Below are 56,671 nucleotides of genomic sequence, written 5' to 3' on the forward strand. Positions count from 1 at the left end.
CATATATCTCCTCTTTTTTTGGATTTCCTTCCCATTTAGGTCACCACAGAGCACTGAGTAGAGTTCCCTGTGCTACACAGCAGGTTCTCATTAGTTATCTATTTTACACATAGTAGTGTATATATGTCAATCCCAATCTCCCAATTCATCCCACCACCACCACCCGCTTTTCCCCTTGGTATCCACACGTTTGTTCTGTACGTCTGAGTCTCTATTTCTGTTTTGCAAATGAGATCATCAATACCATTTTTCTAGATTCCACAAATATGCATTTAATATACAAAATTTTTTTTCTCTTTCTGACTTCACTCTGTATGAGAGTTCTAAGTCCATCGACATCTCTGCAAATGACACAATTTCATTCTTTTTTATGGCTGAGTAATATTCCATTGTATATATGTATCACAAAAGACAGTTTTTTAAAGCAAGTTTGCCTTGTTCTCTCTTGGATTACTCTGGGGGAAGCCGACAGCTATGTTGTGAGGACACTCAGGCCATCCTGTGGCAAGGAACTGAGGCTACCTGCCAATAGCCATGCGAGTGCACCATCTTGGAAGCAGATCCTCCGTCCCCAGTCAAGTCTTCAGATGACTGCAGCCCTGCTGACAGCTTGATGACAACCTCATGAGACACTCTGAGCAAGAACCACCCAGCTAAGCTGCTTCTGGATTCCTGCCCCATAAGACTGTGAGATAATAAATGTTTGTTGTTTTGAGCAGTTAAGTGTTGGACTAATTTGTTACATAGCAACAGATAACTAATCCACTGTAAGACTCCCATGCCTTTGGTTTACTTTTTAGAGAGATATTCAAAATACTTTACAACCAGTTCAGAAACGACGTTGGCTGCAAACAGCTGGCTCCGAATTCAATCATTCAGTTATAGGCAGGTTGATTCACAGCCACTTAGTCTGGCTCCCATAACTAATACTCTGTCGGGCTATGGGAGAAAGAACCGCAGACCTCAATATTGTTCAAGGGAGGAAGTGATCCGTCCCTCATGATACATAGAGTTTTGAGGGATCCTAGTTGAGGAAGTTGTGTGTGAGATGAGCCTTGACGGGGCCTCAGCGGATGGAGGTGAAGGGAAGCGTGGGAGAAATGAGGGTGATGGACAGGATGGAAGAGAGGTATCGGCCCTAGGTTGGGTTTGCTGTGGAGGGGGCTGAGGTGCAGGAGGAAGGACGATGTGAGGGCTGAGGCTGGAGTCTGAGTCAGCCCCTGCTTCCTCCAGCTCACATGCTTTCTCAGCACCTCTTCTTCCTCCCACTGCATCCCCCTGCCCCTCCGCCTTGGTAGTTCCAGATGGGAACGTTGAGTCCACGCCAAGAGCACTGCTGGAGGAAGCTTGCCTTCTGATGGGCTCAGGCTGCTGTCCATCACAGAATCTCACCTCAGGGTGGTCTTCGTGTGGGTGGGGAGGGTCTACGGAGAGACACTGGCACCCACGGATGGAACCAATCCCAGGCCTGCTCACTCCTTGCATCCCCAGTGGCATTTCTTTTTTAAAAAATTTTTATTGGAGTATAGTTGATTTACAATGTAGTGTTAGTTTCAGGCGTACAGCAAAGTGAATCAGTTATACATATACATATATCCACTCTTCCCATTGGCATTTCTTAAAGGGACCCTAAGCCAGTTTGTGAATACAATTGTGAGGGGGGACAAGAAGGCAACCTAAGTTTATTTTAAAAAGTCTTCTATTTATTTGAATGGCTTTTGAGAAGCAGAAGGCCAGGTCGTAACATTAGGTATGGGACGAGCACAGGGATCCACACTGACCAGCACGTAGCACCCTGTATTGTGTGAGTTGGCAAATGCCGCAGAGCCAGACTGAGCTGGGGCCTTTGGAGGTTGAGGGCAGATCACGGAGGGACCCCGCTGGGAAAAGTGTGAGCAGTCTCACCCCCAGGCAAGGGAAGTCCCACAGATGAAGAAACACAGGCCCCAACTGTTTAAGGAGGCACTTATAGGTTTACTATGGAAAGCAACCCAGAGAAGTTAGGTTATAAGGAAGACCAGGGCAGCCCATGTTTGCAAAAGACAGAAGTAGACCTATCATAAACCAAATGGTATAAAATAGGGCTTCTGGGGCTTCCCTGGTGGCGCAGCGGTTGAGAGTCCGCCTGCCGATGCAGGGGACGCGGGTTCGTGCCCCGGTCCGGGAAGATCCCACGTGCCGCGGAGCGCCTGGGCCCGTGAGCCATAGCCGCTGAGCCTGCGCGTCCGGAGCCTGTGCTCCGCAACGGGAGAGGGCACAGCAGTGAGAGGCCCGAGTACCGCAAAATAAATAAATAAATAAATAAATAAAATAGGGCTTCTGACAGGTAGATACAAGCCTACTATGTGTCGAGACTTCATTTTAAATCTTGTGTTAAATTGGGGGAACAGAGATGCTTTTAGGTAGAAACTAGAACTTAAGGATATGTGTGCTGTTAATAAAAAGTTTGTATGTACACAGTTTAAAACACACAAGGAATGAACTAGGTTATCCTTAAGTTTTCTTAAAGATCCAAAGCTCTGTGAGTCTGAGTGTAATATTCTCAGACTCCATTACTCAGTTCTGAAAAACCCCATTCGCTGGCCCTGGGTCAGAGGGTGCACACTGGAAATTCAAAGGCCGGATCTGGCCTGTAAGATGTGGTTTCTCTGGCATGCACAGTGTTTTCTAAATTCAGAATTCAGTTGCCAACATTTAAAAGTCCAGATTTCTAGCTCCTCTTGGAAAATGGGGAGGAATATCTGGCACCAGCAGGCCACATTCCCACACGGCAGCAACCGTGTCAGACTACAGCATATGTGTTCCGCATTTTGCTACAGTCCTTGCCTAATCCTCCTTGCTCATTGATGTTTCCCGCCCAGCCCTTGGAGGCATCAGAGTTTGTGACCTGGCACAGGTGTCCAGTCTATGGCAACCTCACGATTTCCTAGCTGGTGCAGCTATAAACCTAGACTTGAGGCTTCTACCCTAATTCCGTAGCAGAGCCATCTTAGCAGTTGGCCCGTGAAGGCGTACTCACCTGCAGGCCAGGAGTGTGGGAATCGGCGACCCCATCTGCAGAGTTTTGGTTTGTCTTACAGTAACTGAAAAGTTGCCAGCCGTATTTCATTTTCATAAATTGAACCCAAAGGCCTCTTGGGGATGGCCCATCAGGGAGATACTTCCTGATCAAGGCCAAGGGTAAGTCACTTCTGGGCCAGACTAGAACACCCAAGCAGAGGAAGGAATCCCAGCCTAGGCTGGGCTGGGCCAGGAGGGCAGGGAAGACGGCAGCTTTCCTAGCCATGGCCATGAGATGACCAAGGCAGCTGGGTACAGTTGGCAGCTTTTATAGATGCCTAGGAGGTACCACTCATGGTGTGAATGGCTCCATCTGCCTTTGTTCAGTGCACAGTCTGCCCAACTGTACATGTTGGACTCAGGACTGTCAAGGGGAGGGAAGAAATAAATGTAGATGGTGAGGCAGGTGCAGCCAAAAGTGATTCTACCACTTTGTCCCCAAGGCTGCAGGGATAAGGGGCGGGGGAGGCAGAGGGTTAGGAGCCAAGACCTTGTCGGCCAGAGGCTAGAAGCTGGAGAGATAGATAAGGGCCTCAGAGAGCCCCACACTGCGTATGTGCAAATGCCCATGAGATGATAGGGAGAGCTAGAACTAGTCCCAGGAAGCAGGGCTGGCCATCAGTATGTGGGGCCCAGGACCCTTAGTTAACAGAGATAACCAACCTGTACACACACACACACTCAGTCTTCAGCAGAGATATCTGCCCCATTACATACACCCACAAAAGCATGCATACATGCAGTTTTAATGCTGTTGCACACACTCATATGAGTGTGTCCATACATGCAATCACAGTGGTTGTTGGTAAGAGCTGTCAGCTCATCACACAGTTATGCTTAGCAGCACCTAAAGTCCTTTTTGGCTAAGCTACTTGCGGGAGTCCAGCACGGCACCAAGTAGCATGGAAGGAGAGAAAAGTAACCAGGGAAGAAAACCATTAACTATGGCCAGCAGTGGAGTGTTGGCCTGCAGTGCCACCTACTGGTAGGAGGGGTATTTGTGCTTTGCTTGAAGACCATGAAACCTGGGACACTGCTTCTCAGGCAACCTCCTCTAAGGAAGCCACCAACACAGGATGCCGTTCTTCCTCCTTTTTGTGTTCTGCCTGAGTGGGGTGAGACTCTGGCATCCTCAGAGTTGCAGCACAACATTGGGGAATGAACATTCAGGGCCTTGCACGCCCCCAGGAAAGCAATATCCAACACCAATAGGGATGGCAAATAGGTTTTTCATCTTTCATGCCAACTCCAACCCACTGGTAGTAGCTGCCTGGAATGCTGGATTGAGAAGGATTCTGAGGTCAAGTCTGGGCTTAGCGTAGAAGATGGGACAGTGCCAGCAACCATGGCGGTAGGTAGGACCACTTCTACACTTGCCATTCCCTACATCGGCAGATTTCTCCGGATTCACAATTCCATCATAAGGGTACGCGTGTTTGTTGCTCACTCCCTAATACCACAAGAAAACTGTCATTCCAACTTTCACTGGAGTTTTCTCTCTCACTTGATCAGTAACTTCTGAGCCAGCTAAAGTCCTCACTGGGACCATCTTCTTGAAGAGCTTGTTCTTGCTTCCACAGAGAGCATATAGATGACTTGTTAGATCTGGGTCCTTAAGTCAACATGGGGCACTTCACTTTACCCAAAATTAATATTTACCTAAGGCCCATCCATCTACCAGCACTTATTACTTCTCAAGAGGCCCCTCAAAGGCAATGATGAGCTGAGAACTACATAGCCGTGCTGAGCAGAGGCCAGCCAGCTGGGCTCAGCCCTAGGCAGGGGTCCTGCTCCCTGCCCCTCACCCAGCAGCTTGGGAGAGCACACTAAAATCAGATGTGAGCATCAACATTCCAAATTACAACAGGCCACGGGTCACTTGAAAATAGTCAAACTTTGAAATCGTCAATCCTCAGATGCCAAGGGTCTGCTGGGTTTAGCATCAAGGCTCTCAGTTAGTGCCTGCCATCCCTGACGATGCCTGCAGATGGGCACAGAGATGTCTTGTGCTGCCCCCTCTGCAAACAAGCCAGCCTCTACCTCCGAATGCTTAGGTGGATGTAAGCTGGACTCTCCCACTGAGGAGCGTGCCAGGGATGTTTGCCTTAACCCAGGGGTCAGCAAACTCTTTCTGCAAACAGCCAGAGAAATATTGGGTCGGCCATAAAGTTCGTTCGGTTTTTTCGTAGGATGGAAATGAAAAACCCAAACGAACTTTCTGGCTGACCCAATATTTCCAGCTCCTTGGTCTCTGTTGAAACAATTCGACTCCATTGCTATAGTTTGAAAGCTGAAGACAGATGTACACAAATGGGCATGACTGTATTCCAATAAAAGTTTCTTTGCAAAAACGTGGTGGGCTATATTTGGCCAAGGAGCTTTGCTTGCCAAACCCAGCATTAACCCAATAAGAACTGGGTTCTACAGAACTTGGGGTTGTCTGGAGGTGCTTTAGAATATCTGCAAATGTTTGGCCCTAGTTTAAATTCCTCCGAGCTATTTAGAAAGCTACAACAAAGATGTACCCTCTCGAGTCTATTATAGTATCTTAACATGCAGGGGGTCAACATGTTAACAGACTATCAAGGGAACGCCATTGCTATGAAGCTTCTCTTGCTACGTCTATGCACCTATGGGCCGTATGGCAAAAGAGTTAAGGGCCTGAGTCCCAGCATCAGACAGACATGAGCTTGAGTCCTCCCACTGCCACTTACCAGCTGTGTGACTTCGGGCAACTTACTTAATCTCTCTAAGCCAGCATGGCCAGGGGACCCCCAAACAGAGTGGACACTGGCCATCATGCTGGCACAGACTCCCAGAGCCCCTTTTTGCTGGATCGTGGGAAGACGAAGGGGCCAGGGCAGCTGAGGCCATGGGGAGGGGGAAGTCAGGGGCTCAGGCCAGCCCTATTTACAACCGTTATGGAGGCATTTCAATATTTTAATCGCCAGTTTAGCTGGACTGGTGCACACCAGTTGAGTATCATTATAATGCTGGATCCAGCTTGGATTTACACTTCTTGCTGGTTTCAACTTCTTCTGCTACATCCCCATCATTCTGATTGGGCTCTCAGAAAGCAGAGAGGGCTATTTTGCAGTGACCTTGGCAATCTCAGTGCATAGTAACAGGGCTTCTGTTTTGCTAAGCGGCAGTTTCCACTGGGTCTGGGACTTGGCTGGCAAGAATTTCCTGGGACGTGCTCTGCAGGCGCTGTCGGGGTGCCGTGCTTTGGGCCCCAGGGGTTCTGCATGTCAGGAGCTGTGGCTCCTCGGGCCCAGTGCTGCAGTCCATGGCTGGGCCTGGGGCTTTGGTGCTCGCGCGGCTTTTTAATTTGCTTGCTGATACAATAAGCGATGTTCTCCCCAGGACATCTCCTCATCCCTTGAAACAATCAGCAGGTGTGTCTGGCAGCTGTCTAAGCCTGCCCCCAAGACTTCTGGCCTTTTGTTCCAGACACTGAAAGCTTTTTTCCAGGCCTGAAATGCTCTTTTATGGTTTCAATAATAGAATTTGGACCCTAGTGTCTCTCATCGCTGAGGGCTGTCCAAGTCTATTAACAGTGCTCCAGTGAAATACACAGCTTTTACGGTGCCTTATCTTGCTGCTTCCCACATCACGCTTTCCTGCTTCCTGAGAGACCTGGAAGAATCAGGGGTGTTTATGGTGAGGCCCTGGGGGCAGGACCTCTTGGTCTCAGCATCCCTCGGTGCATCTTGATTAGGTGACATCCGGTGCTGCCCTCGCAGCGCGTGTGTCCACCCTGGTCACACAGCCTAGTGCCATGAAGTGAGCCTCGGCTGTGCCCAGCCTTGCAGGCTTCTCATGGCTACCAGCTGGCTCTGTGAGCCCTGGAGGCTCCCCCAAGGGGTGATTCTGACCCCAGAGGAAGGAGAAGCAGGCCTTTGTGTGGTTCGGCCAAGGTCAAGACTGACTGGGATTGAGTTCCTTCTCTCACTTCCTTTCGGTTTGCTGGAGGCTGTCCTTAGGTCTCACAGTATCTCTGGCTGGGCTGGGAGCTTCGGCAGAGGAAAGAGCTCCAAACCAGACCCTCTACCCTGAGGCCTCCTCTGTTGGCCAGAAGGATCCTGGCTGTGGATGGCATGACCCTGTGCAAGGACATCCTCGTCACCTGCCCGTCCCCTGGCAATGCCCAGACACCCAGCACAGCCTTGCCCTTCCTCCCCACGGCCAGCCTCTCAGCCGCTCCAGCACTGACAGGACAAGCCCAGCCCAGGACTCTCTTCTCACCCAAACTGTTGCTCATTTCCAGAACCACCTCAGTCTTCTGACTTTGTTCTCCCTCCTGCGTTATCTTTCTGACGTTACGATCCTGCCCTCCACTGCCCAGAACCTGTGCCCATTCAGACCCTGGGCTGAGTCCTCAAAAGGATAAAGGTCAGGCCTCATGTGGCCTGTCACCCCTTTTCCTGCCCCCAGAAGTGTTCCAGCTCCCCTGCACACACCTCCAATGACACCTTTGGCTTTCTTCATAAAGTGCTTGCTCACAGCTGGGATTCGCCCGGGAAGCTGGGCAATCAGTCCCCACCACTGACGTCTCCTCACCCCTTCTGGGTCTTCCTGAGGGACCAGCCTTTGGAGGTCCCACCCTCTCTCCGGAGAAAGCCAAGCTGGTCAGCAAAGGAGGAGGCTGACTCATCAAGCAGTGAGAGTTCTTCCCTGGAAGTGGTGACAAAGAGGCTGCAGGGGCTCCTGCAAGAATGGAGAGTTCACCAGTGCACCGCAGGGGGAGGTCACCTCATCCTGGAGTCCCTTTGACAGCATCCTAGTGACGAAGAGCTTGCTACCTCCAATCACAATCCCACAGCTGGAGAATCTTGCTAATGCACACTGCAGCTCCTTCCTCTCTAACCAGTCACTGCATCAGACCTGACCTCCCCACATTTCCTATATCACTCCAGGCAGGCCTTCCCTTGGGCTCAGCCTGGACCACCTCCCACTTCAGCCCCTAAGGTTTCTCCCCTTGCATTTGAGCTCACAAACACTAAACACCAATTCTCCACCTCTTCCCCCCAGCAGGGCTGCTGGGCAAGCAGAGTAGGACACAGTCATTGAGGGAGTGAGGGTTGAGGTGAGGGGGTTGATAGGCAGCAACAAATTAACTTTGGCTAAAAAGCAAAAGCGAAGGAAGCACTGAGCAGGCCTAGTAAAGCGCCTTCCCAGGGAGGGCCTGCAGTGCCCCCTGCTGGCCGGATGAGAGTCTGCATGCAGGTTAAATTCACTCCCTCCCTCCTTCCACAAACCCTGCACCTGGCAGCTGACCCTTGATGACTCAGATTAAGGCATCACAGGAAGTAGACAGGTCATCTCATCCAGTGGTTTCCAAACGTGTAAAATTATAGGGAAGGTTGCTGTGGACGATTGTGTGCCTTGCCCATTTGACAAAGGCCTCTGGGCTGAGGAGCTGGTAGGGGCCAAAATCCAGCCTATATCCTGCTAACCAAGCTGTGTGCCCCAGCGTGGTCTGGGTCAGCCCAGAGGAAGGGCCGTCTTTTCACAATTCATTCTAGAGACAGTGTCCTTCTATAATTTGTACAAAGGTACCATATATATCAGGAGTAGCCCTGGCTCAGAATCCTTCCTTCAAAGAGGGCAATCTTATAAAACCAAGCTTCTTTAGCTAAAGGAGAGTTTGAAAACCCCCTAAAAGGTGGGGAAGCTGACTCATCACGCGGTGAGAGTTCTCCCCTGGCAGTGGTGACAAAGGGGCTGCAGGGGCTCCTGCAAGGATGGAGAGTTCACCAGTGCACCACAGGGGGAAGTCACCTCATCCTTAAAGTCACCTCAAACTTAAAGTCGTGCACACTGCCAGGACAAAGTTTAGAAGCCAGATCCCATCTCTCTCAAAGCAATGTTCTTTGTACTACACTGAGCTAGTTTTATAAGCTCCTCTTGAGGCATCCTGCTGCTCTGACCCTCTCACCCTTAGTCCCATCAACTTCCCCCTGAAACCCAGCTTTTCTGCACAGTCTTACTTTCTGAGCCAGGATCATGGCACAGTGTTTGCCCAAAAGGGTAGCTGGTGAGAATGCCGGACCAGTCTGCCTAATTTCCTACAAGTACCTCACTCACAGGGATGAGGGCAGACATGCAGAAGGGCAGAGAGGTGAGGAACTAGAAGTGTCCATTGGGCGACGTGTACGACATGGAGCCATGCCTGGAGCAACGTGGGTCAGCAAAGCTGGTGGTTCAGCTACGGTGCAGATGTGGTTTGCTTCGTGGGTGTGGTCCGCCGGGGTGTCTGCGCCACACCGTAAGGCACGTGAGCGGCCACTGTGCCCATCTCCTGAGCCCCAGCCACGTGGAACATCTGGTCATCAAAGAAGATATGTGGGCGGATCTTCTCCAGGAGGGGGCCCTTGGGCGCTCCCGCAAGGAACAGGGCCTCATCTGTCTCCAGGCCCCAGCTGCGCAGGGTCTTGAGAGCCCGGGCTCCAGAACTGGCTGCACTGCGTGCCGTCACCAAGTAGGTGCGGATTGGACACTCCAGCCGCAGGCCCTTGGAGTAGAACTTCTTCTGCAGCCTACCCAGAGCCTCCAGAAAACCCTTTAAGGGGCCCTACGAGAAGGCAAAGGAACACTGTGAGCTCACCCATCTCCCAAACATTTGCCCCCTCCGCTGCTGGGCTCCTACCTATAACACTAGGATCTTGCTGTTTGGGGTGGGAAAGCTTCTCAGGATCTCTAAATCTCTCAGTTCCGCTATGCCTGCTCGGGCCACTGCATGCATCAATTGGGCTGTAGGTCCCTATGGCAGTCTAGGTGTCCATACTGCTGTGACTGGGGATGTCTGCGTCAGAAAAACCATATCAGGGTTGTTACTATAGCAGCCCACCAGGTACATGGGTGTCTGTCCAGCAACTCTGTTAAGTGTGGCCTTCGTGCTCATCAGCAGGGAGGATATTAAGAGTATTTAGTAACTATGGCATGGGCACCCTTCAATCAGAATGGACTTTAGCTGCGACAGACAGACCCATGTGTCACTGCCCGATATCAACCCTGCCCCTGGGGCAGGTGAGTGGCTCAGGGTGTCGTGCTCCAGCTCTGTAGGGTCAGGGAAAGGATTTACTCTTTACAGTGCCTGGAGCAATGAAGCTTCATGAGGAGGTGTGAATAAAGAACCAGAGGATGATGAAGAAGAAAACTGTAACGCCGCTGGAAATCGGGAAAGGTGGGTTTCTAATCTTGGAGACCCCTCACTTGCTGGGTGACCTGGGGCAAGCAGTGGTCTCCTGGGGCTCTGCCTACCACTTAGTGGAAAAACTGTCCCGCTCTGGATTGCCAAGGATTTCAGAGGGAACCAACAAGAGAGAAAATGAAACGATTACTCTGGAGTCAGAGCTGAAGCCTGCTGAGCTCTTGGAGAGAGAGGATTTGGGGTTATTGAGCACCCAGATTTTTGTTCAAAGCACAGATAGGAGCTCCCTGGAGGGCTGGAGAATGCCAGTAGCTCCAACCCCAAGGAATTTCCACCAGCTCTAGGGCATATTCTGCTCTCAGTGACACTCTGAGCAGTTTAAGGGTGAGTAAGGGTCTCTGAGCCCCTGGCCAAGGGATGGCTGTCAGGAGGTGTGAAGGGCTGGTGTGGCCCAAAGCAGATGGGCTGCCCAGACCCCACACTAGCTGGATCTCCTTGCCCCAATGAAGGGCACCAGCCCAACTCTTCCTTTCCTTCAGCGAGGGAAGCAGGGACTTCTTGGGAGGATGGGATCCCTCTCAGAGGAGTGGGGGAATCTCTCAGAGGGGACAGGCGTTCCAGAGAGAGGATGGCAGCTTCAGAGAGAGAGCATGAGGCCTTCAGAGCGGGATGGGGACTTTAGAGATGGGATGGAGACCTCAGAAAGAGGATGGAGTCTTCAGAGAGGAGCTGGGAGCTTAGAGGGAGGATGGGGGTTTCAGGAAGGGGATAGAGACCTACACTTGAGTTTAGCCAAAAGGCCGAGAAGCGATGGGGATGGAGACCTCATAACGGAGCTGCAAAGAAGACGTAGGGGCTTCAGAGAGGGGCTTAGAGAGAGAATGTGGGCTTCAAAGCGGGGATGGGAATGCAGTGAGAGAGATGGGAGCTCAAAGAAGAGGCAGAAGCTCGCTGAGGGGACCCAGGGGTCAGGTGAGAGGGAGGAAGGCCGGAGGCCTAGGGAGGGGACCTGGCTGGATTCTGGGCTGAGCTTGGGGTTTGGTTCTGGGCTGGAGGTTCCAGCCAAGGACAGGTTCTGGGGAGCTTCCTTGCTCCACCCAAGGGTTCTGGGGAGTGTGTGGAGCACCTGGGCCAAAGGTTTGTTCTCGTGGACCTTCTCATGCTCGAAGAACCTGTCCAGCCCGTGGGCCTTCACGATGCGTTCCGACTCATCTGAGAAGAGCACAGCATCCCCATCGAAGGCCACCCGCAGCTGACTCTGGGAGACAGCCACATCCCTGCTGGGGCTGAAGATGGTGGCGGCTGCGATCCCTGGGCAGAGAAAGGGAAGCATTGTCTGCCTTCGTCTAGGTAATAGGGCCCTGACACCTGCCTCAGCTGCCTGGGGGCCAGGAGAGGGCTATCTCAGGCTATCCTTGCCCTGCTTGCCTCACCTAGGACTCAGGGGCCGGCTAACGAGGGCTAATATTCGGAATATTTCCAAAGGGGCCAGTAAGAATGGATAGTGGCTTTTGCTCTGAGCAGGACTCTGAAGGCCCCAGCCCATGCCAGGGTTTCCCTTTTAGTTGCTGCTTTGAGGGAAGGTCCGGGAGGTGTCCCAGGGAACAGGGGGCACTCAGAGGACTCAGGGCAGGAGCTATTTATCAATCGGCATGGGGGAATTTCAATACTTTAATATCTAGTAAGTTCATGCTGGTATGGACCAGACAAACATCAGTCCTGGATGGAAGGGCGAGTCCCCCAGGCCACCACTGTCCTTCCTGGAGCTCCTCACAGGCCCCTGATGTAGATCTACAGGGGGGCTGGGAAGGAGCCCCGACCCTGGCTGGGCCTCAGTTACTCTCTTGCTGTTGATTCTGGCAAGTCCCTCACCCTCTCTGGACCAAGATAAAATTAAGGGTGCTCAGCTCTGTCTGGGGCTGAGATTCTAGGCTGCAGTCTGTGGTGAGGTGGGTGTGGGCACCCCCTCAGTCTGCCGCCACAGTGACACAGACTCGGCTTCTCCAGACGGCCCAGTATGCCTGTTGGGAACCCTGGCTCCAACTAGAACTCACTGGACAGCAAAGAGCGGTACCAGGAGGCTGGAGACCCAGGCAGTGGGCTCAGCCCATCCCCGATTCTTCACCTCTCCAAAGGCCATGTCAGCCCTGCTCTTTGGGAATCTAGGGCCGCAGGCCTGGACAGAGGCAGAGCTTTGGGAGGAAAGAGCAATGCCAGCCTCACCACAACTTCACTAGCCTGAGGATGTGTAAGTAGGCCCAGGCCCTGGACATCAGGCCAGGAACCTTCTCAGCTTTGCCAGTGCTGGAACCAAGATGAACCAGAACCACCGGACCTGGGGAAGGCCTGCCTCCGGACCATCCCCTGCTCCCTAGCCTGGGCTTAAATTATACACATATAGAGGCACACATACGGACCAATGCCAAGACCCCAACCAGAGGGAGTGACATCTGTCTAGGGAAATGGCTTCCGCTTCCTGGTTAAAGAAAGTCTCTTGGAACCCCAAGCATCTCAGGGGAGTGAGGCATCAGCGGGAGAGAGGCCAGGCTTCCAGGCAGGAGACAGCATGAAAGAGGAAGAGGAAAGTAAACATATCGTTGGTTGATAAACAAACTTATGGTTACCAAAGGGGAAACACTGGGGGGAAGGATAAATCAGGAGCTTGGGATAACATACACACGCTACTATATATAAGATAGATAACCAACAAGGATCTACTGTATAGCACAGGGAAATCTACTCAAGATTCTGTGATAACCTATATGAGAAAAGAATCTGAAAAAGAATGAATATATATATGTATAACTAAATCACTTTCCTGTACACTTGAAACTAACACAACATTGTAAATCCACTATACTCCAATAAAATGTCAAAATAAATAAGTAACAGTAGCTTTCAGCCTGAGGAGCCCTCTCGGGCAGTGGGGCAGTTCTTCCTCCCCTGTGAGCCTGTCTTCTTCCGCGAACAATAGGGAAACACACCTTGTCAGGAGACTATGGATACCATCCCCAAAACTGCCCCTTGAAAGACACACGCGCTTGCAGCTGTGTCTCTAACCTCACCTCAGCACTGGCCGGCCCGGCTGCTGGAATGCTGGTCATTTCCCAGACTCTACTGCTCAGGCTGGACTAGGTACTGATTTCCCTCCTCACTGGCCCAGAGAAGGACAGAGGCTGCCCATGGTCACACAGGAATTAGAACTCCTACTGACCTGGAAGATTCTTGGAAGGGAGTAGCTTTCTGGGTTGTAAGGAGGGTTCCCATGGAAACGGAAGGCTGGGTGATGCTGATGAGTAAAGGCATCCTTAACATGGTAGGGCAGGAGGTGGGACAGTGGAATAGATGGGCAATAAGTGAAATAGGTGAGGCCTTGTTCTCAGAGTTTACAGGACAGGTCATAGGAAGTAAGGATGGTCCTCCCCTTCCAGTTACCATGGCAACCCTTAGAGCCAGCTCAGAGCTTTAGGACAAGGCTTCCCATCTCTGAGCCCCCTTAGGCAGACTCCCCACACTCTCCTTCCCCAGTTTCACTCACCTTCATCGATGGCTTCCTGCACTTTTTCTGCATCAGCCGACAAATAGAGATTGGTGTGATAGGCCTTGAGGTAGCAGATGGGGCTGTTCCCGCCTGTCATGCAGAACCTCTCAATGGTCAGGTCTGGAGAGGAGGTAGAGAGTACCCAGGTGATGCCTGGGTCAACCCTCAGGGCCTCAGAGTGGTCCCTCTGTGTTCAGTGGACGCCATCTTGGCTCTGAGTGGTGGTGGGGCAGCAGAGTGATTCTCTGAGTGATTTTAGGCCAGCGTTCCCCCTCTCTGAGATCCTCCATTCTTCGACCATGAAATGGGGATGATCACATCTCTGGAGGAGTTGCCTGGCTCACAGTAATGTCCCCTTTCAGGGGATCACAGTACTACAAAAGTAGGTCCCAGCCTCGTGGCTCGTGGTCCCACCTGGTCATAGCTGACTGGATAGGGATAGGCACCTGACTCAAGCTGGGCCAATTAGATTCCCTCCCAGCCTGGGCTGAGAGTCACCTAGTACCTATGTCTGTGCAGGTTGTAAAACTTTGCTTGCTGATACATGGCTGCTGCTCTGAGCCCACTGAGTTACCCCATCACCACCCCAGCCCCTCACACAGGAGGGTCCACAGTGGAAGGGCACAGCAGGGGTCCTTCAGGACTCTGCCCCAGTACCATAGGTAGTGTCTGTCCTGATTCCTCGGTACTTATGTCACAAGGTGGTTAAATATTTTGAACATCACCCCTGCTCCTAACAATTTGAAATTAGGATTTAAAAATGCCAACTGGCCTCTCCTGGTTGCTGAAAACAAGGAACAAGGACTTGTAAACTTGTCAGTTTGGGCCATATTCATGAAAGGCAGAGAAACCTAGTTTGCAGAAAGAGAAAAAGAGACAGGAAAAAAAGAAAAAAAAAAAAAAGGAACAGATTTGCTGAGAGAAGCAGAAATAAGGGCTCATGTGGTCCAGAGAGAAAAAAAAGCCCTGGAGAGATTGCCAGTACTGGGATTCTCAGGCCTTTGTGGGCCCAATTTCACTTCCTTCCCTGTGGTTCCAAGAGGCACACCTGTAACCTAATAAGAAATCATTTTCGGGAATTCCCTGGCAGTCTAGTGGTTAAGACTCCACGCTTCCACATAGGGGGCACAGGTTCAATCCCTGGTCAGGGAACTAAGATCCCGCATGCCATGCGGCACAGCCAAAAAAAACAAAAAAAAACCCCCGCCATTTTCTTCAGCTGAAAGGTCTGGCTCTGGAGGGTCTATTACTTTCAAACAAGAGTTTGGACTAAGACACAAAGTCCCTTCACTCTGACGACTGCACCTGCCTCCACCAGCAGGCTTTAAGGCCTGTCAGCCCCCTTGCAGAGAGAGAAACTGAGGCACAGGGGCAGCAAGTGCCCTGCCCAATCACATAGGGAGTGGGGCCTGTGCGGCGATGTGCTGGAGCCGGCCTGTACCAGCTTGCAAGAGCCGAACGTTAAGCATCCAGGGACTTTTGGAGCCAGTTAGATTGTTCAACTGTTGGTAGCTTGACATCAGCCACGGTGGGAATATTTACACCCTGAACATGGCAATGCTACACAAGCAGGCTACACAGAAGGGCCTGTTTACCAACACCCCTCTGAGCTCGAGGTTCCAGTGGGTTTACCTGCACCCTGCAGAGGTGTGACCCCAACCCCGGGTGTCCGGTAGGGGTCACGTCATGGCCAAAGCCCTCATGCTCACCATAGTGGTTGATGCTGTTGATGAGACGGACGCCCACTTGAGCGTGGTTGTTGGTCACGAGGACGATGTCGAAGACGTCCTCGCTCTCAGGGTACAGCTCCCGCAGCCGCCTGTTCACAGCCTCCAGAGCCTGGATGGGAGAGTGGACCCTCGGGCTCAGACCCCCAGGGACTGATGCCTGGAGTTGGTAGCTAGGGTTGGAGAGGAGGGGTGAGTTGGGATCCAACACGGGGAGGAGAGGGGAGGTCCGGGGCCAGGCTCGGGGTGAGGCCAGTGGACGCGGGCTATCTCCTCCCAGTCTCTGCCACTGTGCGTGTTGATTATTGCCCAGGGGTGCCTCACTAAAAGGGTGAGTGGGGGTGGAAATCCAGCTTAGGTTCCATGCACTAAGCTGGTTACCCGGAGTGGGGTTGCATTAGTCCAGAGGATGGGGTGGCCTCTTCTTCCCACAATGGCTGTCCACTTGCCAAGCTATGCTCCTGTGTGGTGGCATCTGCCCAGAAGGGACCCCTTTTCCTTACTCATACACCCATGGGAGTGCTTTTCTCTAACGCCCACGAAGGCACCGTATGGCCAGTGGTGGAACTGCCCCTCACCTTCACGAAGGGGAAGGCCGGCCCAGGGCTGAAGGGCTCGTTCTCGTGTTCCAGCTGGTAACGCACGTACTCCTCCACACCCTGCTCCGTGTAGATCCGTTGCTCCTCGTCCATGCGGAACAGGGCTCGGGAAGACACAGCAATGGTGACTGCATTCTGAGGCTTGGGCTGCAGGGGCGCAGGAGAAGGGGCTGACTCTCAGATTCTCTTGAGGCAGGTCTCAGGGACAGGGAGAAGACACAGGTCCAGCCTCTGCCCTAAGGAGCTCAGACTTGGGCAGGGGCAGACCTAGATCAGGACCCCCTCTGTGCAGGACCCAACTGGGGGCTGAGGGAGTTGATGGCTCCCCACAGAGGAGGACAATCAGATGGGAGGTACATGCCCTCAGGGAGTTTGCAATCTAGCCAGCCATCTGGACTCGACAGAAAAATGAATACAGTGTATGTAGTCAAAGTATGACAGATGCTCAAGACGGTCTCCAGATGGTTTCCATTATAAAATGGGAGCTACATGCCCTTAGGAAGAAGCGGTGCCCAGAAACATGACAATTATATAAGAACTTCTATCTCCAGCCCAAATCTTTCTCCTGAGCTCCAGACTCATATATCTAACTGCCCCAGTTGACTAATAGACACTCAAACTCATCATGCCCAAGGCTGAATTCCCAGCATTCTCTCCACCCCCAAACCTGGTCCCCTCCCCGCTTTCCTCATCTCAACGCTTGGCACCACCAACTACTCATCACCTAGACCAGAAGCCCAGAAGTCAACCGCAAGTCTTCAATCTTCCTTCACCCCCTTCCCTCCATCAATCAGTCACCAAAACCTGCCAACTCTACTAGAATCCATCCACTTCTTTCTGTCTTCCCTACCATGGTCCAGCCCATCACCATCTCTCATTCCCTCCAATACGTGGTCCATAGTGTTGTCAGGGGACTGTTCCCAAATTCAGATCTGATCATGCCCCGCCTCCCCCTTCAGTGGTACCCACTCTTCTCACACGTGGATCGGCAGCCTTGAGTATGGAGTAGGAAGTCCTTCATGACAGACCCTACCTCTGTCTCCACTGTCACCTTCCCATTACCCCGTTTTGCTCAATCTGACTTTCTCATGTCTAAGCACACCTCCCCCCTATCTTCTCCGAGCCTTCGCACATGATGTTTCCTCTGCCTCATGTGCTCTTCCCCTGACTGCCCTTCCAGCTAACTTCCATCCAGCCTTCAGGTCTCAAACTACAAGTCACCTCTAGGAAGCCTTCCCTTACCCCTAGTCATGGGCTTGCTACCTCTCCTAAGGATTTCCTTTGTGGTAAAATTAAACACTAAATTATAATTACTTATTTAACTATTTCTATTTCTAGACAGAGCTCTAGAAGCAGGAACCATGCTTGAGTTCTCAGGGAACAGGAACCAGGACTATCCTGTTCATATATTGTATCTGTAGTGCTCAGAACTGTGCTTAGCACAGAGTAGGTGCTCAGTAAATATTTAACGTCTCTGAACTTTTAAGCAATATAGTTTAATGGGAGACAGTATTTGCCATGACAAATTTAACATGAACTAGAAACTCCAGTGCAGTGCCCTTCTCTGTTCAAATTGCTTGAAATATAGTAAATGCTCAGAGAATATTGTTTCGGTTGATGCAAATTTGACAAACATTTACTAGTTCTTTGTGCCAAGCACCTGGGCTCTGCCTGAGAATGATACTGGTAGGGATTTGGCTCCTGCCCTCAGAGTCACAGGCTGGTAGGGGAGAAAGACAGGTAAACAGAGAAGCAAAGGGGACTGAAATGAGTGCTCGAACCAGGTGAAAGCAAAGTCTCGATGACAAGCGTTCAGAGCAAGTTGTCATAGGACAGGAGGCGTTTCAGCAAAGCCTTGAAGGAGGAGTGGGGCGAAGGAAGGCATGAGGAGGTGTGCACACACGCCATGCCTTCACAAAGGTGAACAGAGCTCTGTGCATGGGAGCAGAGTGTAGTTGAGCCCAGAAGAGTAGGCAGGTGCTAGACTGCAGAAGGCCTTCTTTCAGGGGCCCGGGAGGGCCTCAGAACTCCTTTGGCACCTCCAGCAGAATGGGGAGAGAGGAATACCACCACAGGCAGCAGCTGGACCCTTCATAATCCCTGGGGTCCCCAAAGGACTCACAGACACCCAGAGAGCCCCACCACATCTCTGTGACTTGAGCGATCCTGGGACTATGATTCCCACTTTACAGATGAGGAAACAGGGACTCAAGTTGGGAGCAAGACTCATAAATGGACCTTGCATGCTGGCCTGCTCCTTACAGCCCGCAGGTCACGCACTCAACCCCATTTCTCCTCTCTGGAGTCAAGCCTGGGTCCCAATCAGTTGACAACACTGAGTGATGACCATGTGACAGGCACTGTGCTGGGGACATGGCAGGGATCACACAGTTGTGATCCCTGCCCACATGGAGCTTATGATCTATCCCCAAGGCAGAGATCTGTGCATGCTTTAGAAGAGCACTGTCCAATCGACCTTTCTGTGATAATGGAAACGTCCAGTGCTCTCCGTGTGGCTGCATGTGGCTAGGGAGCCACTTGAAATATGGTCAGTGAGACAGAGGAACTGAATCTTTAATTGTACTGAATTTTAAGTTTAATCAATTTAAGTGGCCATGAATGGCTAGTGGCTAATGAAGCTTTAGAACCTCAAGGTAGGAAGAGAAGACCAGAGTCCCCAAACTCAGGAGGTGGACCTCAGTTTGCATTTGACTTTTATCCCAACCAAGACAGTGTGTGGGCCCAGCAGGGTGAGTATAAGGCATTGGCAGGACAGGTGCCTGTCCTCTGGGGCTCAGCCCAGTAACTCTCCCAGCTGCCAGCCGCCCCCAAGTGTCTGTGTGTTCTTGGGCTGGGTACCTCCCAAACCCCTCAGCCACCGTGAGCCTTCAGGGAAGGAAGGTAAAGATGAAAGAAAAGGGGTGATAGATGGATGGCCAGGGATGGGAAGGGTATGGTTGGGGGCGTGGGGAGGCCCGCTCTCATAAACCCAGGAAGCCTGTTGGCCTTCAGGGCAAGGGCTGAGACTGCCTCGCCCCCTGGGCTTACTGCCCCAGGGCCAGGCCCAACACCCCTTCAAGGACAGGGAGCCAGCTACCCTCCAGCTTGTTCGGGCAGGTTCCCAAGCCGGAGGCTCCAGCTCAGGCAGCCAGCCAAGGTCTCGCTCGTCACTTTCTGTCCCACAGTCCCTGCCAAACTGCTATGTTCTGGGTCTCCTCCGGCTGACCGGCCCAGACCCCATCCCATCCCACCTCTGGCCACTGCAAAAAAAATATCCCAGCTGCCTTGGTCCCAGGAGTCTCCACTTCCTTCTTTTACAGATGGGGAAATAGGCCCAGAGAGGGGCAGAGTATTACTCTTGGTCACCCAGCAAAGTCAAGGAAGAGCCAGGATAAGATCCCAAGTCTCTGGCCTCCAGCCTGGCCTCTGTCCACACAGCAGCACCCTACCCCCGTATGCCCCTCCTCAATCACTCGCAGAAGACCCCAACCCCTGCTACTTCAGGCACTTCCCTGGGACTCTCCTCACACCCCAGCCCTCCCTTTTCAGATCTGGGAGAATTGGTGAGGGGCACCATGCCCTCAGAGCGAGGTTTCTCAGGGCAGGGCTCTCTTTACTCCCAGAATGGAGGGCCCCAGGGCAAGGACCCTGCTTCCCTGCTCCGCCTGCTCTGACTCTGTACAAGTGAGGAGAAGTCTAAGGGCCTAGTGGGCAAGAGCCGCTGTGGGAAATATGGAATGCCAGCTGGGAGAGAGAAGCAGCCTCTCTGGGCTCCAGGCGGAGCTGAAGGAACAAGTGAAAGGGGCTGGTCGGAGCTGGGGAGAAGCCAAGCACTAAGACACCCCCTTGGACCTCGCTGCAGAGGGAGGTCACCCCGTCCCGTGATGTCAGGCGCATCTAGAGACAGTTCCTCCAGAAATCAGAAAGAAGTCCAGATGCCAGACTGAAGCTTAGGTCAGAGAGACCCCCTACCCCAGACCAGGAACTCAGCCTGGGAACACCGGGCTCCAGGGAGCCAAGGCGCTGCCAGCTCTCCCTGTCTTTCACTGGAGTGGGGGGGGGAATGGGGGGTCCAGCTGATTACTCCTGCTTGGGGGACAGGAATGGAGGGATAAAGGAGGGCAGTCCAGCCCTACCCAGCCTGCCTGAGGAGCTCTCACTGAGGCCAAAGTGATTTTGCCTGTTGGGCCCAAGATAGGAACATAGCCAAAAGCTGTTATTTCTAGAAGGACTTAGAGTGAGAAAGGCTGCCGGAGGAGAGAGGAACAAAACAGGTTTGGACTGAGGAAGTCGTCTGACCTCATGAGGTGAGGGCCTCCTATAGGCTTTTGGAGGTTAAATATTTCACTCAGGCTCCTGGGGATGAGAATAAGCCTAGGCCAGGCCCTGATGGGGCCCAGGAGGCCCAAAGCCCCCAGAATAGCTTGTAGGGGGGAGGGGTTTCTGCAGGAAGGAGTAGGGACCAAGAAGCCACCAGTCTCCTTGCCTCCCAGAGAACAGTGAGGGCCAGGGGCTGACCGAGAGGTCATAACTGACGACTGGGCCTGAGCTCCCGGGTTCCTTGGTGATTGGGGAGGAAACAGATTGGTGTGCTCCACGCACCACCCTAGTTCCCAATGTCCATCCCCTCCTTTCCATCCCACAGCTTCCTCCCCAGGCAGGGACCAGCCTCCTCACTGATCTGCCTGCTACCAGACACACCCTCTCCAATCCATCCACCAACCCAGCCTCAGAGTGACCTTTCTAAAATGAAAATGGACGGAGTTAATCCCTTGCTGAAAAGTCCTGCCATAGCTCCATAATGGTTTTCATACTTTTTTTAAAAGTAGGTTGACATTTTATGCAAACGAACTCTTGCAAGGAGTCCCAATATGTAAAGCATATAGTACCATATCTTATTGGTATAAATTTATACCATAAATTCAAATGTATTACATATTCACGCTATATTTATTATCATGTCAATCAATGAATACAGGAGACCAGTGTGGATTTAAGCTTCATCATCTAGTCAGTTTGTTTCTGTTTCAGTTTGTCGGTTTTTGCACAGCATTGAGAAAGCCCTAATTCACACCAATAAGTGGTTGCAAATGGTTAAAGCCTTTTTTTTTTAAGGTTTGTTTTTTTTTTTTAATTTATCTTATTTATTTATTTTTGGCTGCATTGGGTCTTCATTGCTGCACGCGGGCTTTCTCTAGTGGCGGCGAGCAGGGGTTACTCTTAGTTGCAGTGCACGGGCTTCTCATTGCAGTGGCTTCTCTTGTTGTGGAGCATGGGCTCTAGGTGCACAGGCTTCAGTAGTTGCAGCATGTGGGCTCAGTAGCTGTGGCATGCGGGCTCTAGAGCACAGGCTCAGTAGTTGCTGCGCACGGGCTTAGTTGCTCCGTGGCACGTGGGACCTTCCTGGGCCAGGGCTCGAACCCATGTGCGCTGCATTGGCAGGCGGATTCTTAACCACTGCGCCACCAGGGAAGCCCCAGGTAAAAGGCTTTTTTTGTTTTGTTCTGTTTTAAACTACAACCCTCAGGAGACTCAGCAACGATTGTCAGCAATCTCAAGATACTCTTCTATTAAAACCGATCACAGGAAATGCTTTATTCTGAGGTTTGCTAAAACGGTAATCAACCTGTATGTAGCATAAGTTAATATGTTGGCAGTCTCCAAGGTGCTAAAATGTCCAACAACACATTTGAGTAAGTTGGGTTTTATCACCTATTTTTACTTGTGTAAAACATAGTTTGAGGAAGAAAGAAAATGAATTGGCTTCACATGTGGGTAGACCTCCTGAAACATGGGGCTTCATGGAACCTAGTTTTAAGACCCCTAACCCCACTGAATAAGGTTCAGACTCCTTAATGTGGCATTCAAGGCCCTCTGTGGGTCTCTGGCATCACTTCAACTCTTCTCCTTCAGATCCTGCATCCTCTCAGTTTCAAAGACATCAGTCATGCTTTTTGCCCAGCCTGTTTCCCTCTCTGCCTGGGAAAGTCCACCTACTCAGGCTTTAAAATCAGCTCAAATGCCACCTCTAAAAGACTTCCTGAGTTGGCAGTCACTCCCGCCTCTATGCTCCCACTGCTAGGGTCTTTCACCTGAGCACTCACCATGTCCAGAGTCTCTGTGAGCTCCTGAGGCGGGGACTCAGTCTAATTCATTCTCAATCCACACTGCTGGGCAGGCCTGGAGGTGCTCTGGGGGAATGACTGTTGACAGGGTGGGCCTTATGGGAAGGGTCTCAGGCTGGAGCTCTTTGGAGGATGCTCCGAGCCAGCTTCGATCCTCTATCCCCTTCCCAAGCTCTGAGATCTGGGAGGCTGGAGTGAGCAAGGCCCAGGGACCAACGAGGGCATCATGAATCTGTCCAATGAGGAGACGAGCTCCCTCCTCTGTGTGAATCCCCAAGGGATGAGACGACCACTGAGGTCGCAGAGATGTCGATGCCAGCGAGGGCTCCCCTGTGAGGCGAGCAGAGCCCGGAGCTGGGGAGCAGAGTCCAGCGTCGGGATCCCAGAACCAGGGACGCAGAGCCCCTAAGCGCAGAGAGCAGATTCCAGGGCAGCTCCCTCCTCTTAAGACGCGGGGAACCCGGCACCCCGAGCCCAAGGCGCAGGACCTTGACTCAGACCCCAAACGCAGAGGTTCGGGTCCGGAGCCCGGTGCCCAGATGGCAGAAACCGGAGCGCACAGCAAGGAGCCGGGTTTTCAGAGTCGGGTTACCTGAGCCCGGGGCGCTTCCGCAGGCGCCGCTGACCGGCTTTGCCAACAAATGCTGTCCGCTCGCCCCAGGCTGCCCGCAAGGGGAGGGGCTGGGCCGAGGTCTGGAGCTGGGCCCTGATGACAGCATGACGGAGGGGGATCCTGGCGTGGAACACGAGCCCCGGCATAAGAAAAACACCAGAGCAGAGCTCCAAAAATAAACCCGAGCCCGTGCCAACGGCCTGGCGCATTCTCGTGCTGAGGAACTGCGTCCCTTCTCGGAGGGGCACCACGGGTCCCTCTCCAGAAGGCTGACGACCCCCCCTCCGGTGACCCGCCCCCTGCCCTCCCCCATACCCATGCCCTGCTTTTACCGATTTGGGTTTCTTCTTGGGCGCGAGGTTGTCGTGGAAAGTCTTGGCTTCCTCCCAGCGCGGGGCCGCGGCGGTCCCTGCCCCCGGCGCGGGCTCGCGGGGCTCCCGGGGCTCCCCAGGCTCCATGCTCGGCTCTGATCTGGCCCAGCCGGAGCAGGCGGCTGCGGAGAGCGGAGCCGGCGGGGCTGGGCTGCGGGAGGGAGGCGCGTCCCAGGCGTGAGAAGGGGGCGGGCAGCGGTGGAGAGTGCGCGTGCGGGCCGGCCGGAGGGCGGGATGGGGGGGGGGCCCGCTGAGGTGCTCAGCTCGCCCTGTTGGCAGCCGGTGCGTTGCTGCTGTTGCTGGTGGATGTGTATTTCAGGACAGCTGCGCTCTCCTTCCCCGACCGCCCCACGCCCGAAATGGGGGGGAGGGGCGGTTGGACCCTCCGGCTCGCAGGAGGAGGGGGCCTAAGCCGGGCCTGCGGGCTGCTGCGGGTTCGGGATTGCGGGGATAGTGTTCTTCGATGAGCTATTCGGCACCGAGAGAAGGGGAGACCTGCCGACTTTTTCCCCCGGGGTGGTGATCCACAAAGGAAAAAATGCAAAGCTAGCCGCCCCCACAAAACAAAGCTAGCCCCCGTCTTTCCCCTCTGATGCCAGGACAGTGGGACCCTGAGCGGCGTCCTCTTCCCTCAAACCCTAGTCTGTTCCGCAGAGGGGGAGGAGGTGGTGGATGGACAGCTCCATCCACGAGCAGGAGCCTGCTCCTAGCTGGGGGCACAGCGGAGGGCCCAGCCGGGAAGCTCTTCCCCACCAAGGTGGAGGGGCCCTTGAAGTCGGTGGCGAGACCAGGCTCCCCTTGGCCTGGCCGGGGACCCAGACCAGAGAGACTCCCGGGGATCCCGGTTCCTACTAGCCCCTTGATGGCCAGCAGGGAGCGCACACTCCCAGGTACCACCTGCTGAGCTTGGTTAGTTATACGCCATGAAGTGGCTGGATTGAAAGAGGATAGAAAAGGAGCCTAGGAACCCAAGAGTCTTGGACCAACATCCTGGAGTTCTAGGGCATTGCCCTCCTTGGTGCAGACCCCGAGGTGCAGACATTAATGCCCCTCATTCCAAGGCACAGGCTAGGAAGCAGACAAGGGGCATCTCTGTGTGTGTCTAGAAGTGTGCAAAGGTGGCTGGGAGCAGCAGGAGAAAATACTGGCTTAGCCTGGTGGACGTCTGACTGGGATGGGGTACAGAATGGAGGGGTCTGCCCAGCCTCCATCATGACCTGGGAGGAACCAACCAAACCTTGCATGGGAGAAAAGGAGAAATAATCATAACAGAAAGTTTTAGGATTGGGGGAAGTATGTTTAGACTTGTCCTTCTCCAGGCTTGGTAGATTGTTTCCACAGATGGCCTCAAACTCTCTCCCATCCTGCTTGCTCTTTGGCAATGTGACTTGGACACTTCTCCCATCCAGAGGTGGAGCTGAATCTGAGTTGACCCAGCGTCTTGCTTTGACTAATAGAATGCTGTAGAAGTGATGCTGTGTGATTTCTAAGCTTAAGCCTTAAGAGACTTTGCAGCTTCCATTTTTGCCCTCTTGAGAGCCAGCTACTATGTAAAGGAGTCTGGAAAGGCCACATGGAGAGGCAGAGAGGCCCTGGAGGATAAGAAGCCAGTGGAGAAAGGTGGTTTCCCAGGCAACTGTCAGCATCACTTGCCAGACATATGAGTGAGGTCATCTTACTGCTCCAGCCCCAGCCCAGCTCCTAGTGCGGTGCAGCAGGAGGAGTGACCACAGACAGCACATAAAGTAGCAAAACCTCCCCGCTGAGCCCAGGCAACCCAAAGAATTATGAAAAATGATACGTTTTTATCGTTTTAAGCATTACATTTTGGGGTGGCTTGTTACACAGCTGTAAATAATGAAACTCTAGGAAGGGGTCAATTATTCTCAGATGCCTCATGGAGGAGGAGGAGGAGGAGGAGGTCACCAGGGAGAATGTATAGAGTTATTTGGATGGCAGTGAGCACCTGACCCAAAGGTGAACCATCCCCATGCTGTCCAGTGACCTTTGACCTGGGTAGTAGCCTGGGTTGAAAAGATGATCTGTGCCAAAGATTCCTCTTTCTCAGGAATTTAGAATTGGGAAACAGGGGCTGGATAGTCAACTGTAAGAACAGAAGCCAAGGATGCTGCGAAATACAGTTGGCTTCCAAGAGGCCTGGATGGGCCTTAGCCAGCTGCAGTTACGTGCAACATAAATCTAAGAGGGAGCAGAAACTCTGTGAGCAGAATGAGCCCATCAGCATAAAGATGGAAAAGGGTTTCTGCAGAGGGCAGCAGAGACCCCATGAAAGAGAAACCGTACTGCCCTGAGAGGGAGCTGCTTCTGGTCCTGATAGTTTCCCAAGTCCTAGCTGAAGCCTGGCTATAATGCCCATCTCTAAATTTCCATGAGATTCTCCACATTGCTTCAACAAATGCCCCTCAGAAAGGTGGTGGCTATTGGATTTGCTTGACTAGCAACTTTTCCCACCCTCTCCTCCTAGTAACAGGCCCTGCCTCCCTGGTCACAGGAATAGGCATGCGATGCTGCCCAGTCATATAACTCTATTTCCCTGGACACAGTGACTGAGCCGCAACGGGGATGCGACCTCAGCTGCACCGGACTCTTGTACAGGGATGCTGGGAGATTTGGGCTCTGTCTTCTCTGGGGTTATTAATCTGGGACAACGTGAGCTGAGACCCATCTTTCCCTGTGGCAGGAGAAGCCCATCTGAAGAGGACTCAGGATCCCCGCACCTGAACTGCTCCCCCTGTGGGCTGGTGTTCAGCAAGACCAGGGGTGGAAGCCACCTCCTCCATGAAGCCTCCCTTCATCCTTTACCTGTTCCCCTCCCCTTCTCCTCCCCTACCTCCTGGCCCCCCCAGGCAAGACCCTCCCCTCCTCTGATGCCCAGAGCTCAAGGTTTGTTACCTCCCTTTTCACATCTAGATTTGGATTCCCTCCCATGGATGAGGAAGCACTGTAAGCAGTGGCCTTGAAGTTAGGAGACCTGAGTTCAGGTCGCAGCCTTACCATCCATTCTCTGAGCCTTCATTTCCTGTCTTTTTTTCTTTTTTATTAACAGAGACTTAAATGTGTGTTCAGCTCAGCTGACAGGGAATCACATGGGAAGCTCTTCGGTTACTATGATGGACTGTGTACACATGAGGGGCCAATTGTTTGAGGTCTGGGAGGGCTTCACAGAGGAAGAGATCATTGAGACGGGGGTACGGGTGGCCCAGGGAGGGGCACTGGCTTGCGCACAGGCACAGAGGCCTAAGAGATCCCTTAGGGAAACAGAGGGCAATTCAGGGTGACTCAAGTGCAGGAGGGGGAGGTGGGGCTTAGAGCAGAGGTCAGCAGGGGACAGATCATGCAGGGCTGTGAGGGACTTCGAAGGGGCTTATTATACTGAGGGAAGAAGGGGGGCATCGGAGAGCTGACATAGTCAGATGGTGCTTTAGGAAGATCACTGTGGTTCCTTAGGGGCAGACGGTCCAGAGGGCAAACTTGAAAGCGGAAGCTGGACTGACCTGTGACCTCAAGACAGGCAGGAACTAGACTCCGTTTCCCCTCAGTGTAGTTTAAGCTGCAAGTAGCAGGCACCCCCCCCAGCCCCCCACCCCCAGCCGCACCAGTTCTCAGGCTTCTGAGTCACCTCCTTAGGTTCATGGTTGCCCTGAGGCCAGGTCAGCCTTATTCCTCTGTCCTAATTGCTTCCTGTCAAGGGAGCTGGCCCCCTCCAAGCGTCCTTGAGAAAACCCTTGCAAAAGTAATTGAGCGTTTCAGGAGGAAGCAGGCACCTCCAGCTGCCACTGCACCTGCCCCCCACCCCCACCCCGTCTCGCGCCCTGCCCCGCCCCAGACTCCCTGCAGAGAACAGCTCTTCTCTGGCTTCAGGGGGGCGCTCTAAGAAAAACACTTCACCACTAATTCCCATCCTCACCCCACCACATTTGGGTCAGTGTAGGGTGTCTCAGGGCTCTGGGCTCTTGTGGATGGTGGAACAGTGTCTGCAGCACACAATACCCTTGACCAGGGCAGATAGAGGCTGAGATCCAGGCTGGCTGCCACTTGCCAAGCTGTGCATCGTGGCATGACAAGGCTGTATTTGTTAAGAAAAGGGGTATATTTTTCTCATTAGCCCAAAGGTGTCATCCACTGGCCGAGCTGAATGCTCATGGGACTTACATTTTGGGGTGGCTTGTTACACAGCTGTAAATAATGAAACTCTAGGAAGGGGTCAATTATTCTCAGATGCCTCATGGAGGAGGAGGAGGAGGAGGAGGTCACCAGGGAGAATGTATAGAGTTATTTGGATGGCAGTGAGCACCTGACCCAAAGGTGAACCATCCCCATGCTGTCCAGTGACCTTTGACCTGGGTAGTAGCCTGGGTTGAAAAGATGATCTGTGCCAAAGATTCCTCTTTCTCAGGAAAGAGGGGCACTCAAAGGGGCACCTTTTCCTAATTCGTGCAAAGAGCCCCAGATGGACTACTGGTAATCCTGGCTCTCAGCCTCTCTCCCCGCTGCCCACTATCTACTCATTTGGGCTCTCACCATGCCTTCCACTGGACACAAGGAGAAACTGAGTCCAAGGTCTCCTGCCACTAGCTCCCTTATGGGGGAACTGCTCTGCCCACAGACCCCGCAAATCAGTTCTGGTCTGGCCATCGATGAATGGACCACGGGCTCCTACCAAAAGCTAATCAGATTCTTTCTCTTGAGAACTGGATTAAGAGACACAGAAGGGAATTGTCAGTTGCTGGTGAGTCTGGATACAGAGTTGGAGATGTAGCCACTTTGTGCTGGGAAACCATGGATGTCTGAAGAGAAATTAAAGAAGAGAGCACAGATGTGAATGCTGCCAAAGGGATGAGAACCCGCAGGCCCAGAGGTGAGAGGACAGAGGCCCCATTGACAGTCCCAGTTCTCCTGAGGCCCAGACATTCTTGAATTTCCATCTCTAGGGTCCCTTGTAATATGCTCACCCCTTTCTTTGAACTAGCTCGTGTGGGTCTCTGTTCCACGTAACCTAGAACAAGGACCTCAGCCCCAAGGAGGATGCTGAGGTTCCCCCACTGTGTGAGCTCCCTCAGGCCTCTTCTCCCCGTTTCCTCTCACCCCAGCCCTATCTCAGCTTAGGGAAGAGAAGGAGCTCTCGGTACGGTCACACCTTTTATTCACTGTCAGTGAAAAAAAAAAAAAAATACACCACACAGCACAGGGTTGAACACTGAGGACATTCACTGCAGGCACAGCCTGGAGCAGCACATCTGAAGGGGACAGGGGGCCACGCTGGAGAAGGAGTTGGGAGGCCCCCCTTCTGCCACCCAGCCCCCGTTGCTTCTCCAGGCCTCCACCCTCCTGCAGCCTCCACCAAAGCAGGAAGGGCCATACACCCTGGAGGTCCAGTCCTGCCCCCAACACTCTGGCAAAGGTAAAAGAAAACGCTGAAAAGTTCAGGAAAAAAATTCCATATTTTTCTGAGACTTTTCAATTGCATATTTGAATTATTTTTTTTTCAAAACGGATGAATAAAATATGTAAGAAATGTATTCATGCCCCCACAGTGATCTCTAAAGTCAGCACAAAGCCTCACCAGGGTGGATCTTCAGGAAATATTTGTTGCTTTAGTAAATTTTTGTGTAAAAATATTTAGTGTCAGCTTTCTACCCTGCCCAGCTTCTTCTCTTCTTCTCTCTCTTTCCCTTCTCTCCCCTCTCCTCCTTCTCTCTCTTTGCAGCAGGATGAATTTCTACCTCTAGGGACTCTGCCATTATCAGGAAAAGATTCAATGCCTTTGCTTATGGGCTTCCTGTTCCTTAACTTTTGATTTAAACGTAAGTCATATAATCTTGAGTACAGCTCAGAAGACTAGAGTGGCCATCTGAAGTTGCCCTTGGTGGTGACTTTTAGAGATAAGAAATAAGGGTCCCCCTTCAATTAGCCCAAAAGGATGAATAAAGACAGAATACAGTTAGAAGGCAGATTTGGGGACCTTGTAATTCACAGAGTTGCTGCAAGAAGAGACAGAACTTCAAAAGAAAGTTTGGATATTTCAGCATTTTAACTGTCTGTATAGTTTTGTGTCTAGGCGAGTCATATTTCAGTCTCTGCTAACCCGGTGCTCTGTGGCAAGTCCCTCTTAGCTGGGGCAGGGATCGGAGGCCTGCCTCTCTTCTCAAGGCAGGGCCGGTGCTCTACCACAGGAATTCCTAAGCACACAGTCCCTGGGGACATCCAGGAGCAAGTGGGAGCAAGGTCTGGCCCGCCTGTGGCCCTTCCCATCAGCAAGATGGTGGTCCCAGCTCCCAGCCTGGCATTATGTGTTCACACTGCTGAGATGTCTGAGAATCTTTGGCCTGACCATCAAATATCACCCATGGGTATATGTCCAGAAGCTTGGAGTGATCAAACATGCCGTCATGGGTAGGACTTGCCCACCATCTAGGAAAAAACAAAACAGTTCTCTCAGGGAAGAGGATAATAAAGACAGTGAAAGATGCTTTCTGGGTTGAGTCAGAGGTCTCCTAGGACAGCACTGACCTGTTAGCAGAGCTGCCCAGAAACAGAAAATAAGACCCTTGAAAATGTGGGGACTTCAATCAAGCTCCTATTTCTTTATGGAAGACCACAGCCTCAGAAACTTCTTAGCAGGAAGCTTGTAAAAGACCAAAACCAACTTAGCTTGTCCTACAGTCAATCTCTGTGCAACTCAGAGTCAGAGGAATGAGCAGGGAAGACACTCTGAAGGGAAGAAACCCTTGTAGAGCCCTGGGTTCGAGTCTCGGCACTGTGCCACCTCCTGACTGTGATCTTGCACAGGGAACTCTACTCTGTGCCTCAGTTTCCACATCTGGAGAAATGGAATGAAAATTCCTATTTCCCTAGGCTGTGAGGATAGAATGAGAGGGGTCCATGCAAGCCTTCGAAAGCCATGAAGTTCTGTGTGATTGTGAGTTAGGTTAGAGTCAACGTTGGGGGGACAGGAACCCCACTTTGTAAAAGCCTTCTATTGGAAGTCTCAGCTGAGCTGGGCTGTTGAGTCCCTATGTACCTCTGGTGTTGACTGACTGCACAAGACACACTTAATGGCCAGCTCCTGAGAGCAATGAAACATCCCTTGAGACATTACTGGATAAAAACTTGCTGCTTACTGCCCAAGGATGTGAATTCCCCAGTCTTACCATGTGGCTGGTCATTGGCAGGATAAAAAGAGGGTGGCAACCCAGCAGACTTGCCACCCCTAAGGGCAGCAAGAAGGAAAGTCTAATAGAATTTGAGACCACAGGTCAGCATCCCCAAGAGTTTCCACCTGCAGAGAGGGAGGACAGGTGAGCACTCAAAAGTAAGAGGTATGCTGCATCTCTTTCCTGAAGATACAACCCCACGCCCCCCAACCCAGCAATCATTCCCAGCTCCCACCCTGGGCTGACAGCACCTGTGTACTAGACTATTTTCACCAGCAGTTCAAGAGAAAATCCACTGTCACTGCACATTGAAGTTAATTTCTGATTACAAGCACAGGAGAAAGTAAAGTGAAAGACTTGATGAAGAAGCAAGATTAATTTTCTGGCATTCAAAGCATGCAGCTGTATAGCTCATGGATCCAAAATTGGAAAGCAGACATTGGAAAGCAAAGCCAGTGCACTTGGAAGATGATGAACTACCTGGTGGACTTAGGATTTGGGGTTAGAAAAAGCCTTTCAATGGAGCATGCCCAGCACATTTTTAGGCATTTGGTCCATACATGCAGCCTGGCAGCCAAAACAGCGGCCGGCTGGTCCTCGTCTTCTAGCTCCGTCTGCTTCTGTAGCGGTGAAAGAATAAGCCCGTTCTTAAACTAGACCAAATCCAGATGTGGGAACTACACTTGTCTCACTCTTGGCAAACCTTGTGTTCTCTGTTTCTGAAGTCAGCACCTAACCAGAATAAGTGCACAACAGAGACGTGCTCACTGAATTGAAAAAGATCATTAAAAAGGAAGCAGCAGAAACTGTTGACTGTGACAGCTCAGGACTTAGCCTGATAAGAAAAAGTGTCATCTGGTAAGTTGGGTGATATTGTCTCTCTTTTTTCTCAGTTCTTTTTTCCCCCTGAAAATTAGCATTTTCTGTATTCATTTAATCATTTTACAAGAAACCAAGTAATATAAAGTATGTTTTAATATCCTCAACTAATAAAGTGATTTTAGCTCTTTTAAAGGGTCCTAAAAATATAAGTATTACATAAATTTCAATTTTTCTTAAAATTCCCCCTGACATGGTTCCTAGACTTCCAAACACTTTTCATTTCATCCTTCTGCAGCTCTGTGTGGAGCTGAGCAGAAAGATTTAATAGTTCCTCTCAAACTAACCAGCCTCACCGCACCCTCTGCTCACCTGTGCTCAACATCCCTGTCTGAGACCCTGACCACTAACTACCCTACGAGCTGCCGGAGGGCACAGAATGAGTCTTGTAAACTGCCATAGCCTTAGCACCTAGAGGTGCCTGGCGCTGAACAGGTGCTCAATAAATGTTAGCTGAAGAAAGGACTGAATGAACACTCCAAAGGCTGGGGCCAGAGGGGCCAGGTAGAGTCGTGGGGGCAGGACACAGACCACCTTTAAGGGATCTGGGTCCTCAGCAAAGGACAGACCCAATTTGGCCCTTTAACCGGGGTCTGTGGGACCACATCCTATAAAGCACAATCCCAGGAAGAACAGAATTTCAAAGCAGAACCCAGCCCCCCTCCTTCACCCTGCACCTTGATGCAAAAACCAACTCCCCTATGCCCAGTGGATGTTGATTCTGGGCCAAGACTGGGGCTGGGGCTAGACCACAGGATACCTGAGGATCTGTCTCTATTCCAGAGTTAGGTGGTCCCTCAAGGATCTTGATTGAGGGGAGCAAGGACTTGGGCAGAGGGGTGGGTAGGCCAGAGAGTGAGGCTGGAGTCCCCCTCCCCCTGGGGAGGGGCCAACCAGAGGTCACTGGGTTGGGAGGTGGCCACGCCCCTCCTGGCCAGGGGCCCTGCCCCTCACCAGCCTCTACTTCTGCATGTCACACTGCAGCAGCAGCACAATAGACGGGTCACTCTTGGCCGCCTCCTTGAACTCCTCCAGTGTAATCTGGTCGTCCTTATCCTGGTCCATCTTCTTGAAGATCTTGTCCACACGCTGCTGGGGCGTGAGCCCATCCTGGTTCATGCGCATCATGATCACGGTGCCCACCATCTTGTAGATAGCCTGGTGGGGCAAGGAGGGAGGTGTGAACACTCACAATGGGAAGGGAGGGTTGGGGGTGAACGAAAGGGCCTGGGGGTGGGCGTGGAGAACACTGGGAGATGTGAGGATACTGGAAGGTGACAAATGGTCATTGAGACTGGAGGTTTAATGAGCATCTCACACCAAACATGTCTACTACCCAACTCTTCACCTCCAACCTGCTCGGGCCCCAGCATGCCCTGTCTCAGTGAACAGCAAATTCATTCTTCTAGATGTTCAGACCAAAAACCTTGATGCCATTCTCGACTCTCCTTTTCTCACACCCATATCCAATGTCTCAGCAAATCTTGTCAGCCTTAATTTCGTAATAGGTCCAATAACCAGCCACTGCCTGCTACCTCCATTGCTCCATGGTTGTTGCCTCCATCCCCTCCTGACCGGCCTACAGTGGAAGTCTCCAAACTGGTCTCCCTACTTCTGCTGCCCTCCCATCCCCTAGTCCACACAGAGAATGGAGAGAGCCCTTAAGGGCCTCCCATCTCACTCAGAAGAAAGTCAAGTCTCTACCCCAGACTATGATGCTAAGAGATGGACTCCTGGCTACCTATCTGACCCCCTTCCTACCACTCTCCCCTTGCTGACTTCTCTCCCACCACCCTGGCCTCCTGGCCACTCCTTGAACACTGAAAACACAGTCTAACCTCAGGGTCTTTGCATTTATTGTTCACTCTTCCCCCATGCACAGGTCACTCTTCCCCCAGACACCTACATGGTTAGCTCCCTCACCTTATCCAGGTCGCTGCTCACCTTTCACCTTACACAAAATTGCTTTTCCTCCATCGCTCTCTCCCCTCACTTTGCTTTACTTACCTTCTTCATAACACTTACTGCCTGACACAGCACAAGTTTTGTTGTCGTTAAATTTTCTCACTAGAAGGAATGTCCCATGAAACCAAGAACTTTGAACAGTGCCTGGCACGTGGCAGGCACTGAGTATACATTTGTTGAAATAATAATGAGTTAAGAACTTAGACTCTGGAGTCAGACTCCTTAGACTGGAATCATGAACCGCCATTTGATTCATCTCCTCATCTGTAAAATGGGATTTCTAACAGTACCTACCCCCTGGAGTTGTTGGGTAAAGCACTATAGCACAAGACCTGTCCCACACTGAGCGCCCAACCAATGCTACCCACTGGATCCTGGGAGGAGGGAGGAGGGGAGTGGTGGGGTGTCCCGAGGTGGCTCCCGAGGCCTGAGTGGAGGGTGGCTGGAGAGGGCGGTGCCAGAGAAGGGCCCCCTCAGCGAAGACAGGTAGCGCGTCACCCCAGCACACCCCGGTCTCTGGGATCCGCCCCAGCGCACCTCGATGATCTCCAGCATCTCGAGGCGCGTGATGCGCCCGTCACCGTCCAGGTCGTACATCTCAAAGGCCCAGTTGAGTTTCTGCTCGAAGGTGCCGCGGGAGGTGACCGAAAGGGCGCAGATGAACTCCCGGAAGTCGATGGTGCCGTCGCCGTTCTTGTCGAAGGTGCGGAAAGCGTGCTGCGCAAACTTGGAGGCGTCGCCGTAGGGGAAGAACTGAGACGGGGACACTGGAGTTGCGGCACTGCAACAGCCTCGCAGAGTGCCTGGCCCCGCCCCCGCCCGCCGGCCCGCCCCCCGGGGTGCCTGGCTCCGCCTACCTTGATGTAGAGCTGCTGGAACTCCTCCAGGTTGAGGATGCCGCTGGGGCAGTCCCTCAGGAAGCCCTTGTACCACTGCTTCAGCTCCTGCTCACTGAACTCGGTGTTTTGAACCAGGTCGTCCAGCACCTCTGGGGCCAGCTTGCTGTTGGTCTTCCCCATGGCAGGGCCTGAGGGGACAGGGAGCTCCCTCAGTTTGGCCCAGGGCAAGGCCCTCACCTCAGCAGCCTTCCCCCAGGTCTCTGTAGGACAAGGCTCCCTTTCTCCACCACAGCGCCCTCCCATAATAAACTCCCCATCCCCACAGTCAGGACCCCTCCTTCCATAGCAGGGTGGGTCCCCCTCCTCTCACCACCACCCTGGACAACCCCCAACTCCTACAGCTGGGCTGTGTCCTTTCACCACACCTCTTCCCATAGGAGCTCCTACCTCCCCCCCCCACCCCTTCCCCTACACACAACTGGGCTGGGGGCTTCCCCTCATTACAGGGCCTCCTCTGTCTACAGAAGGCCCCGCCCCTCTCCTCACAGCAGGGTTCCTCCCCTGGAAACCAGGATCTCTAGCCTTCCAGGTCTCAGCACTCTTCCTTCTCACTGACCAGTCTGCATGCTACAATCTTCATCCTCTCCTCTCCTCTTTACACCTTCCATAGCTCCCTACACCCGTAGAAGAGAGTCTTAATCCTCCCCTTGCTATTCAGAGCTTTCCGCACTCAGCCCCTACCCACCTCTGCAGGCTCCTCTCCTGCCAGGCAGGTTCCTCACATGCTCCCCCTGCATGTCTCCCAAGTTCTTCCTCAAGGCCTTCCAGGCCACTCCAGCAAGAAACTTCTCTCCCTCCTTCCTCTGTACAAATAGAAGTCCTAGCTGGTAGCACTGATGACGCTGATTGCCTTCTCCTTTTCATTCGTTCATTCATTCCCTGAGCATTTTTTTTTTGCGGTACGCGGACCTCTCACTGTTGTGGCCTCTCCCGTTGCGGAGCACAGGCTCCAGACGCGCAAGCTCAGCGGCCATGGCTCACGGGCCTAGCCGCTCGGCGGCATGTGGGATCTTCCCGGACCGGGGCACGAATCCGTGTCCCCTGCCTTGGCAGGCAGACTCTCAACCACTGCGCCATCAGGGAAGCCCAATTCCCTGAGCATTTATTGAGGTTGACTGTGTGCTAGGCCCTGTGCCAGTGATGGGGATAAAGTCGACATGAGCCAACCTTCACTAACTCATAATTGGGTCAAAGAGGTAGACAGCTGACTGTAAAGGGCCTTCAATCCATGCCAAGGAGTTTGGCCTTTACCCGTGGGGGACAGAAGCTCCTGGGGTTTTAAAGCAAGTGTTAAGAGGACCACATTCGTTCCACAAACACTTATAGATTGCTTACGACATGGTGCTGGGGACCCAGAGAGAAGGAATGTGTTTTAGGATTTTTCCTTTGGCTACAGTGTGCAAGATGACCTGGGTGCGGGAAGGAGGGAGAGCAGAGAGGTCCTGCTGCAGAGTTCAGGTGAGAGACAATGACACTAGGGTAGGGGTGGTGGAGGGATGTGGATGGACTGAGAGATGTTAGGAGGGGGCCTTAGCAGGACTTGGGGACTGACTGGATGCGGGGGTGAGAGGGACAGAGGAATTGCGGCCAATGCTCAAATCTGGGGCTGAATAGATAGAGGTGGTGTTGCTGAGAAACAGGTTTGGGGAGAATGAAGAGTCAGTCCCCAGTGCGAACATGAGCCCCTCAAGTAGCCTGTGCCCAAGGCATTTTTTGCAGAGGGAGGTACAGGCCCTCCCATGAAGCCTGGCTAGAGTGAGGCCCCCACCAGACCCGGAAGGCTGAGTGGACATTCAGGAATGTCCCACTAGAGCCCCAGTTTCCCAGGACATGGCCTGGGAGGTGAATTTGACCTGCCTGGGGTCTCTTTGGAGGGGTGCCAGACTCCAACTGCAGGGTAGCTTGTCATGAAGACACTCCGGAAAAGGAAGCCCTCAGGCTGGCAGAAGGAATTCTACTTCCACAGCCCAGTGCCTGCCAGTGTGGCTTCTAATCCTTACTGCTGGGAGTGCCCTAGGTAACTAGATCTGAGATGGGTCATGTCCATGCCCCTTCCCTTGCTATGTGACCTCAGTGAGTTACAGGATAGCTCTGGGCCTCAGATTCCTCTACTGGGCCATGAGGCAGATCAAGGAGCAGTAGGGGTAGCAACATCCTCTCCCACTTACCAACCCCAGAGAATGAGGACTCCTATATGCTCCCAGAAGAAGGCGGGGAGGTGGAGGTGTGACATCTTCAGGAACCTAGAACTGTGGGGTCCAAAACGGCTGCCCTGGGGCCAGAGTCAAGGGTACATGTGGAACACGCATGGGCAGGAGGAGGCAGGCTCCATCCTCAGCTGCCCCCTCCTCCAGCCCAAAGCACACTGAGGGCTCGGGGTATAGTCAAGAAAGCTCAAGAACCCAGGGGTGGAAGCACCTGACGGGGAAGGCAGAGCCTCTCCCTCTGCTCCTGTGGGATGTGCCTGAGTGTCTGCGTAAAGGGCTGGGAGTGGGTGGGAGCACATCAGCGTATGAGACTGCAAATCTGCCAGAGTGCACACGTGTGTGTGTGTGTGTGCGCGTGTGTGTGTGTGAGATGGCATCTGTGTGACTCTCACTTCCTGCCCCTTTTCTCCGCCTTCCCTGCGCTGCCTTCCTACCATTTTCTGTCTCCTGGGGCCATACCTGTTCTCAGTGCCCATTTGATCCCAGGCCCACCAAGGACTATGACTCCTCCTTCATCTCTCTTCATTCCTTCTAGTGCTCTTAGGTCAGCAGGCCAAAGCTGGTGATGCCCTTTAAGATCATCCCCTCATTTTAGTGAAAACTGGAACCCAGAGAGAGGAGAAAACTGGCTGAGTTACACCCAGGCTGAATCCATGCCACCTGCCTGGACCACCCTCTCCAGATCATGGCTACTCTTGTTTAGTACAGACTCCTACCTGCCTTCCAGGAAAACCATAGCTCTGATCTCCCCCTTGGCCTCAGTGGGACCATCTTGGTGGCTCCAGGCCACAGTATCTGATACCCAAGAAATACCGACCCTTTGGGGTGGCGCACCAGCGCCTCTGACTCAGCACGTCTACAACCAGACTCACCCTCAACCCGTGATGGTCCTTCTCTCTCCATTGCCCTTCCTTCCTTCCCTCCCTCATCCCAGTGGGGAAATGTGATCATAGTTACCCTTAGTTTCCCCTCTCCCTTTTCCCTAGGTTCAACTTGCTACCAAGTCCTATTGTTACTTCTTTTGAAATGTTCCTGGAACCTTCACCATGTCCTCTCTCCCCACATAGTCAGGGCCAGGGGCACAGCCAAGGGGGCTGAAACCCAGCTGGGGCACTGCTTGCCAAGCCATCCTGTGGGCTCAACTGCCTCGGAGGGGGTGCGTTTCCTTCTCATTCCTCTGTTCCACGAGAATGTCTTTTCTAGTTTTGCCCAGAAGTACAATATAGACTAGGGGTGGCCATGCCCAGGGGCTCCTGAAACTCCAGAATCCGCTAGAATCTGGTGTCAAGGTGTGTCCACCTGTCTTGCCTCACCTCCCACTGCTCCCCTCACAATGGCATACTTTCAAGTTAGTCTTCTCACAGCCAGAACCCACTTCAACTATTGCTTAGCTGTTTCCATCTTCCTTAATATCCTCTCTTCTCTTCGGGGTGGATGCAGCTATAATCAGCCTTCAGGCCTGACTGAAGCCCACTTCCTTATGATCAGCCTCTCCCAGCCTGGAGAGTTGACAGTCAGCAGCGTGAACTTGGCATTCTGGGCATGAGGAGAACCTGTGAGCCCATGGAGTTGAGCCCCACAGGTGCGTAGACTTCAGAGCTCTCTGACCCTCACCTGCTGCTCTAGAATTCCACAATGGAGCCTGACTTGGGAGAGATTTTTGCGTTACACTCTTGTCTGAGCCAGAAAAAGTTCTCCAGGACTTTTGCTCCATGGCAAAGAGCTTATTCCCTCCCGATATAACCCAGTCTGTTTGGGAGCAGCTTGGACAGTGAGGAAAGTACTTCTCCCCTTGTTCCTACTTGCCCTCTTGTAGCTGCCCCACACAGGTTGCCACTCTGCCCTCTGTGGCAACACAGAACTGCTCTGCAGAGACCTAAAGGCCACATCTGGAACACTGAGATGTTCGGTGAATGTCCCTTTGTGGATTATATCAAAGGGCAGAACCCCCTTCTTTCTCCTTGGAATGGCGTCAGGCTGTTTTGTTTATCTGTGTTCTCCTGCCATTGCTCCCACTTAGAGACAATGGAACCCAGACCCTAGGAAAGGAAGAGTTCACCCAAAGTCAAGTAGAACCCATCAGCAGAAAGGCGAAGGCCAGAACCCACTGGGGGCATGTTCTGTTGGAGCTGTGGCCTGGCTGCATGTGGGCGGGCTCCTCTTGAGAGCTGCCCTCCAGCTGTGAAGGAGCTGGCACTGCCCCATACACAAAGCCGCTGCCCTTCTGGGCTCAGAGGCTTGTTTCAGAGCGCAGGACCCAGGGTTGTGGGCTCCAAATGCGGAGATGGCAGGGAGGGTGGGAGGGGCTGAGGGAGGCAATAATCCCACACCCTCACCCAGCTTCAGAGGAGCTGGTGCTGAGACTGTTGCCATGGTGACAACAGCTCCCTGGTCAGGAGATTTTTCTCTTTCCTCTCCTCCCTTTGCTCTTCTCCAAGCAGTGGCCATGGCAGCAAAAGCCAGGTCTTCTCCCTCTCCTTATTAGTGAGACACAGGGAATGATAAACAAAAGGTGGGCCCTGTTGAGCACCTCCACCTTGGAGCTGCCCATGCCATGCGGGCTGATGGTCTAGGAGGGACTCCGAACTGCTGAGGAGGAGCCTGGGCCTGGCGAGTATGTGGGAAGGGGTTGGCCTGTACCCAGGCCTGGGTAAGAAGCAATGTCCTTTTGGTGACGACTAAAGCCTCCTCTCTGAAATGTCCTAATGGTTCAGGGTAAGAGAGAAAGGGTCCTGTTCTCTCATAATCAACCACAGAACCAGAGTGCGTCAGTGTTGGAAGGCTGTCCAATATCATCTCATCAAGTCCACTCTCTGTCCTGCCCACCCTGCCCCTGTTCCCCATCTCACGAAGGATCAGAGAGGGAAGTGACTTGGCCAAAGTCAAACAGCAACTGAGGCAAAGGCAAGATTTGAACCCAGCTCTTCTGCCCTCCAGGTTCAGGCTGCCTTAGGGAAGGAGCAATACAGTCCACACGGATGAGACCCAGGAAGATAGGAGAGAGGGAGTGGCTGGGAGCAAGAAGGCCAGAGAGGGTACGAATTAGAAAGATATTTGAGAGGTGGAATGAGAAAACTTGGTGCTTTGGCCGTGAGAAGTCAGGGGAACGGAGGAGGTTGGGACCTTGGCAGTGGTGACTGACAGGTATGGATGGTCTGCTGGGGAATGGTGTCCCTGATTTATCTTGAAGCCAGGTGAAAGAGGCCAAACATGGGGCCTCTGCCTTGCACTGAGACCATGGGCAGGGGGGCCTGTTGAGAGAGGGTCACAAGGAGGAGAACCGGGTGGTGAGCCTCTTCCCACCCCCAGGTATGCTGTGAGCTCTGTCACCTTGAGGGGTGGAGGTGGGGACAGTCTGAGGGGACAGTGTGAAGTGGGAGTGGGCTCTCTTTGGAGGTGGAGGCTGTCTTTTGGGGCAGGGACATTACGATGTGAAGTGCAGTGAGCTGCCGGTGGGGCCGGGTAGGGTGTGGGTAGGGGCTATCTGTGGAGGTGGGAGGTTGCCATGGGGCTGAGCGGACTACCCACCTGCAAAGGAGGGAGGGTGATGGGTTCCTCTCTAGCACCGGCAACACCACACCCGTGTATGTGTGCGTGTGACTGTGTATTGGGGGCCAGAGCTGTGGTTGCTCGGGGGGTAAGGAGGCAACTCTGCCTCCTTCCCTGGGACTTGTGGGGCGTGGACTGGAGTGGGGGGGTCCCCTGGCCAGGGGCGAGCCCTCCACATGCTGCCGCCTATGCTGGAACCAGGGGTCAGGGAGATGAATCAGAGGGGGCAGGAGACGAGGGAATGGGAATGAAGAGTGGAGGGGGAAGGGACAAGGGCCTCCACCCGGCCCTGCCCACGTTACCTGAGGCCGTTCGCCGGGTCGCTGGATGACTCTGAGCCTCGGCGGGCCGCGGAGACTGAGACTGGCTCGCGGGCCGACGGCCAGGTTCCCCAAGGTCCGCGCCCGAGTCGCCTCCCAGCTCTTGTATCACTATGTGTCTCTCAGAGGCGACACGATTTGCATAAGCCCCGCCTCATCCCGGGCAGATTGGGCGTTGATTGGGTCGGCTGAGGCGGAGTGGCAGGCGGGGTTTCAGGTGGGGACCTGGTGCCCAGTGAGGCCCGGCTGCAGGAGAGCGCTCCGCCCGCCCGCCCTGAGCGTCCCAGAGTAGCGAGGAAAGAGCAGAGAGCTGTACCCCCATCTGTACCCCGTCCTGAGGCTCAGACCCCGAGCCATCGTCTGAGGTTAAAAGTGTCCACAATTGAATTGGATTCGCAAAAACAACCGCATGGTTGCTATGGAAACTTAGAGCCAAAGCTGAGTCTCTAAGCCTTTCCTTCTTGGGCCCCAGCGGGGGTGGGGATGGAAAAGTGGATGAGTCACAAGATGTGTCCCCCCCCCACCCCATATCCCACCCAAAATCGGAGGAGGGCAACGAGGAGCTGAGTTGGGGAGGGAAGAGATGAGGTAGTCAGCAGCCCACGCCTTCGCATCATCCCCTCCCCCAACACATCCACTCCCCTCAAGCCATGGCGGGTGGGCGAGGATGGCAAAGTACCCAGCCTCTACCTAGCCCCATGCTAGCCGTGGGCCCCTCACAGCCTCTAATTCCGATCCGTCCCTTCCTTATTTCTCACGGAGTCCCAGAGGCCTCCCGGAATCTCCCCCGGAAGGATCTGCCTACCTCATGAACCCCTCCATTCCCCACCCTCCCGTCTTCCCGTCCCGTAGACGAAGCCTGTCCCCAGCCGCCAGTCTCCGGCCTCTGATGTTGACACAAGCCAGAGGCGGTTTACACTGAGTGGGTCTGGAAGGTTTCAAGGTTTCAGGGCCCTGGGAACACCGCCTCCCCGCACTTGGGGGTCTCCCCAAAGCCGGGCCCGGCAGCCCCAGCTGCAGTGGCAGCTGAGAGCTCCTGACCCAAGGCAATGAGAAGGAATCGTTTTACTCCAAACTGGGGGCGAAAGGGGAGCAGATAGCCTCGGGTTGGGCCACGTGCGGGGGAGGCACTTCTAGCCATCTGACAAAAGTAGGGCGGGGCATCTGGGGATTGGTTGAATCTGAGCCCGGATGTTGAAGAGCTTGGGGGGGGGGGTGGAGGTGGGGCTTCTGCCGATTGAGTGAGTGTTGAGGTGGGCTGCGCAATAGGGGATGCGGACCAGCTTGCCAAGAGGGGAGGCTAGGTTTCTCTGGCTGATCCCAGAAACTTCAGGGCCAGGCTCGCTGGGGAGGAGCCACTGGAGTTCTCTCTTTTTCTTTAGAAATCGTCCCGTTCCCCGTGAAAACTGTTTTGCTGTCCATCCTCCCAGCTTCAGGCTATGTCTTCTCTCTGGGGTCCTAGCAGGATGAGAGCATACCTGGGGCACCAATTAGCAGGCACGTCCCTGGCCCCTTTGTTTGGTGATTTACAAGAGACAGGTGTTTGAAAGTCCTGACTCTGTCACCTTCTGAGCACCTGGCCCTGGGGCCCCAGAGACAGGCAAAAGCTCATCCCTGTTCACAGATACCATAATCTAAGGCGTGAGGAGGTGGGGAGAGGCAGCATGAGATGCTGGAACTGGTCTCTGGAACTCTAAAATAAAATCCCATCTTTGCCAGTGACCCCACATGTGACCATGGGCAAGACCCTTCTCTCTCTGTGCCTCCCAGTCTGTAAAATGTGGGAGCTGGTACAGGAGGCCCAGGAGAGCAGGGGAAGTTTCAACTAGGAGGGTGAAGAAAGATTGTTTGTCACCCTGGACAGAATTACGTGGGCATGAATCTGACTGCTCCACTACACCTGTGAGCTTCTTAACAATAGGTAACATACAGATAGCTTACTTTGTGCCAAATGCTCTTCTAACACTGTATATGTATTGCCTAATTTATTTCTCATAAGAACTCTTTGAGGCAGGTACTTTTATCACTCCCATTTAACAGATGAGGACATTGAGGCACAGAACAGTTAAGTGACTAGCCCAAGTTCACATAGCTAGTAAAGCTGCAGAGCTTGGATTTGAACCCAAGCAGTCTGGCTCCAGAGCCCAGACTTGTTGCCAGTACACAATACCGCCTCTCTTTAAGATCATTCAAGTCCTCAACGGGAGGGGCCTTGGATTGGAATATTCTTTTCTGATCCCCCAAGGCATTAAAAAGACAAAGCCTAGCAGGATATTTTGGTCCTGCTCTGGCTCTTTAATTCAGGCAGGACCACCCACACGGCTTTGCCCTTGATTCATCCCCCGCCCTGTGACTGTTCCTGAACTGCCAGTCATAACCCATCTTCACCAGCTTATAATACTTGAGACCCTGATCTTGATCTTGATCCTGCCTCTGCCCTTTAGGTTCGATGTTTAAAGCAAGAGCAACTGACATTGACTGAGTTGCTTCGCTATGTACCAGACACTCTTGTTAGGGGAAACACTGACTGAAACTGCCTGCCCTGGCCAGGCAAAGACAGTAACAATTTGCATGACTTATTTTACGACAGGAGATCCTGGTAAGGAACATGGAACTAATTAGCCACCACCAACCGGAAGAATATGGGAAAGGTTAAAAGGAGAGAGGAGAGGCCAGTCCACATGTCCTACCAACCTCCCAGACCCCTTCTCGCTGGAATCCATCTTGGCTGAGCGGTTGTACGCGCCACCAGAAAGGACCCTGAGTAAGAATGATTGGCCAGAGACAACCTGGAAACTAATCCCATCACCCTAAAACCTGAGACTGTGAGCCACGTGGCAGAGCAGTCCTCCTGGGTTCCCTTACCCTCCTGCTCTCCGCCCGGGTGCCCCTTCCCAATAAAGTCTCTTGCTGTGTCAGCACGTGTGTCTCCTCAGACAGTTCATTTCCGAGTGTGAGACAAGAGCCCACTCTCGGGCCTGGGAAGGGGTCCCCCTTCCCGCAACACCTCTGCCCAGTCCTTTATCTGCATCATCCCAGAAATGACCTCTGCCAGGGGTCATTTCTGTTGAGGCACAGGCGTTACCAATCAGAACAGATGCTGGCCTTAGTGCTAGATCAAGGACTCTGTTCTGCCAAGAGTGAACACTTTAGTTACTGGATCAAGAGGAGCAGGCAGGAGAGAAGCTAGGGACGTAGGGACCCAAGGCTATGGCTATTTACCAATCAATTTGCAGATATTTTGATGTTTTAACAACCAGCTGTACCATTATGTAGGGACTGAATTTCAGTGCTGGTATCATTACTTTATTTCATGACAGTGGATGGCAGCTCAGAGATGTTAGACAACTTGCCCATTGTAACACAGCCCACTAGTGACAGAACTGGGATTCCAACCTAGGTCTGACTCCAGAGCACACAGTCTTAACCACTAACTGTCCTGTGTTCCTGGGAAAGGAGAGTGTCCAGAACAAGAATTGTTGTTTCCACTGTTCTGCGGCTAAAGGCTGAGCCAGAGGAATGAGGTTTAAGTTCTGAAACTTTGTTGTGGCCTCTCTTTTCTCAGGCTTGGCGATACCTACTACGTATGTTGAGGGAGTGGGCTCTGCAGAATAAGGAGGGTGGGGCAGAATGCAAGGAAGAAGGAACAGTGTGTCTGTGTGGGAGACCTCAGAAAGGAGGCACAGATGACACTGAGCCCATCAGGGTTTCAGTGAGGGCAGAAGTTTGCAGGCTGTGGCCCCTTCAATTTACTTCACAAAAATGCTAGCATTCCTCCCGTTGTTGGTCCCAAACTGTGCCTTTATGATGGATAATGCCTTCCTGGCTCCCTGGGTTTCCTCAGCCTTGGCAAGTACAGCCTGGTGATAGCTGGAATTCACCTTGGTTCTAGATATTTCCTAGTCTTCTTAGCGGCTGGGAGAGAGTAAGATCACCAGCTTTGGGCTCTCTCCCTTTCTCTATTGGCTAAGCAGGATTTTTTTTTTTTTAATTTCCAAAATAGAAATCTTTTTTTTTTTCCTGTTAATGCATAGTGGCTAAAAAAATAATAGAGAGAGTGGAAGTTCCCCATACTCTCTCCCTTGAACATTACCTGCAGGGGACCTTGTGTTTTGGCTGGCCCTGCCCTCACTCACTTTCTGCTGGAGAAGCCCTATAGTGTAGTGGGTTCAATGTATAGACCCTGGGGCCAGGCTGCCTGGGTTTGCATCCCAGCTCTATCACTTTCCAGCTGTATGACCACCGGCAGTTTACTTTATCTCTCTATGTCTCAATTTCCTCATCTGTAAAATAGGGATAGTAGTAAGAGTACCTATTTCAAAGTGCTACTCTAAGAATTAAAATGAGTTCATATATGCAAAGCACTTAGAACCGATTTTGCTTTGGGGAATTAGCCCCCATTGTATACAGTCTTGGTGGGACTATCAATCCGGTGTCCTGCCTTCCCATGGGCAAGTGTTGGGCGTGAGACTCAGGTAAGGCTAAATAGTGTCTCTCTCCCTCTCCCAAGCTAACCTGAATCTTGAGTAAGGTGACTCAAAGGTGGTAGATAATTAGCTCTGGTTTATTCCAGAGCACTGCCCTGATGACACCATACGTTCATTCCTGCTATCTGAATCCCCAGGGATCACTTTGGTACACATCTCTTCCAAGACCTACTTCTGCTTTTCCTTTGTCTCTGTGAGCCATTTCACATCCCTCCCCCCAAATTTATTTTCTTTCTTTTTTTTTAAACTTAAGCTATCTAGAGGTGACTTCTGTTTGCTTGCAGAAAGTTCATATGAGTTTGTCATATTTCTCTATCGGTGATGACTCTGGGTTGCAAGTGACAGAAAATCCAGCCCACAATGGGCTAAGCAAAAAAAGGATGTAGTGGCTCCAGTAAGGGAAAACCCCAGGAGTAGATTGGACTTCAGGGGTGGCTTGATTCAGGGGCTTAAACAATGTGATTAATATCTGACCTCTTTCTAGGGCTTGGCTTTACTCACTTGTGTCAATGTCAGTTTTGTTCTTGGGTTCCATATAAAGGCAAGATATCTGCTGTCATCTCTAGCCAACATCCTTTCAGGTGGAGTCCCACAGAAAAGAAGAGAGTTTCTCTTCCCCAGGGCATCTAGTCAACATCCTGGGCTGGTTCTCATTGGCCTGATTTGGGACAGGCTAAGTTCAGAATCAATTGCTGAAAACAGGGGGATGCAGTGCTTTCATTGGCTAGGGCTGAGTCACTTGTCTACCCCTAGAACTGGGAGGTAAGGTCAACTCTTCCCGAAGGATGTGTATCCAGAGTAGGGAAGGAGGGTGTTCCTACCAAGGACAACAGAAGTTCCTAAATTATAAAAACACGTACAAGTTATACTATCAGAGTACTGACAGGAAACAGATGGTACTCAAAGAGATAACTAAGACAGGTCAATGGGGGAACTATTGACACAGATATGGGCAGGGTTGAGAAATCAGCAAGGTATTGTCAAGCACCCTGGGGCTAGCGCCAGTGGAGAGTCATGACTATTTCTAGGCCTCACGTGGCGAGAAAGGGAACAGAGCTGTTACTTTAGGAGAGTCTTCCAGTGGGATCCGTGGCCTTTGGTAAAGGAACAGAGTCACTGCCAACACCTGGCCTGGTACAGAGAGACTGAGAGTGGGTGGAATAAATACACTGACCCCTTCTATTCCCATGTGCCATTCTCATACTCATGTCTTCCATTGGCCAAACACAACAAGAAGCCAGAGGACAAAGTAGCCCAGTTGATGCAAGTTCACAAGTCAGTCTCTCGGGGCAGCAAAGAGAGGGTAGAAAGTGGAGGCAAGAAGAGAACAAACCTAACGGGGGAAATAAATAGATGATATAGATATGGATACACACACATATATATGTATACTAAGTAGCTCTCTATATATAGACTTTCAAGTGCATTGACTTTCAAGTTAGGCAACCCTCGGACGAGTTACTTAACTTCTCTGCAATTCTTTTTCCTCGTGTGGATTGGGCATAATAAGAAGAAAGACTTGTTATGTGAGGCATTCAAGCAGGATAAATTGCTTAGCAGAGTGCATGGCACAAGTAAGCACTATGTTCACATAAATATATAAACCACAGTTAAGGTGCTGTATTTGTTGGGGCAGAGGCTAAGCTGCTGTAACAAATAGATCCAACCATACCATAACTCAGACGCAATAGAAATGTTTTCTTGTTTATGTACAGTCTAGGGTCAGTGTCAGGTTGGCGAGTGGCTCTCCTTATAGGAATTTGGGACTGAGGCTCCTTCTACACTGTGATTCTACCATTTCCTAAGGTCTCCAGCCAGTGAAAAGGGAAAGAGAATGGAGGAAGCTGGAAACGGCTCATATCGCTTCCTTCATGTACCAGGGAAAACAAAAATGATTCTAGTATTTCCAAGAGTGTATTTTTTTATTTATTTATTTATTTTTTTTGCGTTACGCGGGCCTCTCACTGTTGTGGCCTCTCCCGTTGCGGAGCACAGGCTCCGGACGCGCAGGCCCAGCGGCCACGGCTCACGGGCCCAGCCGCTCCGCGGCATGTGGGATCTTCCCGGACCGGGGCACGAACCCGTGTCCCCTGCATCGGCAGGCGGACTCTCAACCACTGCACCACCAGGGAAGCCCTCCAAGAGTGTATTTAATACAAGAGATTGGACACAAAAATGTTAGAAGGGCTCTAGGAACAAAACACAGACAGTGAGGTTACCCAGAGATGTCTAATTAGGGGACGCCATTACCACCAGTGGGCTGGAGGGGTAAAAAGGAAGACGATGCTCTCCGGAGCCCCTGTTCATTGCATTGCGAAGGCAGCTGGTGCACCTGCTGCTGTCACTACTAGAACCACCACCACTACTGCCCTGCAGGAAGCCAGGAGCTCACTTGCTGCTGAAGTCACTTGCTGCTGAAGTCACTTGCTGCTGCTGTTGACACTGCCAGACTTAGAGTTCAAGGGCACCAGGCTGCTGAGGCTGCTGGAGTGCCAGCCACCTACCATGTCTGGAAGAGTGCTGCTTGAGCAGGAACCCAGGAGCCTGCAGCCACTCATTGTTTTTGCTGCTCTTACAACTGCTGGAGAAAGAAAAAAAAGGCTTCTCCCTTCTGTCTTCCAAACTCCCACCAGTTCCTCTGATTGGCAAAACCTAAGGGGAAGCCAGCTGAAAAAGGAGTCTAAGAAATGTAGATTACAGGCTTCCAGCTCCAGGTTATACAGAGGAGGGCAGAGTAGGATGAGAACAGAGTTAGAGCAAGCAGATAAGCGGCTGGTATTATAAATTCAGAGTACTGAGGACTGTAGTTTCAGCCACCTTCTTCCAGTGTTTACTGAGAGATGCTCAACTTCAAAACTAGCCCAAGAACCTCTCTACCCTCCCAATAGATTTCTACAAAGAGGACGGAAACCGGAGGAGATTATGATTGTAAAGGGAGACAGACTGTCCTCGCCCCTCATTCCTTGTGAGTGTATTCATCTGGTTCCCTTCCTGATAGCTCTTGGAGGGGGATCCCAGAAATTAGCTCATGAAGTTTTAGGGTATCCTCAATATAAAGGAAAAACCTGTTTTCTGCTTCCTGTGTCTTTCTTTCCTGTGTGTCTCCTTTACTCTCACATCACTACCACACTCACACAGAACACTTCACTTTTGACCCTTCTGGTCCCCACACCAAAACAATTCTCTGGGACACAACTGGGTGGCTTAAAATTTAACTCAATTCTGATGCTATCTACCTGGAGATAGAGCCTGTGAGATCCCACGATTAAGGGCTCAGTCTTGCAAACTGCTCCCATATGAACCTCCCATTCAGATGCCAATCACAAGTAGTAGGTCCCCACGTCACTCAAAATTTCTATCCCACTTGGCTACAAATCATGGGTTTCCATGACCCCCTCCTTGGGGTTGATTAATTTGCTAGAGCCACATGCAGAACTCAGGGAAATACTTATGTTTACCACTTTATTAAAGGATATGATAAAGGATACAGATGAACAGCCAGATGAAGAGATGCATGGGGCAAGGTATGTGGGAAGGACGCAGAACTTCTGTGTCCTTTCCAGGAGCATCACTCTCCCAGCACCTCCAGGTGTTCACCAACCTGGAAGCTCTCCAAACCCTCTCATTTTGGGGTTTTTATGGAGGCTTCCTTACATAGGCATGATTGACTATGTAATTGGTGATCAATTCAACCTCCAGCTGATCTCGGGTGGCCTCGCCCTGCAGCGACTTGAAGCAGGGTTTCAGTTCCTGGCCAGAGATTGAGGTCGGGTCTCGTCAGTCTGAACACCAGATCCTAGCCACTGACCAGTGGTCAGTGACAAGGCCCTGGCCCTTCAGCTTTGCAGAAAAGAATTCCCACAAAGATGGAAAGTGGTGAAACAAGTAATTATTAGGAGGAAAAAGAGTACAGTTACGTGGATGGACACACAGGTGGACTCAGAGAGAGAGAAAGTCGCACCCTTGTGGTAGTTTAAATCACTTATATGGGGCATTTCTTCCAGGTTTCCTTTGGCCAATCATTTTGATTTGCCTGGTTCAGAGTCTGTATTTGGTATATCTCAGGATCCTCCTATGTGTGTGCGTGCATCTCTCAGCCAAGATGGATTCCACTGAAAAGGACTATGGGTAGTTGACATCATCTACTATGAGGTGGCACCCCCTCCCCTTTTGACCTCCAGGGAGCCTTTCTGTGCATGTGTAGTCAGGGAGGTCTCCTTGATTTTCGGGAATGAGAAATATGTGGTCTCTTATCTTTTATCTGGGCAGGGCCCAACCTCCTCTCTCAATTGTCCTGCCATTCTCTTGGAGTATCCATCCATAGGGAATGAATCTCCAATTGCTTTCCTTGGGGGGCCCATCTACCTCCTGCCTCACAGCCCTTCTCCCCTCCCAGGAGGTCAAGGGATGGGAAAGAATGTTCCAACCCTACAACCAAAGGGTTGGTTCCCCTGGCAACCAGCTCCATCCTTAGGTGACCCGAGGGCATGCCAGAAGTCACCTCATTAACATGACAAAAGACACCATTCTCTATCCATTTAGGAAATTCCAAGCGTTTTAGAAACTGTGCTGTCAACGAAGACCAAATATATATTTCTTATTATAATTCACAATATCACACTCAGGAAGGGGAATTGACTCATTTGTCAGTTCTCTCTCAGTTGACCCATAATATCATCTGCCTCAGTGCTGCAACGGCAAGGGTAGGATGATGTCGGAAAAGGTATCGGGGAGAGATGATGTAGTGACAGTGCCAATTGGAGAGAGAAAAGAGCGTGCCCTGGAGTGGTCAGTTCCTGAGAGTTACAGAAGACAGATCTCACAGTCCAGCACTGATCCACTGAACTTTTGGCGACAATGGGAAAGTTCTACCTCCATGCTTATCGCTTATCCGATATGGTAGCTATTAGCCACTCGTGACTAGCACTTGAAGTGTGGCTAGTGTGAATGAAGAAACAATTTAAAATTTTTATTTAACTTTAATCAATTTTAATTTAAATAATCACATATAGGTTGTGCGTATTAGATCGGACAGCACCAGCTGCTGAACTTGAAGCTGGAGATAAAGAGACTACATAAGATTGGGAGCTGCAGGCTTGCTGGGACCATTGCAGAGGAACCTCACGTGCTGCCAGCTGGGAGTCAGCAGACAAATGTGACTATGTTTCAAGAGCCCATCCATATCTGAGAGAATGGTTTAGGATCAAATCTCTCACCAGCAGAGCCTGTAGGGAGCTCACTGCTGGCTCTTGAGTCTACAGACCATGAATTGGATTAGTGGTGGCGAGGCTGAAATTCAACCAGAACACGCTGTCGACTAAAAAATTATTCACAGTCTAAAAGTTGAGAGTTATCTTTTATTCTGTAAAAGAGCAGGACCCTATGGGGCCTTCCTGGGACAGGCCTTCCCCCATATCCTCTGCTTTAGCTCCTCTCAGAAGTAGCTAGATAACAGTTTTTGATGCACATTTCCTGAGTTGTTTTACAGATGTGAAAACCCCCCACCAAATGGAAGATGTTAACTACTTGACGACCATGAGCACATAGCCCCAGGCTTCCTGGAGCCTAAGGACTGATAATGTTAACCCCTGTGACACCACCCTGTTATCTCACCATCAGCCAATCAGAGAACTGTGCATGAGCTGATCACTTACCCTTTGACCCACCTCCCTCACCTGGCTTTTTTTTTTTTTTTTGGCTGCGTTGGGTCTTTGTTGCTGCGCACAGGCTTTTCTCTAGTTGCGGCGAGAGGGGGCTACTCTTTGTTGCGGTGCGCGGACTTCTCATTGCGGTGGCTTCTCTTGTGGTGGAGCACAGGCTCTAGGCACGCGGGCTTCAGTAGTTGTGGCTCTTGGGCTCTAGAGTGCAAGCTTGGTAGTTGTAGCACACGGGCTTAGTTGCTCCGCGGCATGTGGGATCTTCCCAGACCAGGGATCGAACCCATGTTCCCTGCATTGACAGGCGGATTCTTAACCACTGAGCCACCAGGGAAGCCCCCCTCACCTGCTTTTTTTTTTTTTTTTTTTTTTTTTTTTGCGTACACAGGCCTCTCACCGCTGTGGCCTCTCCTGTTGCAGAGCACAGACTCTGGATGCGCAGGCTCAGCGGCCATGGCTCACGGGGCCAGCCGCTCCATGGCACTTGGGATCCTCCTGGACTGGGGCACGAACTCGCGTCTCCTGCATGGGCCGGCGGAATCTCAACCACTGTGCCACCAGGGAAGCCCCCCTCACCTGCTTTTAAAAGTGCTTTGCCAAAACCCTTCCGGGAGCTTGGGGCTTTTTAGGGAATGAGACACCTGTCTCCTTGCATGGCCCTGCAATGAACCTTTCTCTGCTCCAAACTCCGATGTTTCAGTTTGTTTGGCTTCACTGTGCATCGGGCACATGAACTTGTGCTAATAATTCAGTGGGAATTTTTAGGACTTTAAACCCAGGAGGCAGCATCTCAAGTAGCCATGATAGAACTGCTCCGAGGAGGTGAGGGGGGAGCTAGGATATATCGGAGTTTTGCAACAAAGGGCAGGAGTAGGGAACATCAAAAGATTATTTTTGCCCACCCCCGCCAAAGCCTCCTCTGGCTGAGCCCCACCCCTGCCAAGGCCTCCTCTGGCCATGTGGGTCCCAGTGGACCTGAGCACTGCCACCCCCGCATAGCCTCCATGGGCCACGCGGGTCCAGGCCAGCCGAGCACCACCCGCCTCCAAAGCCTCCTCCAGCTGTGCCGGCGCCTGCAGACACACCCATGGAAGCCAGCGGCCCAGCCAGCCTGTGCAGGCACATGCGCTCCAGGTCAGCTTCAGGGGCATACACTGCTGAAAGGAACACGCGCAGAGGTGGTGCTGACACAGCAGGTTCAGAGACCTACCTAGAGATCTTGGAGGCCCTCCTGGGGAGGCAGGGGTTGGATGTAGCTCACCATGGCGGCAAGGACACTAATAGCAAAGGCACCAGGGAATTTTTTTAATTTATTTTAATATTTTTCCAATTTTTTTCCAATTTTTTTTTGCTGTGTGTTTTGTTGTTTCAATTTTACTTTTCTAATTTTATTTTATTTTTTATGCTTTGTTATTGTTATGCTCTTTTTTGTTGTTGTCTGTGTTGTTTTTTGGGGTTTTTTTCTCCCCGCTGCATGGCTTGTGGGGTCTTGGTTCCCAGGCCAGGGGTTGGGCCTGAGCCCCTGTGGTGGGAGTGCTGAGTCCAAGCTGCTGGAATAACAGAGTACTTCAGGCCCCAGGGAATATTAATAGGTGGGAGCTCTCCCAGAGGTCCTCATCTTGGCACCAAGACGTGGCTCCACCCAACTGCCTGCAAACTCCAGGGCTGGATATCTCAGACCAAACAACCAGCAAGACAAGAACACAGCCCCACCCATCAACAAAAAAGAGATGACAGAGAAATATGTTACAGACGAAGGAGAAAGGTAAAAACCTACAAGACCAAATAAATGGAGAGGAAATAGGCAATCTACCTGAAAAAGATTCAGAGAAATGATAGTAAAGATGATCCAAGATCTCGGAAATAGAATGGAGGCACGGATGGAGAAAATACCATATGTTTAACAAGGACCTAGAAGAACTAAAGAACAAACAAACAGTGATGAACAACACAATAACTGAAATGAAAAATACACTAGAAGGACTCAATACCAGAATTACTGAGGCAGAAGAACAAATAAGTGAACTGGAAGATAGAATGGTAGAAATAACTGCTGAAAAGCAGAATAAAGAAAAAAGAATGAAAAGAAATGAGGACAGTCTCAGAGACCTCTGGGACAACATTAAACACATCAACATTCAAATTATAGGGGTCCCAGAAGAAGAAGAGAAAGATAAAGGGTCTGAGAAAATATTTGAAGAGATTATAGTCGAAAACTTCCCTAACATGGGAAAGGAAATAGCCACCCAAGTCCAGGAAGCACAGAAAGTCCCATACAGGAAAAACCCAAGGAGAAACATGGCAAGACACATATTAATCAAACTAACAAAAATTAAATTCAAAGAAAAAATATTAAAAGCAGCAAGGGAAAGCAACAAATAACATACAAGGGAATCCCCATAAGGTTATCAGCTGATTTTTCAGCAGAAACTCAGCAGGTCAGAAGAGAGCAGCAGGATATATTTAAAGTGATGAAAGGGAAAAACCTACAACCAAGTTTACTCTACCCAGCAAGGATATCATTCAGATTTGATGGAGAAATCTAAAGCTTTACAGACAAGCAAACGCTAAGAGAATTCAGCACCACCAAACCACCTTTAAAACAAATGCTAAAGGAACTTCTTTAGGTGGGAAACACAAGAGAAGAAAAAGACCTACAAAAAAAAACCTCAAAACCATTAAGAAAATGGTAATAGGAACATACATATCGATAATTACCTTAATTATTATTAATGTAAATGGATTAAATGCTCCAACCAAAAGACACAGACGAGCCAAATGGATACAAAAAAAAGACCTGTATATATGCTGTCTACAAGTGATCCACTTCAGACCTAGGGACACATACAGACTGAAAGTGAGGGGGTGGAAAAAGATATTCCATGCAAATGGAAATCAAAAGAAAGCTGGAGTAGCAATACTCATCAGATGAAATAGACTTTAAATAAAGACTCTTACAACAGATAAGGAAGGACACTACATAATCATCAAGGGATCAATCCAAGAAGAAGATATAACAATTATAAATATTTATGCACCCAACATAGGAGCACCTCAATACATAAGGCAAATGCTAACAGCCATAAAAGGGGAAATCGACAGTAACACAATAATAGTGGGGGACTTTAACACCCCACTTACACCAATGGACAGACCATCCAGACACAAAATTAATAAGGAAACACAAGCTTCAAATGACACATTAGACCGGATAGGCTTAATTGATATTTATAGGACATTCCATCCAAATCAGCAGAAAACACTTTCTTCTAAAGTGCACATGGAACATTCTCCAGGACAGATCACATCTTGGGTCACAAATCAAGCCTCGGCAAATTTAAGAAAATTGAAATCATATCAAGCATCTTTTCTGACCACAATGCTATGAGATTAGAAATCAATTACAGGGAAACAAACCGTAAAAAACACAAACACATGGAGGCTAAACAGTATACTACTAAATAACCAAGAAGTCACTGAAGAAATCAAAGAGGAAATCAAAAAATACCTAGAAACAAATGACAACGAAAACACGACAACCCAAAACCTATGGGATGCAGCAAAAGCGGCTCTAAGAGGGAAGTTTATAGCAGCACAATCCTACCTCAAGAAACAAGAAAAATCTCAAATAAACACCCTAACCTTACACCTAAAGCAACTAAAGAAAGAAGAACAAACAAAACCCAAAGTTAGTAGAAGGAAAGAAATCATAAAAATCAGAACAGAAATAAATGAAATAGAAACAAAGAAAACAACAGCAAAGATCAATGAAACTAAAAGCTGGTTCTTTGAGAAGATAAAAGAAATTGATAAACCTTTAGCCAGACTGATCAAGAAAAAGAGGGACAGAACTCAAACAAATAAAATTAGAAGTAAAAAAGAAGAAATTACAACTGACACCACAGAAATACAAAGGATTATAAGAGACTACTACAAGCAACTACATGCCAATGAAATGGATAACCTGGAAGAAATGGACAAATTCTTAGAAAGGTACAACCTTCCAAGACTGAACCAGGAAGAAATAGAAAATAGGAACAGACCAATCACAAGTAATGAAATTGAAACTGTAATAAAAAATCTTCCAACAAACAGAAGCCCAGGACCAGATGGCTTCACAGGTGAATTCTATCAAACATTTAGAGAAGAGCTAACACCCATCCTTCTCAAATTCTTGCCAAACATTGCAGATGAAGGAACACACCCAAGCTCATTCTACGAGGCCATCATCACCCTGATACCAAAACCAGACAAAGATATCACAAAAGAAAGAAAATTACAGACCAATATCACTGATGAACATAGACGCAAAAATCTTCAACAAAATACTAGCAAATAGAGTCCAGCAACACATTAAAAGGATCATATACCATGGTCAAGTGAGATTTATCCCAGGGATGCAAGATTCTTCAATATATGCAAATCAATCAATGTGATACACCATATTAACAAATTGAAGAATAAAAACTGTATGATCATCTCAACAGATGCAGAAAAAGCTTTTTACAAAATTCAACACCCATTTATGATAAACAAAACTCTCCAGAAAGTGGGCATAGAGTGAACCTACCTCAACATCATAAAGGCCATATATGACAAATCCAGAGCAAAATCATTCTCAGTGGTGAAAAATTGAAAGCATTTCTTCTAAGATCAGGAACAAGACAAGGATGTCCACTCTCACCACAATTATTCAACATAGTTTTGGAAGTCCTAGCTGTAGCAATCAGAGAAGAAAAAGAAACAAAAGGAATCCAAATTGGAAAAGAAGAAGTAAAACTGTCACTGTTTGCAGATGACATGACACTATACATAGAAAATCCTAAAGATGCCACCAGAAAACTACTGGTGCCAATCAATTAATTTGGTAAAGTTGCAGGATACAAAACTAATGCACAGAAATCTCTTGCATTCCTATACACTAGCAACAGAAGATCAGAAGGAGAAATTAAGGAAACAATCTCATTTACCATTGTCATAAAAAGAATAAAATACCTAGGAGTAAACCTACCTAAGGAGACAAAAGACCTCTACTCAGAAAACTATAAGATACTGATGAAAGAAATCAAAGACAACACAAACAGATGGAGCGATATGCCCTGTTCTTGGATTTGAAGAATCAGTATTTGAAAATGACTATACTTCCCAAAGCAATCAACACATTCAATGCAACTCCTATCAAATTACCAGTGACATTTTTCACAGAATTAGAACAAAAAATGTTACAATTTGTATGGAAACATGAAAGACCCTGAATAGCCAAAGCAATCTTGAGAAAGAAAAATGGAGCTGGAGGAATCAGGCTCCCTGACTTCAGACTATACTACAAAGCTACAGTAATCAAGACAGTATGGTACTGGCACAAAAGCAGAAATATAGATCAATGGAAAAGGATAGAAAGTCCAGAGATAAACCCACACACCTATGGTCACCTCATCTATGACAAAGGAGGCAAAAATATACAATGGACAAAAGACAGTCTCTTCAATAAGTGGTGCTGGGAAAACTGGACAGCTACATGTAAAAGAATGAAATTAGAACACTCCCTAACACCATACACAAAAATAAACTCAAAATGGATTAAAGACCTAAATGAAAGGCTGGACACTATGAAACTCTTAGAGGAAAACATAGACAGAACACTCTATGCCATAAATCACAGCAATATCCTTTTTGACCCACCTCCTAGAGAAATGGAAATAAGAACAAAAATAAACAAATGGGACCTAATGAAACTTAAAAGCTTTTGCACAGGAAAGGAAACCATAAACAAGATGAAAAGACAACCCTCAGAATGGGAGAAAATATTTGCAAACGAAGCAACTGACAAGGGATTAATCTCCAAAATATACAAACAGGTCATGCAGCTCAATATCAAAAAACAAACAACCCAGTCAAAAAATGGGTGGAAGACCTAAATAGACTTTTCTCTAAAGAAGACATACAGATGACCAAGAGGCACATGAAAAGATGCTCAACATCACTAATTATTAGAGAAATGCAAACCAAAACTAAAATGAGGTACCACCTCATACAGGTCAGAACGGCCTTCATCAAAAAATCTACAAACAATAAATGCTGGAGAGGGTGTGGAGAAAAGGGAACCCTCTTATACTATTGGTGGGTATGTAAATTGATATAACCACTATGGAGAACAGTATGGAGGTTCCTTAAAAAACTAAAAATAGTACTACCATATGACCCAGCAATCCCACTCCTGGGCATATACCCAGAGAAAACCATAATTCCAAAAGATACATTCATCCCAATGTTCATTGCAGCACTATTTACAATAGCCAGGACATGGAAGCAACCTAAATGTCCATCAACAGAGGAATGGA

General features: G+C 50.7%; 2 protein-coding genes across 2 annotated transcripts; both read right to left on the reverse strand.

The window, feature by feature from the left end:
* Positions 1-8,839: 8,839 nt before the first annotated feature.
* On the reverse strand, positions 8,840-23,279 carry NT5C1A (5'-nucleotidase, cytosolic IA). Its single transcript, XM_060003989.1, has 6 exons — positions 23,154-23,279; positions 16,063-16,230; positions 15,467-15,596; positions 13,755-13,877; positions 11,343-11,527; positions 8,840-9,637 (listed from the first exon to the last, which is right to left on the reverse strand). Exons 1-6 carry the CDS (start codon positions 23,277-23,279, stop codon positions 9,272-9,274), a joined length of 1,098 nt encoding a protein of 365 aa, XP_059859972.1. The 3' UTR covers positions 8,840-9,271.
* A 5,035-nt stretch (positions 23,280-28,314) lies between these two features.
* Positions 28,315-40,484, reverse strand: HPCAL4 (hippocalcin like 4). The gene is made up of 4 exons (XM_060019960.1): positions 40,169-40,484; positions 34,069-34,238; positions 33,749-33,964; positions 28,315-32,404 (listed from the first exon to the last, which is right to left on the reverse strand). Exons 2-4 carry the CDS (start codon positions 34,228-34,230, stop codon positions 32,207-32,209), a joined length of 576 nt encoding a protein of 191 aa, XP_059875943.1. The 5' UTR covers positions 34,231-34,238; positions 40,169-40,484; the 3' UTR covers positions 28,315-32,206.
* Between the last annotated feature and the right edge of the window lie 16,187 nt (positions 40,485-56,671).

This window comes from Delphinus delphis, chromosome 1, assembly GCF_949987515.2.
Source record: "Delphinus delphis chromosome 1, mDelDel1.2, whole genome shotgun sequence".
NCBI lineage: Eukaryota > Metazoa > Chordata > Mammalia > Artiodactyla > Delphinidae > Delphinus > Delphinus delphis.

Bases quoted from the DNA above. Each gene is read 5' to 3' on its own strand.
- NT5C1A (XM_060003989.1), bottom strand. From the start codon at position 23,279: ATGGAGCCTGGGGAGCCCCGGGAGCCCCGCGAGCCCGCGCCGGGGGCA. The intron at 16,231-23,153 runs GTAAAAGCAGGG...GCGCCCCTGCAG, and splicing joins CCAAGAAGAAACCCAAATCG to CCCAAGCCTCAGAATGCAGT. The intron at 11,528-13,754 runs GTGAGTGAAACT...TTCTCTGCCCAG, and splicing joins GCAGGAAGCCATCGATGAAG to GGATCGCAGCCGCCACCATC.
- HPCAL4 (XM_060019960.1), bottom strand. From the start codon at position 34,230: ATGGGGAAGACCAACAGCAAGCTGGCCCCAGAGGTGCTGGACGACCTG. The intron at 33,965-34,068 runs GTAGGCGGAGCC...TCCCCGTCTCAG, and splicing joins TCCAGCAGCTCTACATCAAG to TTCTTCCCCTACGGCGACGC. The intron at 32,405-33,748 runs GTGCGCTGGGGC...TTGCCCCACCAG, and splicing joins AGATGCTGGAGATCATCGAG to GCTATCTACAAGATGGTGGG.